Source organism: Macrosteles quadrilineatus, unplaced genomic scaffold, assembly GCF_028750875.1.
Source record: "Macrosteles quadrilineatus isolate MER2022 unplaced genomic scaffold, UCM_ALF_1.0 Scaffold_9__3_contigs__length_116548681, whole genome shotgun sequence".
NCBI lineage: Eukaryota > Metazoa > Arthropoda > Insecta > Hemiptera > Cicadellidae > Macrosteles > Macrosteles quadrilineatus.
The window spans coordinates 102,834,513-102,906,601 of NW_026542602.1; the positions used below are offsets into that span (position 1 = coordinate 102,834,513).

Below are 72,089 nucleotides of genomic sequence, written 5' to 3' on the forward strand. Positions count from 1 at the left end.
CAGTAATATTAAATACAAAAGATTATTTGAGGTTGTTCATGTTAAGTATACAATCTATTAAATGCCAGTTATTGCATCACAATTATAAAATGCATGAGGTAATTTATGGGTAACACTTGTTTAAATAATTGTATAAAAAAGTAAATTGTATTAACCTGCAGTCACTGGGACTTGGCTGATCATAGATTCATCAGAGAGGGTGTTCCTCAAGGGTCGATTCTTGGGTTCATGCTATTTTTAATTTATGTTAATGGCTTGAATATGATCTTAAATTCAATACTTATGCTATTAGGCTATATATTATGCTGTTGACACTTCTGCTATCTTACCCATCCTGACAAATCAATGTTTCCACAACTGATGAAACAAGAACCCCTGCTGTCTAGTTCTAACAACTTCCAGATAATGGCTTTGTATTAAATCAATCCAAGTACCTTTTAATGAACTTTCAAGATGGCTACCTCAAACAATTTTGTTAAAACTACAATAGCCACTCTACCATGCAGCTTTCTTAATCGTAACAAATTTTCAGGAATAATTGTAGGAAATCAGCCTGGGAAACTTACATTGCAGACGTCATCAAAAAGTTATAAGAAGAAAATTTTGGAATTTTTATTCTATGTAGTCCACTTCATGTTTCCATTAAAGATATGTTTGTCCTATTCTTAATTCAGGATAATCTTTTGGAGATTTTTTTACAAAAAGGAAAAGGGTATTAAAAAACTAACTATTACAATAATTTATTCTTTTAAATCTAGAGATTCGTTTGAAAATATATTTAAAAACATTTTATAGCATGTATATATGTGTAATTTTCTAATAATTATGAAAGAAAATGCTTCTAAATTGTCTGTTAATTTCTGTTAATAAAAAGGCTACCTTACGAACCCCAAACACTTATCTGATTTCAAATTTTCACTCTAGTATTTAATTTTATAACAACCTGCCTGCCTCATTTAAATCTAAATTTGCCCTTAAATTATACAAAAACCCATTCATTTAAGTTTTATGTACCACATGTGGATGTAAATCTTTTCGGCTCACTCTTGTATAATTGTAATTAATATTTTAGTGTTGTCGTACTTTTTGTAATTAGAACTATCTATGTGTGTTGTGTACATATTGAATGAAGCACACCTTATAATTTGATATGATTTGAATAAAAATTGGAAACCTGGTAATGATTCCATTTAAATACAAAAGTGAACTTCTACCCAAGTTACAACTATTTGCGCTAAAGAGCTCCCTACAATAATGTATGTATTTTGAAAAAAAACAACTTTATACTCATCTTTTCTCTTTCTAAAAACAAAAATTAAATTCCAAATAAAAGTAACGTGTTAAAATTGTATTGATAGGTCATAAAAATTGTCTTTGAATCTTTAGGCTGTAGGTTCGATTCCTAAGGGGTTGAATTTAGACCCCAGATGCTTATGTCATTAGACTATGTGGTTAGATAACTAACAAACTGTCCAGCAAAAAACATACTGTGCCTTTACAAAAATAAAACAATAATATATATTTCCAATATTGAGGTCAACAAATATAAGTGTATAAGTCTCAACTCCGTAGAATGAAACCTTCAAAGTATACGCTATCAATTTAATCTTATTTAATTAAATCAAGCGTCCGGCAACAAAAAAGTAATTGGATCAATTTAAGGATCGGTAACCTCAACAGTGTCCTTGCTACAGCCTCGTCCTCAGTAGGTCACTAATGATCAGTGGCTCTACTTCTCTCACTGCTAATTATTGTAACAGATGAAGAACAATTAATTACTCCTCCTACAGTCCTGAGCCTTACAAATCTCTTTAAATATATCAATTCAGATTGGAAAGGATTTTATCATTAGTTTACATCGAGTCTAGTCAAATTGCACAATAATTTGTCAATACGGGTGTAAATGATCATTGAATGAACAAGTAACGGAAAACCTTTGTAGTCAATTTTCACTACAATTATTAGAACCTATAATGCTAACAGATACAAAGTTTTATGCATATAAACCCCTCCCAAAACAACTTGATTTCAAAATACCTCCACTGTTTTCCGGTATCCTCCATGGTTTTTTCTACATTGAAAACTTTAATTATGGAAATATTAAAACCGTTACATAAAATCTTATAGTTATCTTATGGTATTTCAGTTTATATTTCACATAGATTTCGTACAATTTTGGTTTTATATATTATTTTTCTAAATTTTTACACAGTCACAAATATACATATAAAAATGTAGTTGTAAAATGCACATTATACTCTAAAACATTGATACAAACTATTAGTAGTTATATGTTCTACTGTATAAGGGGACAATCCATAAAGAAAACCACAACCAAGTCGTTAATTATTCACATTAGTTCGACTCACGATTTAATCATATTATATTATTATTATGTTTTAAACATAAAATCGATAGTCAATTTAGTTAAACTTTTTCCCATTCATTCTACGTAAAACTACAGAGTTTGGCTTGAAGGGACATATTGATATAATAACGCATCACAAAAAATAAAATAAAGCTATATCCATAATTCTGATTAAAATTTAATTGTGGAATATTATAACCGTTACATAAAATCTTATAATTATCTTATGGTTTTTCAGTTTATACATCATATTATAATTCACATAGATTATGTACGATTTTGGGTTTAATGTATTATTTTTACCAACTTACATACACATATTGAATCAACAAAAAACATTCAACCCTGATTCAGTTGCGATTCCCTGAAGAAATACTTTCTCATATCATAAGTAAACCTAGCCATTATGTGGGTACGCAAACATACGCGTAAATAAAATATGCTGATATTCCTTGTAAAAACATGTTCTTCCAAACTGGCACAAAACACCGGGGGCTGTGGGTGAATGATCTCAAAACATTGTATCTTATTTAATTTATTTCTGAATCTTTGAATACCCTACATTCACGAAAGTAAACCAATTTGTAAAAAAAATAGAATTTTGTCATTCGGTTGAGGTAGAAAGTACACAATACAGAGTAAGGTACAACCAGTTTACATTTACGAATCTCAGTGATTAGATTGAATTGTTTTCGAGACATCGTATAAACTTATTGAACGATTGTATTTTGTACTACAAAATACAACACAATAGTGCGTACTTGTAGTTTAATAGAAGAGTGTATTTATGAACTAAGTTATTTTCAACTAGTGTATTTATAAAGCGTCATCAAAATGTTTTGAGAACTATTTCAAACTAATTAAATTTACTTTTTTTATTACACATTGTTTATTTTAAAAGTAAAAATTTTACCATTAATACAAATTCATACTGTAGGTCTAAATAATTTACAATATCATGGGACAAAGCGTAAAGACAGCTTCCATCATAGTAATTAAGAGATGATAACATAGAATGAAACAGTAAGGCAAAAAGTACTCCCTCCTATAACTAGTATCAGAGTGATTGTGAATATTTAATGTAGGTTTAAAAATGCAATTATTCTGGTAATCTGTTGTAATGTTAATGTCGGTATTTCTGGAAAAACAGATAAACTAGTTATTCATGGCCTAAGCAACTCAACTTTAAATATTGTTATAGGTGGTTTATGTAAATGAATGAGTGTTACATACCCTTTAAATTTATAAATTTAACTTTATATATAACCCTTACAACCTTAACTAAATCATTATGAGCAATCACTATTGTATTTACCTCTCGTATACATATCATTCCAGACAAATAAAATCTTTCTATATACCTTTTTTATTCTATTACGGTCTGTATTAAAAAAGGCAAAGCTTAGATGTTACGTGGGTTCAAGACTTCCAATATTTGTCTGGTTGGCAAGTGGTTATAGTGATCACCCTTAAATGTACAGGTTGCAGGATAATTCTAAACAGAGTCAATTCAGAAACCCAGATCCCATTTGTGATTAGGCTATCAAATTATTGGATGGTAATTAACAAAAGGCTAACATTAGAAATATGATCAAGGCTTGTAAAGTTGCATGTCAGATCATGCCAGTGGCGTTAAACAAAAATTAAATAAAGTCTGACTATACAGGGCAAGCACTTATTAATTAAATTTACAATATCACATACAACTTCACATTAATCATATCACATTAACTATATTGAGCTAGATAAAACTGTAAACCACCTGAGACGTTGAGACCCCACGACTTCTACCCTCCTGAAGAATCAGCGTCTCCTGCAGTGTCGGGGGCGGCGCGGGATGGGCGTAGTCCCCTGACCGTGACCCGATGTGGGGTATATAACATGGTCTCTCCTCCACCAGTCACTGTACTCCTTCTGTGACTCACGGACCTACACCACCAACATGTTCAAGCTTGTGAGTACATTTCAATTGGTTTGATTTTTAAGTTTTTAAAATAGAACTTTGCACTTTTACTTGTGATAAGTGAGCGAATTATTCTATTTCAAATATGAATTTGCAAATATTTTCTGTTCTTATAACATTTTAAAGATTGAAACTCATGAAATTTAAAATAGTTGTTATTGTTTCATAGAAGGATAAACAAGTTATTTTTCCCTGATCTATATAAAATGATTGCTGTAATAATACGTACTGATATATTTCACTAAAATTAAACACCGTTTAATACAATCAATCTTTTAATTAAAAATAACTACAGCAATTTTTGTTTTTCTTTGGTATCACCGAAGAACTAGTAAAAAACAGGCACATTGTCATGTAGGGACTTAAACGTCATGCGCAGTTCTTACAGTTGGTATGTAATGATCGCACCTTATCTTTGGTTTGACTTTGAGTAATTATAAAATGAAACTCATTTTGATTCAACAAATATTCCAATGCTTTATACAACTATTCTTTCAATTTGGCAACTTTATACAGTGAAACCCAAAGATTTCCATTGTAAATTAATAATAAAGCAAGGACAAATTTACTATAAAAAAGCAACGTATAAGTTAATTACAACTTATGAATCATTTAAATTTACTCAAAAATCTATCATTTTCAAATGTTCCACTCTTACTATAAAAAAACCATAAATTCAATACAAAATTCGATAACATTATTTTTTAATTGGAAAAAATACATTATTCCGTATGTAAGGAAAGATTTTACATCTTAACCAAAACTCATAAAGTTCTAATTATTTTTTTCTAATACGATTAAACAGAATAAATTCAATATATTCTTTAACCAATAACAAAACAAATAAATAAAAACAATTGAATACGGTAATACATCTATTGATTTGGCTTTGTTTTGTTAAATAAAAATAATATCATCATCCATATGTTCAAATCCACAATACATACATTGTTTCCCTTAAAATAGTGATATCCTATAATTTGATTTTGTGTTTTCCCTTTATCTGAGAACGTTAATATTATAATTTGAATTTGAAAAAGCCTAATTGCTTCATTTTCGTAAGGATTTACAAACCTATTAAACCATATTTATAATACCATAAACCTTAAAATGGAAAACTCGCCTTTCATTGATAATTAACTAAGACAATCTAAGTGTAACGTATTATTGAAATAGCATAAACAATATGTGCTAAGCACAGGAAAACCAGTACTGATAAAAAAACGTATTTATCATTTTTCAAGTGATAATTGTTTCTAGAATGAGTCATGTGAAAATTTTCAAACTAGGGCAATATAAAATTGGGCCAAAATTAAAAAATATACTCTGAGGTGTAGTGACCTTAAAGAAAAGTACTGAAACTTTTTTGCTCGTAGGTTTTAATCGTTCATTTTAGTTTAAGTTTTTAACTATCTTGTCAATGTTTTCGTCAACGTAAAGTACAGTTAAAAACAATTCAAAAATTAATCCCTGTACAACTTTGTAAATACAATAAAATGAAACCAGTAAATTTGAAACGTTTGTCGAAAACTATTCTAACTAACTGTATCTATTTCTTGGTTTGTGCGGTCCTTCGTGGGTTTAGAAATGTAAATGACAATCCAAGTTCATTATCTTACCATCTGGCTAAAACACTATCATATATTGATATGTATCAAAGCACGATGAAAATACTATATTTAAGCCTGTAGAAAAAGATTTTGTAAAAGGTATATACAGTTGTGAAGTTTTATAATTTTTTTATCATTACCTATAACAAAATTGACCAAAAAATAGAATTCGTACCTAATTCACTGTATGTATGAAATAACAATTTTGTATATTAACGTTGACATTTTTATCATTGCATTGATTACAATATACTGTACTTTCAATTAAAGCAAAATGAACTCTATACACAAACTTTCAAGCTTCCTCTAAACATAGATCCAAAATATAATTTTTTTACTAGTCAAATAAACCAATGTTTTATATTGTCATAACAATTTCTAAAAATATAGATTTAGCAATAAATTGAGTTCAATTACGTATTAGAGCAGAATATTTCAACGAATAGTATCTTCTTTAAACACTGTTTATAACAAAACTTATATCTTACTATTTATACACAACACGAATATCTTTTAACCCTTCCATTTTGAGAAATTGAATCCAACTAAACACGTTTTTATAGCCTGGTCACTGTTAAAAACGGTAAACACTTAAACACGGTATTTAACAGGTTAAGTTTAGTCCAATACTTTTCTACTGTCCAAACAATAATCCATGATGATCATAATTCATACAAATCGTAAAAACCTGAAAAGATCAAAGATCAGTCGGCTGGTTTAGAACTAACAAGACCGTTGGATAATACTAGACAGAGTGAAATATTCCCTCGCATAATGTGGGAGGAGGCGGTGGGGCAATAAACGGCGCGAACAGTCAGCTGTGAGCTGTGAGGTAACTGATCAGCTGATCGTGATCACAATACCGCCTTGGCGGGTAGCCAGCCTGTCAGACTGGGATGTCGGTGTCCATCTAACCAAATGTAACCTACTTTAAATTACCTAATGTATCATGATATCGCAATAACTTATCGTTACTTGGACTACTGTTGATCTGTATGATAAAGTAATACGTGTGATTATTTACTGCGTTAGGATTGGAATTAGGACATAAATTGTTGGATATATTTTAGGGATGATACATTCTTTGAATTTATTTCATGACAAATGTTTAGCAGATATTTTGTCTAAGCAAAATTTTTAGTCGGATATTTGAAAAAAAAAACTCTTTAACCGTAAAATTAAAATACTTATGATTTCATTCTCCGTTCATTATACAAAAATGCCCCGTTTCGTTGAATAACAAAACATAGTACATTTTATTGAAAATCTACTGAGTCAGAAAGCAACTTAATGGAAATTACATGAAGGTTCTTTACATTTTATGTTTCATACAATTTCAATTGTATTGTGTACTAGATTGACAAACAATCCAAAAATACAATGATAGAATAATTATAGCATACAATGAAATATAAATAAAATCGATTTTACACTGATCAAAAGCCAACACAAATAGATATAGTAGGAATAAGTAGGAATGGAATGAAGTCTTATGTGATTTAAATTAAACAACCTGTCTGAGTGTCTAGACACTCAATTAAAACCAAGGACAAGGAAAATAGAAAACCAGTTGAATCGTTCGGTAGAGTGTCATTCATGTTCCGAGGTTATTTTGAATTGATTTCATTGTTCTACAATTTCAGCCACTGGGTGGTTTTAAAAGAAATGAAGGTTAAGATATCTTTTGTTAGCAGGGTAAATTATTTTAAAGCTCCGTAAAATTTGGTAGCCTCTTGAATTTAGTTGTTAGTACCAGGAGACCGAGCTTTGCTCGGATTGAATTAAATATTATATTTATTAGATAAGTTATTTAGCTAAATTAAAGATATTTATTATGTACTGTTATCAATGTGGATGACCCCATAGACACCAATGTGATGCAGATGATACAAAGAAAACATTTTAACACACCTTTATAAATACATATTGTATTGCAATTAAAATAACCTGTATCAGCTTTTTTTTATTAACTGCAGCTAAAAAAAGGTTTGGACGATAGCATGGGCCCTTTCAAGGGCTGTAGGGCGGCAACTAGATTTTTCCCAGCCTTGTGACCAAGTCCAATCGATTTCTCTTGGCCAAATACCCCATAAAACTAATTACAAATCCTAACTAACAAACAAGCCGAAACAGAATGTTTTTATCAAAAAAGAAAAGTCTGAGGGATTAGGTTTTATACAGGATACATCTCCTCCAACGTAGCGTTAAACCAAAGTCTGGCTCCAGAAAAAGGTAACACAAACAAAACAAGTCCTTTGTTGTTTCTTTGAACCCAGAAATGGCCAGAAACTTCCTAGATTTGTAATGCTTGGTAGGAATTCTTATTTTTTTGTGTTTACAGGCAATCCTCTCCCTTCTGGTGGCTGCCGCCTCCGCTGGATACGTCGCCAGCCCCGCCTACGTCGCTCCTGCCGTGAGCTACGCCGCCCCCGCGGTATACCACGCTCCCGCCCCCGTGGCATACGCTGCCCCCGCATACAAGGCATACGCCGCCCCTGCCGTCTACCACGCCCCTGCTCCAGTAGCATACGCCGCCCCCGCCTACAAGGCCTACGCCGCCCCCGCTGTCTACCACGCTCCTGCCCCCGTCGCCTACCACGCACCCGCCGCCACCTCTTACTCCAACACCTACAAGGTCTCCAGCGGAGTTAAGGCTTACGCCGCCCCCGCTTACGCTCCTGCCTACGCCGCCCCCGCCTACGCTCCCGCTTACGCTGCCCCCGTCGTCAAGGCCTACGCTGCCCCGCCTACGCCGCACCCGCTTACGCCGCCCCCGCCTACTACGGATCTGCCTACTCTTACCACTAAGCGATGATTTACCTTTGTAATTTATTCCACCCTCTGTAAATATGCATGTAAATAGTCTAATATTTATATGCAATAAATACAGTTACCACTACATACATCTATTTTATTCACCTAATCTTAATTATAATGTGTAAAGTAATGTGTAATTGTAATGTGTAAATTTCCTAATTTCGTTGTTTTACAATATATCGTAATGCAATCCTTCCATTCCCGAAAACCGTTTGCTAATGGCTAACTTGATTCATTCCGAATTTGAACTATGGTTAGTATATTCCCAATTACATACTTTTTAGCTTAAAAAGCAACGCCAATTCCCACATATAAAATTTATACTGAAAATATATTTTAAAAAATATATTTGAAATATAAAGCTATATATTTGCTAATATACAGGGTGATTGATATAAGTGTGCCAGCCGTTATATTCGCAAACTATAAGAGATATCAAAAAAAGTTAAATGGTAAGTGCCTTGGATTTTTTATTTAAAAAATTGTAGTCAAGTCAAAAAAATTATTTTAGCCGCCATTTTTCCAACTTTGATTTTTCTTTGGGAACATCCTGTATTTTATGATGTATTCTGGTAATAAATGTGATTTTAAGACGATTTTATTCTTGTGATTTTTTTCATAAACCTAACCGTTTCAAAGATAATATCGGTTAAAGTTTTGAAATTTTTGCATGAGAAAGAGTTTCGATACAGGCCTAAGCAAGCATGCCACCTGTTTTATTCGAAAACCATTCAAAATTTCACAACTTAAACCATTATTATCTTTGAAACGGTTAGGTTTTTGAAAAAAATCACAACAATAAAATCGTCTTAAAATTGTATTTTCTACCAGAATACATCATAAAATACAGGGTGTTCCATAAGAAAAATCAAAGTTGGCGGCCATATTGGAAAAATGGCGGCTAAAATATTTTTTTCGACTTTACTACAATTTTTTAAATAAAAAGTCCAAGGCACTTACCATTTAACTTTTTTTGATATCTCTTAGGGTTTTCGAATAAAACGGCTGGCACACTTATATCAATCACCCTGTATATTATAAATATATTTAAATTTGCAAATTATGGAACCGAGGAATATATTTAATTATATTCATTTGTGTATTTATATATTGCTTATATGTTTCAAATGAACAGCTTCTAAAAAACCACAGAAAGATTCACGATCACGAGGATATCTATCTATTGGATAAATGTGTTTTTTAGCCTTGTGTAGCTTTGTTGGGTCGCCGTAATTTTATCCCCCTGGGACTTTACTCCCACAACAGAGCTGACGTCACTATGGAGTAGTAACCTCAAGTTTGTTCGTGGGCGGAATTTTACTTCGTTTATTTTGGTAGTCTATTGAAAATAGACAAGACACGATAAATTAGATTAGTAATAAAAGCCAGAATTTTTTCTCTACCCATACCAGGGTTTTAGCATTGACTATATACTATAGGGTATATAGTTAATGGTATTAGAAAAATGTAGTACATTACCCCTACTTAAAATCATCTGAGTAGCTAAGTCGTAGATATACCTCTCTGGAAATTTACTTCCTGTCGAGATATATACGTTTTTGAAAATCGTCAATTTTTTTACAAAATGTGTGAATTTGATAAAATACCTTCAAAAAGTTGTTTTCTGACCTTTCAAGCTTGTTATTAGATATGTGTATATATTGTTGAAATTATAAAATCCAAACTTTTAAAAATAGAACAAATATTTATCTTTCCAGCATAGTCTATTTTTTATTCACTTTATATTATACGATTACTTGTGAAAATTAATATGATTGGTCTCAATGGCAGGATGAGAAACCACACAATGTTTGTTTGCCTATGTTTTGAAATGTCAATGTAAACGAGTAGGGCTGGACTTATTTCACATATTTCAGACAGCAGATCCAAACAAAAGCGGCAGATGGGAGTTATATAATATTATAATTTGGGGGGTGTTTCTGAAGATTGTTAGTCTGAATGTGAAGGTAAGAAATTGAAGAGCGTGACCGAGAAGATTCGGCCGCCAATTGATGTGATAAATTCGATGTTATGGAAACTATGTAATTGGTAATAAATGGCTGTTGTATAATACTGTAAAATATCACATTCAGCACAACTATTAAGTAGGTTTAATGTATTTGTTCTATATTGTGTCATTAATTATGGAGTTAAGTAAGATTCCACAAACCTTTCTGTATCAACCTAGGCTTTGTGTTTGAATTCTCAGTATTCAGGATATGACAATAGTTTTATTGATATGTTTCACGGAAACAGAAGAACAACTACAACTAATTTGTACATGTAACTGTTTTGATATTTTGTTTGCAAATTTAATTTGCTTACAAAATGTAATATAAACAGAGCTAAATAATAGATAACCATTTAAAGGCCTTTCTTTCAAACGCCCACAATGTACAAAGTCAATTATTCTCACCAAATTCTATATCTCGTCAGGGGATGAATTCCGGGGGTAAAAATCCAGGTGTAAAATTCTTGCCCGTAAACTCTAGGTTTTATAATTTTATTTGTTCTGATTAAATTCACAACCGTGAAAAGATACGTTTAATTCTTCATTCTTCCTTTAGTTTATTCAATTCATGTTGTGCAACACAAAAGTTCGTGGTTCGGTACCACAGCCATGGTACCCCCAAGGCTGTGACAATTCCATTACCCCACTTTGTTACCAAAATAGCCAGATTCTTTTGCTATGATCCTAATTATTCTTTAAGCCCTGATGATTAAACTGGTATACTCACTACATCTCCCCATATTCAACTCATAGCACTGTTCCCTTCTAAGTAGTTTATAGAGTTGTTTGCCAGTAATATCCTAATTCATGAATTAAATAATTGTTCTACATCTGCTTTATAATGGATCTTATAACATCAAAATTATAATTTAAAATTGTGTTATTAGTGTACAGATTCGGTTGAAAGTGAGTGCTCTCGATTATGTGATTCTTAAACCACTTACTATTTTAAAAGTCTCTCTAAATACTTCATTTATTTACATGCGGGCACAAATATGAAAACAAATACAGCTAGATGAACATATATACTTTCTCCACGGTGTTTGCTTGTGTAGTCTGAGTCATTGTTAAGGTTGAGGGGGCGAGTAGCCTCTTGTTCTGTACCAGATACGACCCCAATATCGTCCAAGGTTATCCGCTCTTGTAGTGATTCCCTGTAAATTACACAGTCGTCCTGACAACCCGTCGATGTCGCTGAACAAAGTACAGAGAAGTAAACAACATTACTGCGGATCAGAATCAGTTCTTATTCAGCTCTCAGTTTTTAAACCAATAACTTGGCTATTTAGATGTAAGAGTTTATGGCAACGAGAAATTACTATTACGATACACTATAAAAAACTATGAAAATTTAATTGCATATATTTTATTATTTTATTACATTTCATTTTTGATGTATTGCCTTCTGATTACTTAACAACCACTATTCTAGAGATTATATACTGTACCTTTTGTTGCCAACGTGGTCTGGATAACGTAATCTTTAGTTTTATGGCCATAGGTTATTATTTACTTATATGTTTGTTTATGTCTGGCGTATATGTTTTAAAGACTTTTTGACGACCTTTTAGGAGCGACAGCACGTCTGGCTTGACAATGACACCTTGAAAGTTGAAACCTGTCGCTATCTAGACGACCAAGGATTACGCTGGCAACAAAAGGTATTAGAATAGTTACCACATTGATTTAATTTTGTATGAAGATTCTGTGTGTCAAAATTGAGGTTTTCTGGGAAGCAATAGAAACATAGGAGTGTATCAAATTAAAGGTTTCCATTCCTGAACAGCGGAAAATATATTGGAAATGCTAAAAATGCCAGTAGAAAATCAGATATAACGTAGAAAGTGCATAAAAAAGCATTAGAAGTCATGAATAGCAGATTTTTTCACATTAGTACAGGTGATCGTGCTACACCTTAAAACCAGTACCGTACTTATTTGAGCTACTTATTTGATAGTAAACTCTGCGATGTAAACCGTAATAAAACCAGAGATACCTACAAATTGATTATTTTTTTATACTTTGTAGTGTGTCTAGAATTTAAAAATAATAATAACTTTCACTGCACGGTAAACTCTTACGTAGATTTGTGGATCTAAAGACGCATAGACAAATAATTATAAGTTGATTTAGCAGAGTTCAAACTACGAAAGGAATCAAAATATTTTAATGAAAATCACTGCCTAAAAGAATGTTCCTACACAAACAATAAAGTGCGACATTACGACACATATGAATATAATGTTTTATTTGTTTGTTGGATTCATGGTATTACAATAGCTTATTTCACATCTGGACTTTGAATTCATTTGCTTACATACATTGTTAAATGTTATCGTATACTTTAAAAGGGCTATTTTCAAATAAAAATTCTTTAAAAGAACTGTTTGAGGGTTTTTCGCAGGTTACTTGACTATGAAATAGAGTTAAAGTTACTATACGTTAGGTTATCCCGCAGTTTCAGTGGGCGATGACCGATGAGGCTACTTTGGCTGTTTCAGGACTTTGTCCTCCTCAACCTTGGGCCAGACTGAAACTTGGCACTTCAGGGTAACGGTATGTTACCTTATAAATTTTACTAGACGCAGTATCATCTCCTCATTTTTCAGATGTAAACATGTTAAACACTAATTAAATCATTTAGTTTTATAAAAACTCAATGGTTAATACGAAAATCAGAGTTGTTTTTAGTATTGATACAGCTCCCACGAAAATTACCACTATTGTACTAATTAATAAACCGTGATTAGCCTATAAGTGTATACACGGTCGCTTAAAAGTAACTTACACCCCCCTTAACTTTTATAACTACTTGAGATATTTTAAATCAGTTTGTGGCAACCTTCTTAGCTACGAGGCTACACTGATGATGGTTGGATTTAAAAAATTTTACCTTCAGGGGTAGTGGGGTAGAGAGTCCCTTAAAGTTTCAAATAGGAAGTATAGTCGACTTTCATATCATTTTACAGATCTTGATAAAACTAAACAATTGACTTAAAGAAAATAAATCGATCCACTAAGATAAAAATGGCGTCCGAAAATGATTACCCGGAGGAATAAAAATTACTGATAACAGCAGTTATGGGGGGCTGGGGATTGTGTACGTAATGTTTATTACCCACACAGATTTTACTGTCAATGATTTGAACAAATTGATAGTTAATAAAAATTGTAATTATATTTTTTATTACTACAATACAATGCTGTTTAATGTGGGTTATTAAAAGTTATATTTGGTTGCCGTTTTATTATTACCGATTTCATGTATCTCATATATTTAAAATGTTAAAAATGTAAACAACTATTCAGCCACCCTGTATACCATAAATCCCTTTCTCCTCACTTTTCAATCAGTTTACATTTCAAGGTATCCAAGGTAGGTATTACCCATTGATTAGTGATTTTCTCGATTGACTAATTAGGCCATCCTGAGAACTAAACAGTAGTTTATAAGGTTTTGATCGTTTACTCCAAACGATCGCAAAGTTCTACTTGTTCACAGTTCTCGCCGGCGAAGATTGCACAACTCGCACACTATCTTAGGCATGTTCACAGAATGCCATAACCAACACTACATCTCCGTTGACATTAAGACAACGCGGGAGACAGAGCAAAGTTACGTCAGTCATAAGTAAGGGCGTGGACCGCCAACTTGTGATGGATTTGGGGATTGCAGCCGGGAAAAACCGCGGGAGTCACGATCAGCTGATGCAGGTGGGCGGTGATCTGGAACAGCTGTTTGGGCGTAGCAGGCTGGCCAACTGATGATGAAATTAATTTATATTGTATTATGTATTGTGGTGGATATTTATTTCGTTTCAATTGGGGCCCGGAAACGTTTTGACGGATAGCAACGTCAAGGGCTGAATCTAAGGAAAAAATAAGGGTTACTTCTGTTGCAGGTAGCTATTAATTTTTCAAAATATTAACTAGGCAAAAGATTTCCAATTTTTTTCATCAGATTCAAAATAAATATAAGAAGGTTCTTGAGGCTCCATAGAAATTTAATTTTACTTCAGATGGCTAAATACTCACTAGCAAGGTGCTAATTCATGATATGATTTTATTAAAACTCTAAATTATTCAATGTAATTATTTAATTATTCAATAGAAGTAGCTAAGCTTTTACATCTTAAATACATTTCAGTTATCTTAATCTCCTTTGTATGTATGCCCTATTATTCATATTTTGAAAATTGTACTAATTAAATGTTTATTTTATTGCTTCGTTTGCCATTTGTTTGCAGTAATCATCGATACTTTGCATTCTCTTGTTGGGTGACATTCTGTCCAAATGACGAATGTCATTGTTTGCGAGCGCAAGACAAGGACACAATAAAATAAAACTGATTCTTAACACAATTTATATCTATCTACAAAATTCATCATTCACTTTGAGTAACATACAATGCATCATCCTCTAGACTTTAGAGCCACTTTCAACATCCAACGACGTGTGATGTAAGGTAGGTCAAACATCTAAACCGGTGGAACTGCTCTTCACGATTATTAAATCCTGGCAACGTTTTGCGTTGGTGTTTTAAATAGTCTTTCCGTGATAGATTTATCGATGGGTTGCGATAGTAAAGGAAAGGAGTATGATTTCCTGCGTTCATTAACACAGGCTGTTCTAAACCCTGAGAATGTAATAGTCTCTGCAGGATGTAAGCACTGTGGTAAGATATAGTTACGTGTTTGCGAAGGGCTAAACCCTATTCCACTATCACTTATATTGTGTTGTGAACCCTATAAGCCTATATCACTTAGATTGTAACGTGAATCTGACATTGTACGTTGTCCCATACTGAGTAGTCATACTGATAGTAGGTTATCAGAATGGCTGCCCGATATTACCCTTACTTTGCCTATTTTCTTTTCAGCTGAACACCAGCAGTATCTTTACTCTTTCTTTTATCTTTATGGCCAAGATCAAATAAGTCATCAAGATTGTTTGCACGTTACCATGTCAATATAATACGGTTTAGTAGCAGTCGTGGTTTTAGCTGAGGACAGTGCATATATAACATTGACAAAGTCGCCGGTTGTATCCCGAAAAAATGAACCCAGCTACACTTAATTGGTTATTGTGCATTTACTATATTCCCTTAGCTATTAAACCAGCTCATTTCAATAGTAACAACGCTATGTTCTTACGAATCAACTTTCATCGTCCACCCATTTCAACCTTAAAATACACAAAATTGTACGTCGCTGTGAAAATTGAGTCTTAAAATTAATTGTGGGACACAAGAAATATACTACCAATTGTGCCAGGGGCAATTGGAAGGACTCGTCTACAAACCTAGTGTAGCCAGGTTTTCTCTAAGAGGGTTAAATTTGTTGACAGCTTCCAGCTAGAAATGCAGAGGTACCCAACGTAAGACTTAACCTGAGGAATTGTAGCTCTAGTGCGTGATCTAGAAAGCTCCGGAGCAAAGGTAGGACGTGCAACGAGCTGTTGGTGACAGCGCATTTCTTTCACTGCAAATCTATAGTTATCAGTATAAAGCGTTGTTGGTTATCTGAGGTAAACTTAAAAAACTAAATTGTTTTAGAATCGATAAATGGATAAATGATAAGAATAAAATAAAAAAATATAAAGAAACTAAATAGTGTATCCTTGATACATAGCAAGGGATACAAGAAAATAATTTAAATTACTTATTTAGTTTGATCCTTAGAAGCAATGTAAATTGAAACCTTAGTTTACCACAATTATATTTTATTCCTCTTTTATAAATATAGATTAGATTAACTTTATTTTGCTAAAACTGTGAACATATGGCAGAGTATGCAAGGAATGTTTTTATTAGTTATAAAACAAACCTTCTGGTTGTAAATGTTGGAGGTTTTGGAGGATAAAATAGGTCAAGTGAAAACTGAAAACCCAAGAATAGCAACATCAAATTGTCATTTGATTCCAAATGCGAGTGATTCCACTGTTCATCAATAAGCTCTAACAAAGGCCTCTGCATTTTTATCATCTTAACCAAATAATTTACTAAACATATTTTACTTTGATAAAATGAAAGCTTGAATTAAGAATGCGTTAGTCACAGTCAAATATATATGTATGTTTCACGGTTAACCCAACTGCTTTGAGACAAAGAAAATTTGAAAAATCTTATTTTAAATGGATTGATTTAACTTCATAGATTTGCCATAATTTCTTATTTGAAAAAAAAATAGAACATTGAAAAGTTGATTCAAGTAAACATTTAATCGATTTTCTATTTTCATTAGATAACAACCATAATATCTAGTTATCGAAAATAAATAATCAAAAATAGTATTAATAAGGATACTGTTTACATAGGGTACTTCCTGGAAAAAATCAAAAACCAAATTTAAAAAAATAACAAAAATAGTTTTACGACACGAAATAATTTACTACAAAATATTAAATTATCTAAGCTTTTGAATACAAAAACCTTAAAACTGTCTGGATCAAATCTGTATAAGCTGTCCTGAGCAACAGTATTTTTTCTTGTACAATTTTAATAGTATGAAAGTATAAGAAAACATCAAGTGTTAACATACTTTTACTTAATGATTTTAATTTTTGGGATAAATGATGCTAGACATTGTTTTAAATCTATAATAGCCTCGTAAATCTATCCATTTAGTATTGGAGTGCCTACAGTCAGCGCAATGCCTGCAATATTCTTGTAGGTACTGCGGAATGCTTTTCGTCTCTGTAAAGCCATGTCTCTACTGCTCTACGTGTCATAAAATATATTAATGTATGGTTGGTGTAAATGTTAAATCTGAATTTAGTTAAGTGAATGTTCATAAGTTTTTTATGTATAGTTGTCTAATTAATAAAACCCAGGATTCTTTAAACAATTATATCGGTGGGAGATAATTTTTCTTTTAAGACATTGCTTTGAATGTCATTTTTTCTACTAAGAATAATAAACCAAATATTGATTGAAAATTCCTCCAAGTGCAATTAAACCATATTCTAACTTAAATTGTAGGTAAGCATAACATATACTTTTGATATGTGAGTCATTTAAAATAAATTTTAACTTATAAAAAATATATATTTTTTTTTCTTAATTTTCCCGTTAAGAAACTTAGACTTATGTTGTTTTCCCGTCTTAATTTTAAATCAATTTTTACCGCAAGATACTTGTATTTATTTACCCTGTATGGCTTGGCAGGTACAAATGTCCAAGACACTCTGGTTATTGTGTTTGTACAACGGAATGGACTAATTATTTGTGTTTTAAGGAACTCGAGATAAACATTAATGGAAGAACTTTAATGTACTTTAATCTACTTACTATAGATCGTGTATAGCAATCAATACAAACTCATTCGAGCAAATATAAGATATACCAAATCTCACAGATTTTATTCAAGAGTAGACATTAAGTATACATTCCTACTTAATTCTAGAACTAGTAAATTTCCGTTTAAAAGACTTTTCACTATTAAGTGTAATAAGGACACCTTACAAAATAACTGTAAACATTCTCGGAAACTTGTCGAATGTGACCAGCCTTAGATGGTTGCAGAGGAAGCATTTTTATGGAAATAAAATGTGTCTTTAATAAAATAAAGTTGTTAATGATTGATATATGAAAGAATAAATTGATAAAGGATAATAAGCAGTACCAGAGGGTAATGTTGAAAAACCCCGTTTACAACTAACATAACAAGAGTGAAAGGGATGTAGAGAAAAAACACACTTTTATAATGCTTACAAACAAATTATAAAGTTTGCGCAACCCTTTGCCAAGTAAATAGCTTATGTGGCTGAATTATTTTATGTTAATCGATCACTGGAAAAGTGCACCGACCTACAGGTACGTGAGTTATATATAATGACAAAAAATTCAATTGGAAATATGACTTGAAGGATGCTACTATTGTAGAATCACTTATGTCCAAGATAAAAAAGAAGAATAAATAAAAAAGGAACTTGTTATTGCGTTAATAAATCCTTGATACCCTTTTATATATATTCCAACGTAAAATAAATGAGCCACTTATCATCATAATTCAACCAAGTCTGTTTGAGTAGTAAGGCTATCTTCTACGTACATTTTTCAAGATCAAAACGTAGCCTCTAACCATCAAAGTACTCCAACTCCGCGCTAATTGTAATGACAGGTTTTTCCAACTGCGCCTTCACCAGGTACTTGGCATTACATACGTGGGATTGAAATATCACCGTGTCATAATCCTGTCAATTATGATAAACTCTGTACACTGTTGTGCAACGCTAGTAGTTGTCACCTCAGTTGTATAATAGCGTACCTACTCTGATAATATGAATACATTAGCTTTGCATGTCGTTTGCCAAAGAGTTCCTGGTGGTTGGTGGCCAATCTTTGCTTGCAGAAGGTTCGTTGGCAGGGTAAATTTAACAATGTGCAATGTAAACAGTGATGATTTTTAATAGGTTTTCTAAGAGTGAATGTTGGGTAGAGCAAGATGCAGCTGGTTTTAAATGACTTAAGATACCAATGATATTTATATCCAGCTTCACATTACAGCTTTAGTGTTACTGCCTTCAAGCTCGAGCCGAATTTTTATTTGTCACTGGGACATAATGAATCGATGCTATAAAAAAAACCAGCGTTTATACAGTTCCTTTCAAAACCCCCGACAAAAAGCACCTAGCAAAAACTCCACCCAAACAAAAAATAAAAGTATTTATAATTTCTTTCCCGCTAGAAGTAACTATTCGAGACCTTAACACACTATTACAGCAATCAACTATTTTTTAAGCTGACGAAACTCCGCCGATATCCAAGTTAGGGCGTTGGGAAGATGCCACCGCGCTAGGCCGTGCTCCACATACCCTAGCAAGGTCTCTGTGTCGTGGACCACCTCTGTATAAGGTACGTCCCTGGTGGACACTATATATACCTTCCTGGATCTACCACATGACATCTGTCACCATGCTCTTACTGGTGAGTACTCTACTATAGATTCTCTGGAGTTTATTTTTATTTTTTAATGCTTTGTATAGGTGTTTAGGAAAGAAAGTTTTTTGTGTGGTTTAATTTCGTTAGAAGTGTGTTAGAAGTATCATAATGTGTGAATATAATCACTTTTTTTAATCTATTAAAACGTGTCTAAAATTTTTGGGAGGACACTTTTAGTTTTTAAACTAGTTCAAGGCGTAACAGACATCTTGCATAAGCAGAATAGCAGATTTATTTTTAGACATTTTTCGTATTATTGTTAACCTGGCTTTGTCGTGTTGTAAAAAATTGTCTAGCATGGTTTGGAGGATCAAGTTTAGTAATTAATCATACTGTAACAGAAGATCTTACAACATTTTTAGTAAATATAACAACGGTGCTATCACTATCAAGCTAACGTAGGCATACAGATATATAAATATGTTTTAGGTTCTAAGTATCCAAAACATGTTAGCTAGAGAGCCATGTGATAGGCATACTTCTATGACAATCACAGCAAAGAGCAGGTCAAGCCAATAGTTCAATGTACTGAGGAAGTTTTTATAACATTGATGTTAGAACTTTTAATTTAAACTTTAAATTGACATCGTCTTCATGGTAGCTGTCTATAATAGTTGGAAACTTTCAAGGAAATCTATCTCTATTCGATGTTAAATAATTTTAAGAGTTTTCGGTTATACTTGTTGGTTAACCTAATAAGCTTTAAAAATGGAAAACTAGTGTTATAACCACTGTATTAAAAAAATATCCCTTAATTTATCTTTAATTTATCATTGATAAGTGCTGTTATAGTAATGTTTACTTTGATAACTAAAATATACTTAAAGATACATTATGTAAATATTATGAAATTCTAAATACTATTGGCTACATTATAAGGGGGGGGTTATTGTATGCCCTACATTGAATATGATACAGTACATGAATAATAGTGTTTCTATCATAAACATTACACAATAAGTATGTCATATGTCATTTTCAGTCCATAATTATATAATCTAACAACTCGTGTGATATATAATAAGCAGAACTTATTAAAAAAAGTCATTAACATTTACTTAAAAGCTGTTTGGATGCTACTAAAGATTTCTTACAAAATGATAGCTCCAAACTACTTTTCAATTACTACTGAAAGTGTTAACCTTTAGTTTAAACAGAGTTTCGTATTGTTCGTAAAAATATTTGATAGACATTATGAGACTGTTTATTATATCGGCCCTGATTCCGTTTGTCGTTATTTTTTAGGCACTTTAAAACAATCACAACAAGTTTCACAACAAGTATCAAGTATCACAACAAGTTTCCATTAAAAAGTTTGATGATCAGAGTATGGGGTCTATCATCCAAAATGTAAAAATAAAACCGTAGATATCCAATTTTATCAATTTGTGTGTCGTACAGTATTCAAAAGGCTTTTAAATTCTGATAACTATGAAAAGTCTGTTGTTGAGGATAGTGGATTTCTCTGCTATAATAATTATTATGCGCGTCTTCCAGTGACAAGGTTGTCGGTTAGATCTTGAGAAATTTCAAAAGTTTTTTGATGAAACTGGATCCTGCTGTCCTTTATCATAAGGCTTTTAATACAATGGTAAATGGTCCTGTCTGAAGAAACAGCTGGTCTTATAATAGCTAGACAAAGCATATCACTCCATTATTCACTCATCCTTACCTCATATGTTGATTAAAATACACAGAGTCGCAACTAGTAATCACAGGAACTGTGGGATCATGTCCACATCTGATTTTTAATGCAATGCAACGTTGCTTTAGAATTGTTTTAAGTAGTAAATGTTTTGAGTATATTTTTGTATTTACTTAATTATTTTTCAGACTGTCCTCCCTCTGCTGCTGTCAGCGGTATCCGCCGGATACGTCGGCTCCTACGGCGCTCTCTCCTACGCCCCAGCCCCTGTAGTGGCTGCTCCTGCCGTGAGCTACGCTGCCCCAGCCGTAAGCTACCATGCCCCTGCAGTGAGCTACGCCGCCCCAGTAGTCAAAGCTGCACCTGTAGTCTCCTATGCTGCCCCTGCTGTGAGCTACGCCGCACCTGCAGTAAGCTACGCTGCACCCGCAGTGAGCTACGCCGCCCCAGTGGTCAAAGCCGCGCCAGTTGTCTCCTATGCTGCCCCGGTAGTCAAAGCTGCCCCTGTTGTAAGTTACGCTCCTGCCGCCACCTCCTATTCTAACTCCTACCGAGTTTCTTCTAGCTACGCCCCTGCTTACACTGCAGCCTACCACGCACCCGTAGTCGCCGCCCCTGTAGTCAAGGCAGCTCCGGTCGTTTCCTACGCTGCGCCTGCTGTAAGCTACGCCGCACCTGTAGTCAAAGCTGCCCCCGTAGTCTCATACGCCGCTCCAGCTGTTAGCTACGCTCCCAGTTACGCCGCAGCCTACCATGCCCCTGCTGTTAGCTACGCCCCTAGCTACGCTGCTGCATACCATGCACCGACTGTCAGCTACGCTCCCAGCTACGCAGCTGCCTACCACGCACCCGCTGTCAGCTACGCTGCCCCCTACGGCTACGCTTCTGCCCTCAAGACTTACATTCACTAAGTGGTGAATTCTGTTGTTGAACGACATTTATCTCTAGTTGTACAAATGTTTGTTTGTGAATAAATTATTTATTTATTGCAGTTATTCAACGAGTTTTTTTTAACCTGGATTCAAATATCAGAGAGAGTAAACTTGAATGTCTATAACCTTATCACCATCAGAAGAATACGGATCGAAGGAATGGGAAATGTGCTAACTACGAATTCACTTTCGAAAGGATTTTCTATCTCAACCCGTTCAGATACCAGTGTAGCCTTGTGTTTACAAGGTGCGGTGCCCCAAAAGAGTCAAGAATAGACCAAGATGCAATTTGAGCTCTGTTCACGACTGAAACATAAAATATTTAGCAATACCGTGTCATCTTCTTTTTGATGTGCTCATTTACAACTAGAGATTACTAGATTTTAACAACAATATTAAAAAGTAATACTTTAATTTGGATAAAATTATTACGATTTATAACATACATGTACCATAAGATCAAGAAAATGTATGAGAACAATGGATAACTATATATTTTTAAACATGTTTTAAGCAAATTGGGTGTGTTGCTAACTAAGTAGTTACCAGCGTTTCGGACTTCGGTTCGGGGGGGGGGGGGACGGGTTCAATTCCAGGCTCATCCACAAAACTTAAATGGACTTGGACCGCCTTCCCTTACAAGTGTTTGAAGTAAATTGAAATTTTATAAATGCTACTGTAACGGTACGTATTTCCTCTTTGGACTACCTACTGTTACTTTGGGTTACGTAGCTCAGGAATGAAACTCAGCACTCGCTTACAAAACCCAAATTTATTAATTACTCAAAACAACACAAAGAACACAAAGCTAAACTAACAATCAATAAGGTAGAGTAGACTGTAACTGTATAATTCATTTAGTTAGAAACTGAAACCCCAATTTGGAAAAGACTCTAAATTCTTGGTTGGCCTTGGGCTCCAGCTCCCCCAGCAGGACCCCATCCTCTGGTGCACCACACAAACCACTCCACACAAAACTGACCCCTTGATCAAGTGCACTGGCCTACTTAAAGCAACAGCCTTCAGTAGGTCAGCACAACAAGTTATTGTTTAACAACACTACCAGTCTACTCACACAACATTGCCAAACTCTTCCTCTTTACAATATTTGGCCCTCCTATTACATCCCCCCATTTCCTCCCGACGATGTCCCCAGCGTCTCAACTACATAGATACATCCACTCAGAGAGAAAACAAATTAATAACAAAAACTGATTAAAATCTATTAAAATTGTACCTAAACAAAATTAAAATAAGGTTTAGGAGGGGAAGAACTGACCAACTGTTTGCTGACTTCCTCAGCAGTTGCGTCGATAAAGCCTCCTCGAACAGTCGTTGGTCTTCAGATGTTTGACCACAGCCATGTCTTCTGCGATGTCTCCCACTTTGGTGTCTATAGTCTGTAGTCCATCCAGCGTTGCTTGACAGCATTGATGATGAATCGACTTTGGTTGACGATGATGTTGGACTCCTTTTATCATTGATTGAGTGTACTGCAGCCTGAAGTTCTCCCCTTCTTAAAAGCCCTTGCCCCCCCCCCCCCCAGCTGCGTTTCCCCAGTTTTCATTGAGTTTGACAAAGTCTCTTCCTCCTATCACAATGTTGAAGATAACACGGCAAATCATGAAGTTCTTGTAGCCTTGTCTACAGTTGGTCAGTGGGGATGGGTAAATAGGAAGCCTACACAAACATATAACTCACAAATACAACATATAATTTATAAAAAAACCCCTAGACTTTTAAATAAATTCTCAAACTCACATTAAGAACAAAACAAAACAACCAACATTAAAACAAAAATTATTGAAAGTAAGAGAAGTGTTTAGAATGTGTTATAATAGGCCTATACGATTAAATAACAAAACATTATATACAATTTCTGATTGGTTTACTTTTAACTCTTCAAGTAGGTATGACCTTTTTAAAGCATTCGAAACAATGAATAGTTTAACAGTTGTCTCTCATATCTGGTACTTTGCAATATTTGACCATCCTGTTACACTACTGGGGTAAACTGGAGCAAAAATATATAGTTGACCAATTGGGAAGTGAGGCAACCACTTATTATGAATAAATCACTTTAGACACCTCATACAAGATGACATTGAAAGAACCGTTCCACATTGGTCACCGTTATTAGCAAGAAAAGTTACATCACAGTAACAGTGACAGGTCGCGTCACAGAGCGGTTCTGACATACCTTCAGCATTGTTCTCCTTACTGACATTCTAGCCGTCACATTCATTGAGGAAATTGACAACTTCAGATTGGTAGTTGTTGAATCGTTCTGGCAATCAGCGCTGTGACATACTTTTGAATCACTTTGTAGTAGGCACTACTTAAAGGTTTTATGAATTGAGTATGATGATGAGTAGTTGAAATATTTCTGTGTATACTGTTCAATGAAATGGCGACCATACATAGTAGGTATTTTAAGCCAAGTATGAATGGAGATGAGTGGCGCGATCTTGTAGTGACTAAGGCCGACATTCCTTAGACACAGCTGTTAATTAATAGCCCATACAGCTAATGGCAACTAAGGGACCTACAGTTTATAGTGGAATCCGAACCCCATTTTTTCCTTGGTAAATACGAATTGGTCTAATTATCAGGATAGTACTGCGATAGTCGTATTACTCTCTCGTGCGGACGTTAATCCACACCAGGGAGTATCGCAGCCACAGTGTATGCCTATAAATATCCACAATTCCTGACCTCCTAGTAGCTGGATTACAGGACGACGCCACCCGTCCCAGTCTTAGAAGGTTAAAGACTGTTAGCTTCGCTTCATCATACATTCTCGAATCGTAAATTCCTATTTATACATTTATCAAAGATAGTCTCCTAAGCTGTTCCATCGTTGCTGTTAGTTGCAGTCCCAAAATCCGCTAAAGAATCCCTTTATCCCTGTCGGCTTAATCACTATAGTCGTTTTCTACGTTGTCCGTGTAGTAGGCTACCACGTCATTGTATTCAAAGCTTTCTGTGTGGTTATCAAATCTATCAGGTATGCTTTAGTTACCCACAGACTAAGAAGTAGAAACTCTTGATTCTGTGGTAGTAACAATTTGCAACAGATTCAAGTTCATACATTTCTTGGAAAGAAAAACCTATGGAATTCGTTTATCAAAGTAGATGTATGGTTGTGGATTCACTATTTAAATATAGCCTAGTACTATCTATTTGAAAGTATATAAAACCTATATTTATAATGTTAGTTTAAAGCCTTTAAATACTGTATTTTAAAGTGATCGATCCCAACTGAATGGTGGAATCAGTTGAGGGTATTTACAGGGTATTTTTTACAACCTAGTTTTATTTATAGACCAGAAACAACGTAGTTCCAAAAATACTGTTTCAGTGACTTTTCTTTTCTGAAGAAACCTTAAATCTTTTCTTCTGGACTGGATTAAATTGACGTTTATAAGATTTCTTTTAGAATTCTATTCTTGTATTTTACAATAGAGTATAAACTACATTTTTAAAGTTATAAATTGTTTTTAAATTAAATTAAAATGTTAAATGATGTCAAGTTATAGCTTTAATTTTTTTATACTCCCATTCCACGCCATTTGCAATATTATTCAGTTTTTTAAGGGAACGTAAAAAACCCTGATTACTATATACTCTTTGTAACATAACTTCATTCTCGTAATCCCATGGAATTGAACCAGCGGCCTACATTTTTGAAGTTGAGCACTGTGACTACACTGTAGTCAGCTGGCCTAACAATTGTTATGGAAAATGTTTTGACATGGCGTTCGTCCTTTACATAAAATAAATACGGTTTATTCAAATATCATTAAAAAACAAAGTAAACAATAGTTGGCCACCTCATGATTCATAAAATGAGCAATCGTAGTTTACTGGGAGGGTTGAATATCTTACTCTCTCTTTACCCTTCTTTAATTTTTCACATTTTTAACCATTGGACAAGGTTTATTAATTTTTTGAATTTTTAAATACTTGCTTTTTTGTATTTGTTTCTTTATGTAACCACATATATTTCACTGGCAATCTTACTGAATTTCTTTAAATACGACTACAGTAATTAAATATACAAATACCCCGACGCAGCAAACTTGCTGACTAGAGAATTTCCATTTGTCTGATTATTTCCACAAATCTATTTAAATAGCATTAGGTTTAACGAGTGCCTAGGGTTGCTGCTACAGGGAAGGTAATAAAGCGTGTTTTAGTGAAATATAATTAGCTATGTATAAAATAAATACATTTGCCAGTATGATCAAAATATAGGCTATCCATAAACAAGCAAACTACAATAATTTACTTATTCCCAAATGCATGAACACTTTTCTCCATTTAAACAATGCTAATACTCCTTTTACGTTGTTTAGCATTGTTTAAAAGAAGAAAAGTGGTCATGCATTTGGAAAAGAATGCATTTCTCTGTTATTATTTATTCATTCTTAACAAATAAGGATGTACACTAATAAGATATACAATTATTATGTAATAATTGTAATAATGTAATAATAATGTAATTAATAATGTAATAATATATACAAATAAGATGTACACAAATAAGGATGGATTAATGTTCGTTAAGTTAACGGTTTTCGTGAAATTTGGCATCAAATATTTTAAAGTGCTGCCATTTTTAAACGATTAATGATTTTTTAGTATAATTTTAAACAAAGATAAGTCTTAATAAGATGAACGGTTTTGCAAAATCTCATGGCTGTATTCCAAAATGCTTAGGAGTTATTAATGTTATTGTACAAAAAAACACATAAATACCGACAGTCCGCAGGCACCGCAGACCCATGTTCATATGGTGAAATGTGTTTGTTTTGACCTATGCAATAACGCTATATACATGAGTCCAGAGAGTTACTGGACACCCTATATATTTTCGTAACTACATTTTAACACTCCCTATTCAACATTGACCTTCCTCGTGACGAAGACACTATCGTTGCCAAACCCGAACATGGCTACATTGCGTGGATTTACACAATTTCGCTTTTTTCTTCGCAAACACGACGTTGGGCCCGGAAACACAAACTAGGCTAGCGCTAGCGGTCAGTTTAGTAACTATTGCTCAACGGAGTCGTGAGGAAGGGTTTAACAGGGTGTCCTCATCTCAGATCAACTGTACAAAGGCTAATAAGCCACCTGTAACAATAGCAGGGATTATACATTCGTTCGGGGTCTTATAATGAGCTGCAGGAAAGGACAGGGGATTTGGAAGTGAATACATAAAAAAAAGTCATTTTGTAGATATGTCAGAAATATGCATGTGAACATTTATAACTTGCTAGAAGTTTTACTTATGATGAAAACATGTGGACGTTTATGAATAGAGATTCAATTCATGACAGAATTAAGAGTAGAAAGTCCCTTTAAGCCAATGTTAAAAAGATATCTAAATCCATTGTTTATATAAGACTATGTTTAATGGTTTAATCAATGACAGTGATACAAGATTAGTTTAAACAAAAATATTTTTTTTCAATAGGCTGTTCATTTATAATAATTTTATAAACGTGAGCAACAACTTAACCTCGTTGTTTCCATGAAAACGAAACAATGAGTTCACTACATGATAAAAAAACAATCCTCATAATTCATGTAGGGATATTGATATTGGGTCTAAAGACGCATTCTACCGAAATGAAAGTTCAATAAATTTTATGGTATTTATCTGAATATGTGTTGACTAGAGTCACTTATATAGTTGAGCCTATGTGTTAAGGGGATTCAACAAGAAAAAAAGATTTTCATAAAAAAGGTCAGTTCGCATAAGAAAATTTTTGCAATGTGTTTCTGAAATTAATCGTTTATATACTTCAATTTATTTAGTCTTAGGGTTATTTTGTTGCCAAGCAACTCATGAGTGGAAACGAAATATTTATTTGGCTAGTAGCCTAGTAACTTTAAAATAATGGTTTGAATTCATCGATCCCTTGTACTACGTCCCTACCCATCCCTATTCACATATGAATTTAAAAAATAATATAATATAAATTTGTAATGTCTTAGATTTTGTAAAATACACTTCTCCTTGTTTATTTCAGAAAGGTTGTACACACTCAAATTTTAATGTTTTTAGGTTTATATTTTTCTATAATGACGACTAACAGCTAGGGGCCTGGGGGCTCCGCCCCCAGCGAGCTGAAGTCGAGTTTTAGGGTATATTCTACGATTTGTTCTTTACTCTTCGGTTACATAACCAGAATACATGCGATTGCATATATTTGGATAAATTAGATATATATTACTGTAAGTAAAATATTAACAATCATGAATTATTAAACAGCAAAGCGCCCTAAACATGAACCAGACAAAACTAACTTTCTTCAGCTAAACCACCAAGACGATAAATCTGTACTTGCGATTATCAATAGCTCTTGTAATCTAAAAATTTGTGCCAAGAAAATAGATGAATCTCAGGACCATCTCACCAGAGGGTGCTAGTGTATTAGGTTAAATAATCAATAGATTGATATATCAATAGACACAGAATATTGTCATTAGACCATCTCAACAAATTGTGTATTTTTTTATGTTTACATTACATGGGAAGTCTAATGGCTCAAGCAAGCAAGTCTTAACACCAGTAAATAAGATTTTTGTGGAAATAACATTTTTTTTTAATTTTTGCAGGATGATTTTTTTTCATAAAACCACACTTTTGTTCATTGAATGCATAGACCCTTGTTACTCACTGTATATGTTCTGTTCCCGGATATAGACGTCAGTCTAGACAGGTAAGGTTACAATCATGTTAGACTTGTTGGCGATGTCAGTGTGAGGGATGACCCGTGGTGAGCGGCGCCCTTGGTGACGTCTACGATGTATAAAAGTACCGTCCACGGCCCGGGGCGGTCAGTCAACTGTCATCTTCCAGACATGCAGTCGTGGGTGAGTCCAACAATATCAGTCTTAGATCAGATTTTTTCAAACTTTTTTTATAATATGGGTTTTTTTACTTTAGTAAAACCTGTTGTTAACATTATAAGAATAGGTTCCAACAATGGGTGGTGCACTATTATGTCTAGAATTATAAGGACTAGGCCTATAACATACTTATTTTAATCAAAACAGGTTTTTTTTTAATAGGATTTTCTCTTATTTTAAGGGATTTTGTGGGATAATAACATAACTTACTATACCTTTTGAAAAGTAATTTTTACAGCCATACTAGTGATACCTTTTTTTTTAATTTAAAGGGCCATAACATACTAAGCTTTTATCAAAAGTTCGGGTCTTTCCGAGAAAATTCAAATTTTCTATTAATTTATGGGTTTTTATGAAAAATCTCCATTAAAAATCAAGATTAAAATAAATAAAACAAAAAAGAATAGAGATATCATGGATTAGTACCTACATACAAAATTTGATCAAAATCGGACAACAGGCGTAGTCTGTAGCTCTGTACACATCCACACATACAGACACATGTATGTGTACACAGACGTCACTTCAAAAATCACTTTTTTGTGACCACTTCCAAAACGGATATATCCACTCAAAACTCAAAATTCAAAAATTGTCAACGAAAACAATGCTTTAAACTAAAACCGATTCGGAAGGCCGATCGGATTCGTTTAAGTATATAAATCATTTAATGTTATGAGAATATTAATGCTACGACATTTAGAACATTTTCTAATTTGTATTTCTCACTAAGTATGTTTGATTTATTCTCTGATGAAAGATATTTTGTTTTTGACTGACAACAATATTAATAGAACCATACCACGGTGCTGGTACAATCTCAACATTTTCGATTGACATCCCTGAATTACGTCTATGTTGGAGATCAGAGTTATTCCCTGAAGCTGAATATGCTTTATTAAAATTTGTACAAAAGCTTATTGTTTTCAACAAATAATTTTTAATTGCGACCAATAAGCAAATTAAATTGGTTTAATTTTAAATAAAGATGACATGAGCATTTTGTTAAGTAAATTAATACATATAGATATGTCTAACTTATATATTGGATTAGTGGTATATGTACGACTTAGGATCTTTCTAAGTTTTTAACTAATTATTATTTATGTAGTTGGGCAGAATTTAATGAGGTCTTTTAAAACAAAGTACAGTCATTGCTTTTGAACAGTGCAAGTTTACTTCTCATTCTGTTACAACAATTGGAAGCTAAGTTTTACTGTATTATAGTGTTATGTTGGTGATGTGTGAGTTCAATAATGGTTACTATATGTTGTCTTCTATTAAACGTATCTATCAATGTTATTACCTACATTACTATTTGGATACAATACAAAACCACAATCCATTGTTTAGTTACAGAATGATGAATTTGGTTTAAATGGCTTTAACAATTGGAAAAACACCAAGAGCTAAAAGGTAACAAATTAAATACCCTCTATTTAAACTGGACGTAGCTCACATTAATGTCTTAGGCCGAGCAAAGAGAATAATACTTCTAACAGCCTACCAAAGTTGGATGCGGTCAGTACTATGGTGTTATATTTAATCTAAATCATGTAGCCAAACAGCTGTTTATATTATTCAGGTCAGAATCCATCTGTAGAATTATGGAATGCGATTTTGAAATTGTTGTTAAATTCGACATATTATACATGGTTTAATTAATTTAGATGTCGAAGCGATACATTTTTTCAATATAAAATATTATTGTTTAGCTCTTCTAGAGTAAAATTAGTGTCAATACATGATCATGATAATCTCTTGAATTGTGTACAATTGGCAGTGTCTCCCCCCCCCCCAAATTGGAGCAATATTTTGCAAGTAAAACAAACAAAAAATAAACATGCAAATCATAGAAATGTAAACACATTATCCATTCTCAAACACATTGAGAATGCTAGATAGTACAGTATATAAAAGGAGAATGTATCCAGTAACCCATAATTCAAATATGTGAATGCACAATACAGTTTGAGTTAAAATAACTACTTGTATGTAACTAATTTTTCAAAACTACTTTGATTATAACTTATGTCTCATCTTAACTTGATATAAGACCCAGAAAGGGGTAACACTTTTTATATTTACCTACATTATTTCAAAACTGTAATGTTTGTATCAGGACAGTAACATACGCAATCAACGCTCCGGAGTTTTATTTCTGTTTCTTGACCAATCATCAGGGTTGCTTAGTATTTAAGCCGAGCTAAATACTACCCAGTGGGTTTCACAATGCATACCTGTAAAAACACGATTGAAACCCCTCATATTTTTTTTTTAATACTGTTTGATTGTCTAATATAACATAATGAACTGAACGGTAGAGCAAGTTTAGATCTACAGATAGGCGTATTCTTGCCGTGAGGCTTGTGCGTCGACTCAAGCCTATGTATGCAGCCCAGGTACTTAAGGTTACCCGGTTATTGTTAAACAAATTGCCTGATTGTCAGCAAGGCATCTCTTTCAATCCACAAGGCCACCTTGAGCCTATTAGGTTAACACTAATTAGTGTAATATTCTGTTGAACATACAAAAGGAATGAACAGTTGTCATATTCATGGATAAATGTTACACATTGTTTCATTTGTATTGCTGATGTTAATAAATCAGCATAATACTACGAATACTCATTTATATGAATAGTTTTTTAATCTAGGGTTTTCCTACATTTCAAGTAACCTTACTGGTAGCCTACACTGGAGATAAATATAACTAATGTATAAATGGGTGTTGGGTTTACGTTTCTTCTGCTGCTGTAATATTAGATACTAAATCATTATTTGTTTGGACTCAACTCAAGATGCTAAGTTTGACAATAAATTGACGTGAGTTCGTCACGGCGACGGCGTCTACGAGGCGGCACAAGGGCGTGAGAATGGCGGGAAATGCGGCAATCTTGGCGGCAATCTGGGTCCTGACAAGCACCGTGAAGCTGACCACCGTCACGCAGCAACTAGTCGATTGTAGTGGCTTTTTGGCATAGAAGAAATCAGCTGTTTATTCATTGTTGCATCACGGCGATTAAAGTAGTTTATGTGGCTTGGCAAATTCAAATCAGCTGTTGCTTCAGTCTTGGAAGATTTCAGCTGGCTCTGTTGTTTATTTATCTTTTGGTGAAATTGGTCGGATTCAGTTACAGATTTGGATAAAGTGTTAAAACTAGCATTACAGTTTGGTCCAAAGGTTGCTTCAGTGAAGAGGATTTATCTTTTTTTTTCTTAATTGAGGATTCCATTTTTAAATGGATACACATTATTTAACAACTGTTTAGACAAGCTGAGAACGCGTGAGTTAGATTGCTGATACCATTTGTTATTTATATTATCCATCCTACGGAAGAAGTGACGGTGCTTACACAATATTTTTCTATACTGTATGACCTAATTAAAATAAGATATATTCTCATAAATTCTCATCTAGATACTTAACTACCTTTAACTATTGACTAACGATTCTATGAAAGCATGCTTTTTCAGTCTGCAGTATTGTTAGCTGTAATATATTTCTTTGTTCTAGATAATACTCGGCCTAATTGTGGCATCCGCGTCGGCCTCAGTGGTACCTTGGACGGGCTGGGAGGACTACGGGGTAACTATTCATTTGTTGTAACAACTCTAAAATTTATCGGGTTAGGGGTTAAGGCTATTGATTTATAAAATAAAGCCTCGTTCACATTGAATCCAAAGAATTTTATATTTATAGTTTTACAAATCATTATCATACATTTACTTTTTCTGACAAGATTATATTTTAAAGTTCGTGTGAGGGGTTAAAAACTTTGGTGATTTATAATTGAGGATACTAAGTGTGGATGCTTACCAATAACCTAAGAACTAGAAAGCATCTGGCTCTCTGACAAATTCATTCATTCATTCATTCATCTTAATTTTACACAAATTAAATTTTTTAAGTGGCACAATATCAGTAAATTAATTGAGTTAAAAATTTATTACATTTTTGACATAACGAATCTGGCTTAGTTAACTTTCATGATGGTGATTTTATTGTATGGTTTGCTAAGGGAACATCAAGTCTTAGTCACAAGGCTTTATTCTACATTATACGTTACAACTTAATAATCACCAAATCGTATCAAGAAGAGAGTAAACGATTCTGAAATAAATATCTGATTCCAGCACCATCACCACCACCACCACCCTGTAGCTACGTCGTACGCTAGTGTGTGGAAGGTGGACCACAGTGTCCCTGTGTGGGTGAAACCTGCGTGGCCTGCGTGGAACCCTTGGTGGGACCCTCACCACGACCACCACCACCACGACCACCACGACCACCACCACGGCTGGCACTGACCTACCACGACCACCATCCATCCGACCAAAGACATCCGCCACTCTACCCACTCAACTTGCTTATTTATTATATATTATTCGTTCCTAATAGATTTTTTTATTCTACACACCTCCACTTTCTGTTTTTGAGTCAAATATTTGAGTTTTATTGTTATCAAAGATATATTCCAGCCCAAGGTTTGATCATATTAAACCCAATTCGGGATCCCCAACGGGTATGGTTTTTGGAAAATATCAACTTTTCTTATTGGCATGCAGAAAATGCAGGGAAAGTTAACTAAGCACGAAGGAGATAACGTATTAGTTTTCTCTGTCATAACCCAAGGCCAGAAAATAACAAAATGTTGCCTTCTCAAATGCTTGAAATATGTACAAATCGACTTAACAATTACCTTTAACAGCCCAAGGATGTTATAACGAAGAGACAACAAATGATGTAAATCAACGCTGACGATTTACAGTCACCTTAAGTAAAACAATTAATTATTAACAAGAGTTCTATATTGAGCTAAAAAGTATTTTGTCTTCCATGCAGTACATAAAACGATAAGGAAGGATCGGCAAAAGAAACCTTTTTTGTTGTAAAATACCTGTATGAAAATAATCTTTATATGGGATGCTGAAAAAACTAGGAGAGCTAGCTACTGTTTATTAACAAGATACCTATATCGAGCTGAAAGTGTATTTTGTGTTGAATGTAGTACATTAAACGATAAGGAAAGATCGGCAAAATAAAACCTTTGTATGAAAACACCTGTATGAACACCTGTATGACAATAATCTTTATAGGGGATGTTGAGGAAACAGGGAGAGCTAGATACTATATCACCACGCCTAGCCAATTGTAACAAATAATGTTATGCAATACCAAACGTGATTCTGTAGTACATTCATGGTAAATAGTGTCAAGTGAAGAACCTGAGAGCAAGCACAGTGTTCAAATTATTATTCATTGTTTTAGTGCTAAAAATAGTTATTTGTGTAACTAGTGGTGAAAGTGGCACTTTGCTGCACACGAGAGCAATGTTTACGCACGAGCCGCAGGCGAGTGCGGAATGATCTCGAGTGCAGAAAAGGCCTTTTTCACTCGTGTTACACATTATATTTTTCCTACAGTCACTATAAAGCATATAAATAATTAGTCTTTCAAACACTATACAACACGTTTTTAGGTTCAGCTGGCAACACAAATAAGTGCCCTAGAGAAAGTAGTACCCGCGGTCCGTACAACTCCGCTATTTTTCCTCGGCAAGAAATGTGCTCCGCGTTTTGAGAATATAGTTCCGTATGTTTTTGTAATATAAAGTGGTTTCCGCGCCTAAAAAAAATGCTTTAAAGGTATTTTCTTGTTTATTAAGATCGTAGGAATGTTTTAAAAACGTTTAAAAGAAAAGTCCAGAAAGTTCAGAAATACCTAAACTATAAACACGAAATGACAGGTTAAATCGTAGTTATAATAGTCAATCAGCTGCTCATAGTATTATTATCTTTAAGTGTTGCCAACCTATTTTCAAGCGTACACGGATTACGTGCATAATAGAACCACGCTGTTTTGTGTTGTTTCGTTGGAATCCTGATGTGCGGCAAAGTATAAACCGTACGACAAAGTATAAACCGTACGGCAAAGTATAAATATGCAGCAATTAGCAGCTTTCTGTACTATAAACAGTACAAGGAAGCCAACTTTGTCGGGTGACTGTAGGAAAAAAATATTCTATCACTATAACCCTTATGTTGATACATGGTACCCTGAAATGAAATAAATTGAATCTGATGTGAATCATCCTTCGATGATGAAATTGTACAACCAAACATGTAATGCTTTGATATAATGATTTGTTATTTCACCTTTTCCTACGGAATCTCACACGTCCAGGCATCAGTTCACACTTGTGAGAATCTGAGGAGCTCAACAGATTACACAGAATGTAACGTAAGTGTGAGGAGAGAAGCTGATTTGTATGTCCACAACTATTTTCTCAATAGTATCTATTATCATACCATAGGACTCCATGGAGATCTTACCATTATTGTTATTTCCTCTTTTTACATTACAATAATACTTTTGCAACGAGCTATAAGGTGGTTAGTTTTTAAGAGTCTTTGTTTTAAAATGGAGTTTCAATAGAAGCTTTGGAAATATTTGCTATAAACGGTTAATCAAATGACGTGTGCATTGCTACCTAATGAGCTGTAAATAGCACTGCAGTTAGTACTGGCAATGCAACTCTGCTAGAAAATAGAGCCGTTATAAAAATGTGTGATGTCGGTACTAACTAGGGGAATAAGATCAAATAACTAAGGGTTTTATGTATGTCAGACAATCCTACAAACCTCTTTCCCCTAGTTAAATGGTACTAAGTACAATGTATTTTATCCCTTAATACAAAATCTCGCAATTATTCTTTCATTCAGTGCTACCCCCAGTTGTGTTTCTAGCTCATTGTTGCTACCTAATCTTTTCAACCACAGACAAATCCAGCTCTTGTAACCATGCAATATTAATGTTAGAACTCAGTAATCTGTTTGACCATTTTCTGAATTAGAGGTCCAGAAACATGAACATAGCTTACATAAATTAAATCTACTAGACACTAGAATTGCAGCGTATTAACCAAGGTCGTGTGTCTTTTTTAGAATTTTCGTTCAATCTTTGATCTTTGTATGATAAATGTATTGATGGCTGCGTCAATTGAAACAAAAATACAAAAACTAATAATGACTGATGGAATCAACCATTAATAATTATTGTTTTACCATATTATTCAAACACATATAAGACTGTTTTAAATAGAGTTGCCAATAAACTAATTTAGTTAAACTATATTATACAGACTGTCCCAAAAGTCTCGGACCGGTTTAATATTTTCTAAACTACAACAGATAAATCAATAAGAATTTGCACATCAACACCACACCTAAAAATCTACTTTTTTAAGGAACTATCAATTTTCTGTCATATCATGGGGACGTCCCACAAGGAGTCAGAAGGAAATCTTAAATAGGAGCATAGGTCAATATGCACATCAAATGAAAGGCCTTTTTTAGTAGAATACAATGCCGCAAACCACACTTCTAAAGGTTGATTCTGCGCAAAATGGCGGCCGTTCAAATATTTCTTGAATCCGCCATTTTGAATCTTTGAACGACTGCCATTTTTTACTCAGGCGTTCTTTTGAGCTTGAATTTACGGCATCGTAATCTACTAGTGAAGACCTTTAATTTTATGTGTATATCGACCTATGCTTACGTTAACAATTTTCTTCCGATTCCTAGGGCTGTGCCCCCTGAGGTTTAAGCGTATAATAGCAATGCAAATTAAATGAATCTTTGAACCACTGTCATTCTTGACTTGGTTGTCCGTTTGAGTTCAGATTTGCGGCATTATATTCTGCTGGTAAAGACCTTTAATTTGATGTATGTCAACCAGTAAGATTTCCTTCTGACTCCTTGCGGGACGTCCCCATGATTTGACAGAAAATTGATATTTCCTTAAAAAAGTATATTTTTATGTGTGGCGTTGATGTACCAAATATAATTGATTTATCTATTGTCGTTTAGAAAATATTAAACCGGTCCGGGACTTTTGGAACAGTCTGTATGTATATGTTATGTATTTTTAAATGTGACGGTTCGGATCTTTGACATTGTTTCTTAAACATGTTTAGAAATGGCTGCTCCCAACAAATTTAGAAGTAAAGAACACAAGCAATATACCATAATTTTCTGGTTTAAAGATTAACTAGGGGCAGTTATTTGAAACATAAAATACATCTATACTACTTGATCTCCAACTGACACTAAAATTACCTGAGTCTACCTAAGTTTTTAAGTCCAGAATATGAAGTATTTAAACCTACAATTATGTTTACATCAAAATCGAGCTATTTTCATTATACGTAGCTATAAAAGATGTTTCTTGAAGTTGTACCAAGCATTATTAAAGCAAGGAAATCAGTTATCAAAATACATATTTACGAACGATATTACTGATAGAATACTTTACATTGCTTTTAATGGATAAATATCTTTGTGTTTTGAGTCCATCTGCTACAGGAAATTTAACATTAAAGGAAATTTATTCAGCTCTATGAAATAGTCATTTCTTAAGAACTCCATTAACACGCTAATGTAAAAGACATTGTGAACCCGTGCGGAATGGAGTGTGGAATTTTCAATAAAACGTTTTACATTATTCTCATTAAATTATGTTGTCTGTCTCTTTCGCAAGTTTACTTGTGGTGTGCATTACGATTATGTTGACAAGTAATGTTCTTATTGTTTTTTTTTTGTTTTTTTTGGGATACCAAATAAGGATGCAGTCCCCCTCATCTAACAGACTTTTAACAACATTATTTTTTTTTACAACATTGTTAGACCTTCAAATTACCGTGTTTTATCAACTATCTAATCACGGGTATAACATAGGAAATTAGCGTTTAATTGGATTTGGACTAGGACCTCTTGAATTAATTGAAACCCCGACATCCAACCTTAATAGACGAGCCGTGCCATCTTCGCCAACCTACATCATTGCATTTGATTATGCATAGATGTATGTGACTGAATAGATATTAAAATCGTTTGTAACTGTAATCGATCTTTTGATACTTACTTGTAATACTCTCGCCTTTATCCTTGACCGACGATGTCGGATAAATTGCTTCAATACTCTTACATGTTGACAATAAAACATGATTTACGCTTTACAAATATTTACAATATTTATATTGACATTTTGGACTAAGATTGTAAAATTGGTTCCTCAGTAAGTCCCCCCTATGAGTATAGTGACCTATTTACAAGAGATTCAACATTAAAATTTTAAGTAGTTCCATTGCACACACTCGCACTGGTGGGTATTTAAAACTTGTGCAGAGCAAAGATAGCATTTGCAGGTATGACCATAGCCTTTGCTACTACACAGAGTGTGTATTAGAGGTGGCTATGGTCACAGAAAACATATGTTTTCTTTGCTATGGCACGACCCAAGTGACAGCGTGGCATATCAAGGCTGTCTTCTGGTGTTGTAGCTGTGCTGGTTTTCCCTTTTAAAATATTCACCTTCATGTTTCTTAAGGAGGATGAGAAGATGGTGTGTATCTGCTGGTCCTCGAAAATAGACCAGCAGTGCTTAGTGTATTCAGAAATAGATGATGTTAAAATTCTGAGAACCTTTTTTGGAGCAGCTGTACAGATCTCTCCAACAAAAGTGTTGAATTTTATATGCAATTTGAATTTTTATATACTTATGAATTTATCAACATTTCCATTGGCTATTCAACCGAAAAAACGTAAATAATAATTAGTTCTTTTAAATATTTGTACTAAGTTCTTATGTTCACAAAACACTCGTAAACGTTGTTACATATAACCACAATCTGTTATTTGACTGACTCAAGGACCAAAAATAAAAGATCAGTAACGAACTTAAATTTTGTTAATTTAGTTATACTGTTCAGCAAAACATGATTGTCCGCTTTATTGGATTTTTTTTTTTCTTTTTAAGCATAATATAATGAGAGTCTTTTCAAATGTTAATCCCTAATCAGATAATTCCTCGAAGGCCCCAATGTTTCTCAAATCTTTTATTACCTATACAAACAATACTACTAATATACCAAATCAGGGACAACGTAATACCAAATTTAGCTACGTAATATAGATTATTGTACTGTGTAGATATATTATAAATTGAGTTTAGTTATTAAACTAGTTGGTGCATCCTCGTAGATCTATTTATGGCCAAACATGTTATTTAATCCAGCTATTAAACTTCATTGTTATTATAATGGCAGGTTATTTTCATTGTATAATTCTTCATTGCATATATCCTATGTAACCACAAAAAATTCATCAGCATGTAAAAAATTTATCTTGTCACATGTATCACAATGTAAAATTTACTGTAAAAATTGTGTTTGCCGTAAAAAAATAGGAATAGGACATTTTAAGTTGGTTTCCATAATGTCAACTGATAAGATATTTCCCCCTTACAATCTTATCATGAAACTGATTTTTTTTTTAATCTGTTATTATATTCTGTTCTGGCTAAATAAATCCCTTGTTTGAAGTAAAACTTGGGTGATGCCTACGCTCAATTGTTATCTTATTATCCTTTTCTATTCCTTTATGATAATTTCTAATCCATTTTTAACCAGCCACTTCAGATTACAAAACCGATTTCACAACGGAGCCAAATTGTAGAACTCTACCGAAATTCCTAGAACGTGTAATTTGCCACACGCCCCGGTCGTATGTGTGTGCGTACGTGTACGTACATGTACGTGTGTGTACGTAGTGTCGAACCTATCACTCCCACGAACGTCGTGAGAGGAGGCACGAGCTACGTTGCGTTACCATGGGAAATGGGATCTTAAGCAACCGTACAATAGATTCATGGGGAGATACCACAGCTATATAGGGCTACTGGCACAGTGTCTGCCATTCCACCCACCACTGTCATCATGATCAAGCTGGTGAGTACTGTCAAATAGATCAGCTGGTTTTGCAAAATTTAAAATTTTTCATTTTGATTAATTATTTTTTCTGTTAAATGTAATTTGATATTCGGCCCCTCCTACACACAATATAGTGCAAATACTTTGAAGTTAGGATGAGTTGTGCATACATTAGAATTTTAAATTTTTGATTGATTAATTTTAAGATTAAATTAATTTAAAAATCCAGTAATAAATAAGCCGATTGTCAAAGGCAGCTGGCTAGGTTTCAAACCCCCAAAAATAGTGATCGTAACTAAATATTTCAGATTACGTGGCGGACTATACAACCGCATAGCTGTGTATTTTTTTAAATATTTTTGTCTTTATTTTTATTTTATTAATAATCTTTATCGATAATCTTAAAGCTTTGTATGTATATAAAACACCTCTTAACATTGTAAGGCTAGAATTATACCCTGCATGTTGATCAACCCCTAATTCTGTAACAATGCTACATACCATACTCATTTTATTCATATTTGCCAATAACTATGGTGTATTATACAAACATCTTCTTGCGCAATTTCTTCAAGAATAATATTAAAAATAGTAATTAGTGGTATTTCTTTGTAAACGGTTAAAATCTTTCTATAGATGTAGTAAAGACAAGTGCTCGAAATGGTATGCACACTGCACAGTGACTTGCACTGAAAGTAGTGTACTATATTTTAGTAATATTTCAGACTAAAGTGTGTTGCCTCTATAGGACGTTAATTTAATAATGACTGTTATACTGTATAACTAATGTTATGTTTTCCTTTTTTCAATATTATATTTATCACAATAAATATAAATTAATTCTTGAAATCATCATTGGAATTACTGTTTATTTTATTGACTATTCCATTGTACTTACTAATTATTGGCATTTAAAAAAAATACATGTTAAAATTATTTAACGCACAAATTAAAAAACCAATCTGTCTATTGAAAGTTTTAAAAACTGACTATTAATGGTATTTACTCAAAATTAGCAAAGGAGTTTTTTATATGATGGGCAGTGACAGCATCCTGTTTTATCAAGTTAAAACAATAACTCGACGTTATACCTTGACAATTTTTACATTGAAACCCGTCAGCTACACCTTGTCAAACATAAGGTAAAACATTTTAAAAGTGTTTTAACTATTGATTCATCGTAAAACTACTTTTGATTATTTTAATCTGCATGTATAATCAATTATGTCTCTTGTACGTGGGCAGACGAATTCAAGTGCTAACCAACATGTTGTGTACTAACTTTTAAAATATTTACGTTTTAATAAACATATAAGTGTATAGATTAAATATGATTCTCAGATAACAGTTAGTAATTCTAGCTTCTGTTTTATATTTTGGTAGGCAATCATAAAACTATTATATTTGTTTCAGTAAAAACTGTTAAAAACTGGAGCTCATGATAGTTTTAATAGCTTCGTGAAAATGAATGAAGTTGATTGAAGTGCTGAATAAATTTAGATAGTCTTCAACATGAAGTTTAAACTCAAACCAAGATTACCTATTCGTCAAAACCAAGTACCATGTTCAAGGCATTCATGTGGCCAATATTGTACAAAGGGAATGAACCTTTTGAGAGGTTTAACCACCCATTTATTTATGATACAGGAAGTAGACAACCTTAATGTATTACCTTCTTCGAAATATTGTATTTTCAGTGAGAACATCTTTACGGCAATTATTCTCATTCATTCTTTAAGCCCCTTTAGAAGTGAATTCAAACAAAAATATATTTTTGGATAGAAAAAAATTAAAATCATGAACTACATCATTACATCATTACCTTACATTTGTAAGGTTTGCACCTTTAGATTCCTTATGCATTTTTTAAAGTTATTTTATGAAATTTATACATGCATTTTATATAGTAACTGGTTTAAAAAATAAGTAAATAAATCAGGAATTCAAGGAATAATTTAAAAAGGAAACTAATACTTCTATATTTTACAGTTTACTAAAAATATGTCAAATACTACGATAAAAAAAGTACATCAACTTAGAATCTGGTACACTCTTTCGACGTTTTCAGAAAGAAAAAACTAGCAATACGTCCCACCGTTCACTTACATTAAATGTACTATTTTACATGCCGCAATTAATAAAAGTATTTAACGATACTTAAATTACTTATCTGCCTTCTTACTGGATTACATTCTATTCTAGTTGAGAAAAGATTTTACTAACTAAACAAGTGCTGTGCCCTTGAAATTAAAATAACTTGGAATATGATCAAATGAATTTATTTAATTTTAATAAATTAACTTGTTTTATTTGAAATACAAATCATAACCAGAGCAACTTGCAGAACATTGCATAAATTTGAATCTTTGTACATACCATAATTAAAGTATTTTATAATCGTATTGTCATCCACTCTTACTTTGTTCACAAAATGAGAAATAAAATCTATATTTAAAAAAGTTGTATTAAAAACACCACCCTCTAAGAGACATAAATAAACCTATCCCTGACAGCAATATGAAATGGCATTTTTCTCAACTAATATGTGATTTTTCCTCAGGTCTTGCTCGCTACCCTCGTGGCCGTCGCCTCCGCTGGGTTCATCCCCCTGGACTACCATCATTACCCTGTGGTGGTCCACAAGCCTGTGGCCTCCTCCTACTCGTACTTCCACAAGGTAGACCACAGCGTGCCTGTGGTCAAGACCATCATCCCTGCACCAGTAGTCGCCCCTCTGGTCTACAAGCCCCTCCCCTTCTACCACGGACACTACTTCGGCTACCCCCACCACTTCTAAAGCTACCTCTTCCACTTCATAAGTTGCCCTCCAGACTAAAGAAGTTTCCCCCACTTCCAGTGCTATCCCTTCACCACTACTCCTGTTACTCCCACCACTTCCAAAGCTATACTCCTACTTGTTCACAAACATCCCCCACCCCTTTACAAATTGCCCGCTAAAGCTACTTGATGACCAAAGATGAAAGAGAAGATTTAGCAAACAACGTCGAGGGAGATCGAAGAAAGTGAAAAGTGAAATGCTAATGTCAAGAGAATTGAATTTATATTTTTATACTACATTAAATTTTGTACTTAAGTAGGGTGTTATTTATTTAATTGTGTACCTAAAATATAACTGTTTCCGTGTTTCTACAATGATAGCGAATATTAGTTAAACAGTGGACATGCAAATTAGTCTTTGGTTATATAGTTCAATCTCATACATTAAGAGGATCAAGATGAACAGTTCTTTCATCGTTAAATACATTCAATACTTACAAATAATAATATACAAACCTTTTGGGCGGAGTGATTCAAAAGTTTCTGGGCGTAAAAAATATTCCAACAGCTGAGTAAAACCATGCTTGACCAGACCGAGATTTCACCTACATTTTTACAATATTAACATTTCTTTGCTTTTGGGGCATGAATAAACGTAGAATAACATTTTTTGGCTTGGAAATAATTCATAAGTTTTCTAATCTTCAGTACCACAGTTTTACTTGTCACAACATCGTGTAACATTGATTAGAGTCTGTGCAGATTTTGAGTAGATGCCATGATGCTCAACCATTTTTTCATCTCTTCACGCGTCGGTATAGGTCAATGGATAAGCCAACTTTCACTGAAAACAAAATACTACTTAAATTATACTTATACTTTAAACTTTCTTATTAAATGGTGACCGTAGGTTAAGCCAAGTTAGAATGGAGATGAGTTTAGGATGAGTGTTGCGATCTTGTAGTCTTGTTAGTGACTAAGGCCGACAATCCATAGACACAGCTGTCAATTAATAGCCCATACAGTTAATGAAAACTAAGGGACCTACAATTTATAGTGGAATCCGAATCACATTTTTGCTTTGGTATATACGAATTGGTCTAATTATCAGGATACTGCGGATAGTCGTAGTACTCAATTAAGTGTAATATTCATTTTAAATTGACAACAAATTTCATTTAAACATAAAGTTTCTTACATGAGATCAATTTAATTACATTAGTGACAGTAGAGTTTGATAGAAGCCGTGGCGGAGGCAGATAGAAGTAGGCGAGCACGTCACATGTCGCGTAGGCCGAGGCTCTCACGTGATCCTCACACACACGTGAGCAACACCCGTGTGTTTCAATCTACACTCTACACGCTCACACAGTCACACTACACGAGACACGTCAAACGTTAACATGTTGTGTAATCGGGTTAACTTTCTTGAGATGAACGCTAACGTCCTTCACAACTATTGGCTATTCGGACAAATTATGCTCTAGGCAAAGCAGACTATAATGTCCGAACAAGTGTGTTTATACGTGATGATTGTGATTCTAGACAACCTAATTGAATGTATTTGTCATGGTATTTACGGAAGAAACTCTTTTTACTTAAATAGCCTACACTATTTAATTTCCAAAGGGTTGTTAAGCCACTGGATTACTGTAATATACTTAAAATAGTTTATGATACCTCCATATAGTAATTTTTTGTTGCTGTTTTGGCAATTACACTCGGCTCTTCTGAACCATCATCAGACCTCAAGATGCCAGGTGATCACTTAATTTAAAGGTCCTTAACAGGGTTCAATAAATATAATATAATATACGAGAAACGAAAACATAGAATAAAAATATACGGTTACATAAAACACGAAACACACACGAAGGAAGATTGACAAAAACAAACGTGTCCGGCCTGAAGTGGAGTCTACACTCTACCTATAAGTAGATTATAAGACTTTATAAGTATAAGAAGAAATGTCTCGTTTGTGTCTCTTGTAAGTTTTAATTATTGAACTCTGTTAACGACCTTCAAATTAAGTGATCACCTAACCGAAAATCACATAACCTTGAGGCCCGATGATGGTTCAGTAGAATTGAAACTAGTTGCCAAAATAGAAACAAAGGATTACTATATTTAGGTATCGTAAAGCATTTTAAGTAGACTATTTAATGCCTACTGCAAAAATCGTTGATACATTAGCACTTCGGCCGTTGTGGAGATGACTCGATCCTACCTACACGAAACAATCTTATACACTTGACGGATTCATTCCATTGCGTTAATTTAAAACAAGGATACAAATTTAAAAGTGCATGGCTTACTTTCTGGTTTAATTTCTGGAACCTTTAACTAACCAACACAACGCAAATGAAGTCATTAAGTTTATTATAAAGGTTTAGTGTACTGTTACGCGCACTCTACGACGAATCGTTATCAAATATTGGTTTTCCAAATGGGATATTAATTGTAGTTACTAAGCCGTTTATTTAGTTATATTTTCCAGTAATCTAACACCCCAACTACATGGAACTAGTTCTTGTGGAGCACAATAATTAATTATGCTACTTATTAGTAGTACAGTATTGCTAGTTAATCAATAAACAAACCACAACTAAACAATAAACTAACTATCAAACTATTATTACAAAAAGTAATGAAAGCATTTAGACGGGTTACCTCAAAGATATATTCTTAACTGGAGGGAATTATGCTCTAAATTTATAATTTTCAAATAACAACAAAACAATAATTTAGGTAATTGATTAGCTTAAAAATATGGTCTAGAAGGTATGGCCCTTGAACACGGTACCGTAGGCCTACTTATTTTAGAGAGGAAAATAATAAATTGACTAAATCGCTACTTGCAAAACTTAACACATTCTCATGCAGTATTATTAAATTGAATTTTTTTTGTTGATATGTCATAGAAACGTATGAATCAACAAACCCCCGTTCAGTTTGCTTTCTACCTTTTATACCTTAGAGGTTTATGGCTTTGGTGGTTATAAATTCAATCGTGCAAAACAATAATATTCAAGTAAAATATACCAACAATTCAATGCAACAAATAAATATGGTACAATAAATGCATTTTTCCCAGATAGTCACTAGAAATAAACAGATGAGGCAAACTTGGACTAAGAAATATATTGACATTCTCATAGTTATAATCTGGTAAAAGAAGGAAACGAGACTTTGAAGAGTGCTTTTAAAAGACTTAGTACAGACTTCTCGAGTTATATACCTTAAAAGATCCCTATTTCACGTCAAATATAATTTTAAATCAGGTCAAGAAAATGCTATCTTTCTCGAACTTTTAGCTTTTAAAGTTAAATGACTGCTACAATCCTATTTACTACTTTTACAGGCCAAGGGAAAATATCCATCTAGCTTTTGTAAGAATAATGTTTAGTAATATCTAGTTTATTATAAGAGAAGATAAGAGCTTTAAAATAAATATGCAATATTCAAAACAGAGACCTTTTATAACAGAAATTTTATAGAGGTTTTTTACATAATATCTTACTTTTATTTTTTTTACCATTCAAATGATTTAACTTCCAGTATTTCACACTTTTGATAGTAAGGTAAAAAGAGGTTTATAGTTTTGTACATTTACTCATTATTAAGATTATTTTGTGGTATTAAAATTGAATCTTTTACACTTGGGAGGTGTGTTCAATATTTATTTATAGTGCAATAAAATATGGTTATTAGAGTTGAGACTAGCCAACACATTTTTGAATCTAATACAAAATTAAATAAGGACTTATAATAAAACTTATGTATTAAGTGTGTGATGAATATTCAATGTACTTAAATTGAAGCAGCCAAAGAGTTAAACTCCATTACCTGTTAATCTGAGAAAATTAGTTATTGATTTGGTAAATAACACGTGGTAATTTAAGGCACTAAACAAAGTAAAAAAACTAACCTCAAATTTCAAAGCTTGTAAACCTCTATAGAAGCCTTTTTTAAAGTATTTCATAGTCCATTTTGCTATTTAGAAGGTTTTTATGTAACTAGGTAACTGTGCCTAATCTCAGACAAAAATTACATTCTGTCTATTTTAGTACAGAGTAGTGTACTCTAGAAACTGGATGCAGTAACACCAGCGAACACAGTGTGTTCGCTGAGTAACACACACAAACTAGTGTCCTTCTCCCAGCCAAGCTCGGTACCCTAGTACATCCCGTGTTCCAAGGGCCAAGTCCAGCATGTTGCAACAGAGTGGTGGACTCGGCCAAGGCTTGGGAAAGCACAACTGTAATTGGTTGTATTTCCGTTAGATATCCTCCTTGATTGTGATAATGTCAACAATATTCTACTGATGCTTTGTTTAAAGTATGCGGACTCTTGAAGGGTTAGCTGAAATCCACTTGTTTTCACAAAGTAAGAGGTTAATTTTAAAGTTAACGAAAGATTAAGTGAGGTGGGGACAACAATTAAAAAGCTTAGCTACAATTAAATTTATATCTACTATGTTATACTAACTATTATGTCTGAAAATGCATATTTACCCAGAGATCCACAATTTTGTTTTCCATACAAAAATATTTTTATCTGTCAAGTTTTTCATTTGATGATTATGAAGTTTGGTAAGAATGTTAACATACAGAAGACCTACAATAGAAAAAAATAATAAAGTTGGTCCAATTTTAAATTTTAAAATAGCGGCCGTTTGAATTGTTACAACTTAAATAGCTCAAAAACGACTATTTTTATAAACAAATGACAAGAGTACTTTTTTTCGAATTTTTGATTTGGTATCAAACGATACCAAGATCAAGAATATCGGACGACAAATCACTGAAATAGAGAGTTTCTTAGATGATAGATCAGGCTAAATTAAGTGTTCCCGGCTAACTTTGCCTATTGTTTTACACCAAAAACGTTATACTGTATTTAAGTTACATTTTGTCCGATCTTTTTTATCTTGATCTTGGTACTGTTTGATAGGGAAGAGAAAATGCTAAAAAAAGTATTCTTAACACTGTTTCACAGTGTTGGATATTTAAGTACAATTAGCCGTTTTTGAGTTATTTAGGTTATAAAAATTCAAACGGACGCCATTTTGAAATTTACAATCGGACCCACTTTATTATTTTTCTATAATATGTCTTGTTAATGTTAACATGCTTACCAAATTTCATAATAATCGAATAAAAAACTTCATAGATAAAAATAGTTTTGTATAAAAAACAAAATGGCGGATATCTGGGTAAATATGAATTTTCGGACATACCTTCACATAAACTTTTTCTTCCTTTTTTGTATGAGGATTCATTTCCCAAAGCTCTGAAACGTTTTTTATGGACACCCTGTATAAGTAACCAAGTGAAAATTATATTAAAAATGTCCGTACTTCCAGAAGCTGTAGAACAACCAGCTGTAATCTGTAAATAAAAAAAAAACCACCATGATTGTAATTCCACCATGATTACCCTGCGATATGTGAAATTGTACATGCGCGTGTAAATTTTGGCTTTAAAATAATTATCTTAGGTACTTAGGTTGAGTGGCATAGATGAAATGGCCTTTTACAATGTAAACTTCACACGATTTGACACTTTACATATCGATATTTAAAAAATATAGACCTACAATCTTCACAAAGTAAGTGTCCAGCATAAACACGATTCTGAAATTATCGAGTTAGCTCTCTGGTAATGTAATGCTGCATTCTTGGAGTCCTTCGTCATGCAAGGGATACCTCGGATGACTAACAACCTTGCTGACAATACCAGGCTGTTATCAGCTGGGATCTGGCGGGAACTGGCACACGAACAGCTGATCTTCCATTGTTGTATTTACATTTCAAGTGACGGGATTTCTAACGGTTTAAAATTAACAAAGGGCACATTTATTAGACACAATTAACTAGTGAAGTCGGATATTTCTACAATCTAAAATGATTATTTTTCAATTATTTTAATAAAATTTTAAATATATTAATGTGTTATCGTTTGGGTGGCCATTACACGGCCACAAACCTGCAGAGCGACGGCTTCGGTCCAGAAAGAGCTTTTTATCACGGACACAAGTCTTGGATGGATCAATCTCAAGCAATCGGGTGGCAAGGTGGGAGGCCACGTTGAATAACCCTCCCATACCATCCAGGGAGGAACTGACTCCTGCTGGAGGCCTGCATTACACGGTGTGGAAGACCCTAAATCGAATCAGGGTCGAGTTACGAAAATGCAAGACAAACATGCAGAAATGGGGTCTCTTACCAGACGAAGAAAACATCTTATGGCATCTTGAGGCACACATCCTGAAATTAAATGATCAAAGATTCATTAAAATGTTGTCATTGGTTTTTTTCAATTTTGAAAACAGGCTCCCCAAAATATTTCAAATCCGATTTTAAATTTGTGTCTCAGGGTAGTTCATGAATGTCTCGTTATTCTTCGATCACATTGCGTATACCTCATCATGTGACCACAGCTTATGGCAGGGCTTTTGTTGTTACCGCTTGTCGTCTGTGGAACGGCCTACGCCTACACATTAAGACCCTTGAAAAACGTTCCCAGTTTGTGGCGGCACTGAAAAATCTCTATTTTGAGAAGATGGTCTCGGCTGGCGTGTCCTAGGGCTACTGTTACTTTGCGCGTTTGCTGATGGGTGTATGCGAGAGTGTGTGAATGTATTTTTCTATTTGTTAAATTTGTATGTTTTTTTTAGATATGTAGGTACTTGAATTGTTAAATATTTTATGTTTAATTAGATTAAGTTATCCCAATGTCGCATTATTTTTGTTATTTTTTTAATGTCAGGTTAAGTGTAAGAAAGGGCCATGTGGCCCTAACTTTGCCTGAAAAAATCAAGGATTTTTCATTTCATTTCATTTCTTATGTGCGTGTGGTGCTGTTCAGGATCCTGGCCATCTGCCCACGCCTAGACCAGTCTTGCACATTAGATTATATTTTACAAACGAATGACAAAGCCATATCGGTAGCTAGTTTTTGGAAAAACTATGTCTGATTTCCGGACACGGAAAGTAAGTATCGTTTGGGTTTCATTATTAATCTTTACAACTCCTCTATCTAAATTTCCTTGATCCAGAATTGATCATCGTTACTTTAATTGAGGATTAAATTTCTATGTTTTATTAAACAGTTTTTAAGATGTTTCCCCTAATGAACATTAAAGTCACACAAATAGATAAGAAAAACTAAAGTACTAATTGAATTAACTTATTTTTACTGTTCAGTATATTTATTCTTGTGTTTCTTGAATCACAAGTTGAATATAAATATTACAGATCGCTTTGACTAGAAGTGATAAATAATAAGTCAACTAAAGATTCAATTGGATTCTATATTTGCACTATTTTAAATCTTTGCCAGACAAGAAAAACTGTAATAACTCATGATGTCGATAGCTCAAGTTTTTAAGTGAATGACTAAAAAATTGTTTTCAAATTACAAGAAGGTTCTAGAGCTATTGAAACCTAGAAACAAATCGAATAACGACGAAATAACGTCATCCATACTTTGTTAAGGGAATAGATTTCAAAGAAGGAAAAGAAATTACACTGGATTGAATGTATTGTTGTGACTCTCAGAGCTTAATCAGTTTAGATCACTAAAGATATCTGATTCGAAGGAACTTTGTCGAATCTTCATAATTTGATATCGAATGATTTAACTTTGCAAGTTTCATTTTAGGGTATTTTACAACAATTATTTAGAGAATAAATAATAATTGAGTTCTATTTTATGCAGTTTTTTGCACTATGTTGGATATAAAAAAACAGAATTTGTCAATTAATTATTGTCTGTTAACATAAACCAAACACAACTAGTGTACATTTTGTTTTCATTCATAAACGACTTAATTGAATTGCATTCTATATTGATTGTTTGTAAAGAATCATTAAAACATGGATACCTGTTTAATTTGAATAGACCATACTAAATTGTTTTCATAAAACATAGTCTTTTTAGCGAATTTCCCTATAGGGAAGTAGCTATTACCGTAGGTGGCACGATAAGACCTAGACCCGGGACCGATTTACTTTTTCATTTTGATGTCCCCAGAGGCCAAAAACACTATTCGTTCAAATTTTTATATATGTATATATATATAGACTTATATATATATATATATATATATATATATATACGTCCGTGAACGCGATAACTTGAGTAATTTTTGTCCGATTTTGATGAAATTTGGTTTAAAGGTGTAAAGCGGGATAAACTTAAATGAGTTCGCGAACCAGCATGATCGGACCATGGGAACGGGGCTTTACGGGGGGTTTTATGGGGTAAAAATTGGTTTTTCTCACTTTTGACCCTCAAAACACAAAATTTCCCAATTTATCTTTAGACCTTTTTAAAGAGCTTAAAAAAACAAATAATTTAGTATATAAGAGTATTTTTGTTCGATTATTAGTAACGGAGAAAATTAAAAAAGTTGTAAATTTAAAATTCCCATGTTATTCTTATGGAGAATATTGTCAAATGTTGTAGTTTGCTTGTTTATGAATATATTTTGATCAAACTTGGCAAATTTATTTATTTTCTACTAAGCTATCAATATTTTACTCAAAAACACACTTTATTAGTTTCCTTGTAGCAGCAAACCTAGGTACTCGTTAAACCTAATGTTATTAAAATATATTTAACTGAAAATCAATTCAGACAAATGGAAATTCGCTTAGTCGGCAGGTTTGCTGCGGCGGGGGTATTTATTTTACTTATTATAATAAAATAAATCAGATTAATATTTTTTTAACATTGTATCGGTCAATTTTACTACCAAAGGTTACTGGATTTTTAATGCATCGATTAAACTGTTAATATAGTCATTATATCAATCACGCGATACTTTACTCGTTGTCATTATTGTTTATTCATATTTTGACACGATGATATATTACTGCATTATGTTATGAATTTACTTTAATACATTGTGGTTTTGTGTTTAATATGACAAAAGTATACGTTAAATATATTGTTTTTTATTTATAAAGCTTATCATTGAAAGAGTTTGTGATGTAAACAATATAAAGTACTTACCCTTTCCAGTTTTTGTTTTTGAAAAATATTCACGTAGTAGCCAATTTATAATATTCATAACATATTCAGTGCTAAATCCAAAGTGATTAATAAAAATTAGGCTTTTCATGCTATGAAATCGTATTAATTATTGAAACTGTTCAACTACAACGGGAAAACTATCAGAATATTAAAATCCATATCACACATTTTGTAAAACAATCGTGTACTATGAGATGTTTTCACAGATTATTACGAAATCAGTTGTATTCTTAGTTACTTTTTGTATAATGCTACACACCATAAAGCTTCTATAGACTTTTCATTAACTTAGGCCTACAAAATTCCTTTGGCTAATAAGTTAGCCCACATTGAACCCAAAGTCATTTCTTTCCTAATAAAGATAATTCCTAATTTGTGTTTTATTTCTGTCTAATGAGGTAAGTCTTTATCTTAATCTTATAATAGGCCTATATGAATTATTGAATAAAGAGATTTGGTATGTTACAATATATAATTTATTAATGAAATACAAATATAAGATAAGTTATTGGTTGAATTAGCTACAGGATAAGTTAACAATGGTAAATTTTCAAAATGGTGGGGTTTCCAAAGTGGATGATATTATTCTAGGCTTATTGGGTTGGTTTCTTCTAAAGTACTAATTAATATTTGAATATGAGCTCTTAATTCAGGGAGGGGTGGTCGTGCCGGTTCGAATGATATAATATTAGGCTTCTTTAAAATGCAAATAATTTAATTTAGTTATTGTTCTGAAATAACTTAAGTTAAGCTAGGTTCATGATGCTATTAATATAATAATGTTAAATGTCCAAAGAAAGATTCCAAATGGTTTCACTGAATTTAATGAAATAAAATAGAATTTGAAGATTAAATTTTGAATAAAGGTTCAATTTAAAATATGTATGTCTTGATGAGTTAAGTTAATTTGGCCTATTAGGCTATGCTGATTAAATGTCCAATGAAGATTAAATTTGTCCTTAGTTAAATAAGATGGATGATGGTTACCAAATTTGGAGTGTCTGTCTTCTTATAAATTGGTACTCTTCAATGCACTTGTCCAATACTTTTGGATGATAAGAAATTTAAAATATAGGTTTTACTTTGTGATTATGAATTTTAGTTTAAATCAAACACAATTTCCAATAGAATGATGTTCACACTGTGAAGAGTTGGCAGGATCTGGGGAGAGGCAATGGTAGAAGCTCAGGAAGTCCATGTCCATTGTTGAAGTGATGTACAGCTGGTTAATTTACATGAATGACACTTGCCACAGTAATTTTGATTTTCTTTGGATAATTTTGAAAAATAATACTATATTTAAGATGTTATTACTATATTGCAATTTTCTTACAATTATATATTATTCTAAATAAATGATTATTGTTGGTTTTTGATGAGTACAGGATAGGTATGGAGAGAATTTGCATAAATATTATATTGTAACATAAAATAGGATGATGTTTCTGTGGGGTGATGGGATGCTATATAACATTGAACAAAATTGGATAAAATAACACATTAACAAGGGGAAACAAATACATTATCAGGGGCATTAACAGACATTATGAGAGAGAATATACAAAATAAAAGAGAAATTAATGTTAATGATGAATGAATGACATGTAATATTACAATAATAATTTTAAAAATAAATATTTTATGAAATAAGCAAATATTGATGTTTTCGTTATTTTACGAAATTGTCTATCAAATAACTTTAAAATCCTCAGAAAGAATCCTAGTAATAAAATTTACAAATTGACTAAAACAAAACCTATAGCAAATAATTTAACAGTATTTCAGCCTTGTATATTTCCTTCAACTGCCCAATTTCTCGAATGTTTTTGAACATTAATTAATTTTGAGTAATTACCTATTAACAAGAGAAGTAACTGCCTGTTGTGAGGGAGGGGGCAAGGCTGAGATGTAAGTATATATAGCTGTCTGTCTCTACTTCCCAACTATCCACTACGATGTTGACTATCGTGAGTATTGCATTACATATAATATTAACAGATTTTAGTGAAAATAAATCATTTATTTTATGTCTCGTAGTTAGTTGGTAAAATGTATCTCAATGAAATTTTATGTAGCCAATAAATTTTTGTTAAACTATTGAAAAGCTATGTTTTCCAAAATTTGTTGTTTAAGTAAAATTAAACAACAAATAGTGTTTTTGAACATTATTGGCATGAATTGTTTTTAATTTCTTTCATATCTCTTAAAATAATTGAATTAATAAAAAAAAAATATTTATTCCTAAAGCCATAATTGTCATAAATATCAAATTGATGCCTCTTTTTCCTCTTTCACTAGAGTTTATCTGTCATATTTATTTTAACTTCAAATATATATTGAATATTACTTGTCTTATATTATTGTCTAATACTTACTTTTCATATATGTTTCTTTTGCTTTTTGAATTGTACAGCCTCAAAACATACGTTACGAAGGTAATAAGAGCAGGATGAATTGAATCTTAACATTCTGTGTTTAATCCTAATGAAATTTTTATCCTCACTGATAAATAGCTTGTGACATTGTTATACAGTATATTTTGAAAAACAGCAAATTACTAAAGAGACTATTCTTTGAGTGCCATTGAAGCTATTAAATTTCATTGTTTTAATTTACTTAATCCATGTGAAAAATAAATTGTATCGACAAACTGACAAACTCCCCTCGCATCAGATTGTCAACAATTATAAAGGGTGGAGCCAAAGCTAAATTTACCTAAACCTAATTTTAAGTTTCATGGGTAAAGTTAAAATGATCATAGAACTGCTTACTAAATTTTAATCCAAATCATTTCAGCAATTTTTGATAAAATCTGATAATTCTGTTACTTTATAGGTTTTATAGGAATATAACCCTTAAAAATCTAAACTTCTACAAGTACCTGGAGATACCATGGATTAGTACCCACGTATGCCTACTAAATTAAATAGTTGGGACACATACGAGAATATGTGCTCGTATATATATTTCGAAAACTGCTTTATGTGTAATGAAGGGTCCAAAAATAATATTTATACTCAAAGCTCAAACTTGTAAACTTTGAATAAATGGACACATAGGTATTAAGAGGTAAATTTTGGATACTCTTGGTTACAGTCCTTTAAACAACATTTTCCCGGTTTTCTTTATGTTTGTTAATTATGCTGTGTACCTTTGTTTTTACCAAACAACATACAAACAATAATTCTCAATTAACTTAAATGTGGATATACCCTAAAAATACATTACTAATTAATTGACATATTTTATACATAATTTGCCTCCAGGATTGATCTATTGACATAAAATGAGGTTACTAACCTGTCGTCAATCAATCCTCAATTGTCTTGGATAATTAAGTAACTTGTGTAACTTGGTAATTAAGTTGTTGTGTTGTCTTTGTTGCTTATCCAAGACAATTGAGGATTGATTGACGACAGGTTAGTAACCTCATTTTATGTTAATTGACATAGATTGTTAATTGAAATGGATGAGATTAAAATATCTAAAAATGAAATACAAGGAGATATAATAAATAACAAACAAGATAACACATTTAAAACCACTCAAATACTCAGTTGCACCTGAGGTCAAAGTACCACATAAGGTTGAAGATGCGATTACGTGTTATTTTTAACCTGAAATAAGAAGTTGAGAACCAAACATGTCTGGGAAGTCAACTACCTCACTAACCTTCCTGCCTCTACTTACACTTCCCTTCCAGCCGCGACGCAATCGTACAGATTTAACACATTGTCTGTTTGTGTAAAGAATGTTCTAAAAATATCCCTACATTATGACAAATATATAATGTTTGAACAATTTGTCTAAACTTATAAACTAATGGGTTGTATTTCTATTGCATTTGCCTTTTTATTTGTTTTTAACTGTACACAAACACTTTTATAGGGAGAATAAAACTTATAATTTTAAGTGAACATGGTAATATTGCTTCGAATATTAAAAAAAAAAAATTAAACTTGTAAAGGAGCTTTCTAATATATTGTTTTTTCTGTTGGGTGGTTTTTTTAAGTAATTGTTTCTGAGTAATGTTGTAGAGTTATTGTTATCTGTTTTTTTTTCTGGTGCCTACAAATTATATTATTTGTGTTAGGTTTGATTTGTAACAAAACTGCTTAAAATTTAATCAGAAAACTTCGAAGCCATCTCAAATACGAAGAGTATTGTTTGGGCACTACTTAATTACCATATCAAAAAGTGTTGGCTCTCTCCATGTACGACATTAATCTATCCATGCTCATTGGTCTAAATGAAGTAATAGTTTCCGCTTTTCCAACAATAAATAAACAAGATTTAAAATTTAATCATAACTATCCTTATATTTGCACAAGTTAAACAATTGATTAATAACACATAATGTAGTGTTTAAATTAGTACAATGGCTTAATTAACTTGGTCTTTAGAAGTTTACAAAAATTGCATAATTTTTTTTAAGTATATAGTAAATCACATTTATGAGTCAATTAATTTTATCAAAACGAATATAGTTGCTAAATAAAATAGAAAACATAAGACCTTGTAGAATATGTTGTACTTCCATTATAGCACTTAAAAGGAATATTTATTTAGTAAAAATAAATCTTTGTGACATTGAACAATCAAACTAATAAGCATAAACAAGACAGTAGGTAAATATAAAACTAACAATGTCCTGCTTGTTTCATCACAAGAATCCTTGGTATTCCTTCAAGCGTGAAAGTCTTTGTTTCTTTTACTGTTAATTTGATGTGTGACCTCCATTTTTACTTTCACTCCTATAAACTGCTCTTTTATTTGGGCCCAATGTTATGTAATAGCCACGCATTTGATTGTTTAATTACTGGCCTAATGTTACGTTGTATTCATATATCTGGTGATGGTTCTATGCATTGTCTGCATCGTTATGGCTTATATGTTTATTTTAGGTTCGTGGCATAATTTTTAGTTTATTTATAATTATATTTTTCAGCCTCGAGATAAAATTCCCCCTAATCACCTATATCTTTGTAACCAAGCCCTCCAAGCTCAGGGATTTAAACTATAAATGATTAGGTGCTAATGTTATGACGGGTGTTTCAGCAAATAATATTTTTAGCGTATACTTAAGAAAGCAGTTTATTATGTGGGAAATGGTCAAGAATAAAAAGTGAATCCTGGAATCACGGCAATCAATTTATTCAGAATGATTTTATTTCCAAACCTAGACTTCAAACATGTTATGTAACACAAACTAAAAAAAGTACATGTGTTCTTTTGGCCTGAAAGAATTAAATGTAACCACCCATTCTGTTCCAGGCTCTGCTTCTGTCCGTAGTCGCCGCTACCCAGGCTGGGTACGCCAGTGTGTACCCGTACTCATACGCCTCTCCTTACAACTCCTACCTGGACTCCTACCCCGTGGTCAAGGCGGTCGCCCCCGTGGCTACCTCCTATAGCCATGTCTACAAAGCAGCCACCCCTAGCTACCCAGTGATCAAGAGCTACGCCCCTGTGGCCTACCATTCCCCCTTGGCTTACAGCGCTCCGTACAAATCATACCCTGTGGCGTATTCACCCTACAAGAGCTACTACGGATCCTACGGTCACGGCCTGGACTACTATGGTGGACTGAACGATTACGGATACGGCCACGGACTGGGCTACGGGTACGGTAGTGGACTCGGTTACGGATACGGTGGATATCTGCATTAGTAAATGGAACAATTGAATCAAGGCTGTGTGCTGTACAACACCAAATAATGTAATAAATGAATTTTTACAAGCACACGTTTGTTTTGTTCCTTTGAATGAGTAATTTTTTGGGACCTTTACTCACTTAACAGCACCAACATAAGGTAGGACAACCTCTGTTTGAAAAACAATAATTTAAAACACTTGAAAAACTTTTGTTGATATTTTGCCTTATGTAACTAAATTGTGGTGTTTTACCAAACATTTTAAATCTAGGCTACAGATTTAGTATGTAAGTCCTTATAGGTTTGGAAAATCTGTAACTTAAGAAGCAAATCCAAGAGCACACCGCGATGTTTTAAAATAGTTTTAGACATGAGTTATTTTAGTTATGTATATGCTTGGTGATTGCGTGTGAATATTGAGGCCATACTACAATTATAAGCAAAACCGAGAGGTTAAATAACAACGAATCTTGTAATTTAAAAAGTTTGACATAGATTTACTGTATGCTGAATGGGAAAAATGAAAAAAAAAACATGAATAAACATTTCAACTTCAGTGATATTACTAAACGGTTGTGGATTCAGATTTCTAGTGAGATTGATTTCAAACTGTTGACTTTGATAAATTTTATATGTAATTTATTTGTCATCTCTGGTTAAATATAAGTATCTCTTAGAGAACATAGCAGGTGTCTTATTTCCAACACATGTTACAAAAACTACATAGTAGTTTTTTTTTTCTTATAACGTACAAAATGATTTGGAAATGTTTAGCTTTTTGTCTGGAACATATTATAAAAAACTACAGCTTGATTGCATAAAGGCAATGCCTGAACAGTCTCCACTTTAGTGAGCTTTACTTTAATCTGCCCGCATCACATCTGATGGCTTTGAGCAATAATTAAATAATGCTTTGCACTAGAAACTCTATGACGGGCATAGTTTTTTTTAGTAAAAGCCTATTGTCTATAAAAAATAGAATAACATAGTCAAAATACCAGAATAGCGTTTTTCTTCAACTTTATGGTAAAATGAGAGGGTGTATTTTGGAATATTCTTAGCAGGATCGGTCTGATGGTAAATTTTTAGGGTTGGTAAAGGAATGAAATGAATTATGAGATAAAATTATCTATGGTAATACCATGGATTAAAAGAGTAGACACCACTACCCCTTTAAACTATGGCGATACTATCAAGCTTTGTGCTTTGAGAAACGTATATATACTAAGTAGGCAAATTTTAGGGAATCGGTTGGGCTTTCCGTTTATAAACAGACTTAATTGATTTATTGGTTATCCTATTTCAAAATGTAAGACACTTATAGTAATCTAACGTTTGTAGTTTTTAATTCATGGCCCTGGTAAAATAATATCATCCAATTTCTATTTAGACATATAGTAGTAGAGTTTCTCGTTCAAAAATGTTTATATTGTTTTAACAATATTTATCGAGTGCTGAAGATTTTCTTTTAAGGATGGCTACCCAAACAGTTCTTGTTGACATTTTCAATTTATTTAAGAGTCATTTCTTTGTTTTGTACAAATTCCTTACAAATAACCTCACTTATAAAACGCATAACAGCAATTGTGTAAAATATTTAATTCTTTATCGTTTCTAAAAATGTTTTCAAGTCTACCGAATATTCGATTTACATTCGCCAGAGAAGCGTTTCTCCCTCAAAGGGATTTAGGTTATTGAACCCGTAAAATTTGAAATTGATCTTTCTTTGATCCTAAATCGAAGATCAAAACTGCCATTTCCAAACACTGCCTTCTAGCCCCAAGCAGACCTTTTGTGGTCGTAAATTAACTATTAATTAGAACTCGCACTATTGTTTGGACACTATATGTCAATTCATTTACATGCAGATAATTTTCAAAATTGGTTTTATGGTCACAATTCTATGGCTTTATTATTTTATAGCTGCAAAGGATATTTGATCCTCTAATTTGGTTTTTTGGAAAAAAACATACAAGCAACTACATAGAAGCTATTCTCTTGAATTTGTTTATGTTTGTTTTTCACGTTGCCATATTCACTACAGTAATGCCAAGATAAATCAATATCCTATGTAAAGGAAATATTGAAACTTCTATACAATGCTCTTATACTCTATATTATAGAATTAATAGTATGTGTGTAAACACCACAGGATGGTTTTGTTAATTTTTTATTACCGTAAATATTTCTGATTTTCACTATTCCTTAGGGTGATGTATGATTTTTTAATCATGCCTTAAAAATTATTTGATATAGATTGTTACAGTAAAGAATTGAGTGTTTGCATATCTTTATCTAAAAATATCATCACGAACGACAAATTCATAATCGATTATGTTGCATCCTAAATTCGTGCTTAAAATGGTATCTTATAAATTAAGGCTAAATTAAGGTTTTACAATTATACGTAACTTTTATGAACTCTTTTTCATTCCAAAAGCGTAGTATATTGTTAAACTAGAGACATATATTTCTTCTCCACTGTGATGTTTCAACTTAGATACCTCAATTCATCGTCGTAATTTTTCTAAAACAAGTTTAAGATATGAATATTCAAACAGTCAAAAAATGTTCTCAAAACTATTTTAGACCACTTATAAATTATTTCTTAGACAATCAAAAATGCACACACAATCTCAGTTATCTTAGCTTTTGTTTCCTAGTTCTTCTACACACAGACAGGAGATTTTGACAGGATATGAAGTATGAAGGTGAAATCGTGAGAGGGCGAGAGTTGGTTGTTGATAGTTCGATGATTATTTTCGGTCAAAGGGCAGACAGGAAGACAGACTATGAAATCATAACTCTATTGATTGTGGGTTGCGATTGTTGCCAACTTGCCCAACTAAGTAATTTGGGTGCTTACTGAAATAGCATGCTTTTTAATAGCACTGGCCCTGTTAAATTATCTTGAGTCACGCGTTCTGTAGTGTGATTCTGATAAGACATACTTAATTCCCCAAAGTAATGCATTGTACGCTGCTAGTGGGAGCTCTACAAGTTGAGAAATACGAAGAAATATTATAGTTATCGATGATTATTGATTACTTTGTGACAGCGATATAGCACTGTTATTTACTTTGCAAATGGTTGCATTTATATAAGTTGATAAGCACTCTCAAATCAAGCAAAAGTAAATATAGCGCGTTTAGTAGTGCTACAGTTCCATTAGGTCACTGTGCCATAAATGAAGATTTACTCTCAGTTTACAAGTGTTCTCTAAAACAGTTAACTTACCTTGTTAATATAAGAACAGTTATTGCATTCAATTAGCTGTGAGCAGAACTTATATTTTACCAATGTATTCGAATGTTAAAAAAATAACTAAGGGAAGTCGTATGGAAAAACTGTGGATAAAAGCAAATATCTACTGATCTTTGTTATAAATACCACAAAAAGACGCATATATACAGTGGAGGGATTATTTTTATCTAAACACACACTACTGTGTTAATTCAATCGACTAATCACGATGATTTGTCTTTTAATTATTTACGATATTTTTTAGCATAAAAATTTAGTTTTTAAGGATCTTGAGATGATAAAATTGTAACAGCACAAAATCTTGTAATATGGTTTATTATTTTCAAACTATTCATTATTCGTTAACCAGGGGTTCATTACCAAACACGAAAAAGTATATTTCAAACTGACGACACTATTGATCCCTTTTAACAGGTTATTCGTGGAGAAGCGAGTTAATTATATGCATGTGATAGAAGGGATTGGTCATTAGGAGGGTATTTCACCTAGGATACTACTTTTGACTACGATAGTTTTGGACCGCAAAACTTTAATTCAATTGTTAAAACTATTCAACATAAATGGACAAGCACTACGATGTATTTAAAGCTACCTAAATGGCAGATACCAACTAGTCGAAATAAAATACCAAACAAGCACCATGAAAGTAAAAGTATAATATAAACTTTTAAAAACTGACACCGGTGTTCCCCAAGGATTGGTGTTTGGACCCGTGATTTCTTAGTTACATCGACCCTTTACCACTAACTTAAGTTAACGTTTGCAACATATTTCTGATGGCACCACTATCATTACTCTCCCAACAAAAAACAATAACCAATTAGACACTCTCTAAGATACAAAAGGAATAAACAATATGTGAAAAAGGAACGTAACTATAATTCAGGCCCAGACTATACATATAACGTTCAAACAAGAATAGAACCAACCAAGAAAGTCCCTCAACATCAAGTTCAGAAATCAGCATAGTTACAAATAATTCAACTTTGTTTTTGAGCATTAATTTGAACTAATCCCCTGTCTGATGCTATGGGCTGTAGAAAACACAGTAGCCGTTAAACACCTATCCTGCAACCTGCAATCTACCTGATTTTTTTATAATAGCGTTGGGATTTTGAAAAGAAAAATCAAAAAATCAAAAAATTCAGAAGAAAGCCATTAGAAACATGTACGAGGCGCCATACCAGAAAATTGTAAGCCACTATTTAAGAAACACCAAATCCTTCCCGTACCCTCTCATTGCATATTAGACACAATACACTTTGTAAATAAAAACACCTCTCAAATAAGATAAGAATGTCACCTAACATTAGCTCAGGGCGTGACTTAAACATTCAACAACATAGGCTTACAACATCTAGTAAAACACCCTCTCAGATGTGAGTCAAACTGGATAAAAACCCATCATATAGCCTAAACCCCTTTGGCAATAAAATGAATTTTATATAAAGGTTTATCAAATAAAACCTTACGTTAAGACCATAAAAGTTCTTTAAGGAACATGGCTCCCCAATTTATATCCCTCACTACACTTCACACTTACACACACTACCCGCTCCCCTCAAACTTGATGATCTGTCGAGCTCTACCTGCCTATGTAATAATCAGGATACAACACCAATTCCAAAACAATGCTGAAACTCAGTCAAATTGCAATAACAGTAGTTCCATCAAAACTATTGTAATGTCAAAATGATATAGAACATCAATACATACAATACAAGAGTTCAATAGCTTCAAATGACCTAGAAAACCTTTATCAATAAGGAATGAGGAGTGAGAGGCACTTATATTGTATGAATAATTATGCAGTTTTAATTATTATGCCAATGAATCACTATGCAGTTTTAAATAAAATTATATGATGCATTTTCTTTGCCTTAACAGTTTCTGAACATGATATACATGCTCCTCATTCCAACATCTCAGTGTTGAATTATACATAATGATATAATAAAATGACCGATTCAAGCTTATAAGGTTCTTTTACAGCATGAAATACATTTATAGATACCATACAATTCACCTTAACTATATTGCTTGCATGACAAAATAACTTAATGACAAATAATCTATGTAAACTCGTAATTTAGTAGATTAAAATAGCCACAATAATTTTCATAAGAAAGTTTGCCGAATGTTAATTTAGGCTTAGTGCAATCTAAATATATCTTGGCTGACTTTACTTGGTAACCCTCCATTGCTCTCCTGGTTTAGTTATGTAAATGTGGGAAGCCTAATTATTACACATCACGTATTATTGTTTATAATCCAATTGTAGCCATTTAAAACGTATTTCAAGGTTTTTTTTAATACAAAACGCTAGTAACCATTTTGTGATGTTCATCTGAACAGCTATTAACCATCTGATTTATAATATTGAATAAGCTAATATGAATTCCAACTTACTACTCTTGTAATTTATCATTTTGTATTATAAATGAATTCAATATTTATGCAGATAGTAGAAATCACACCAGAGTTTTAAAATTCCTAATGAGTTGATTTTTTGCGATCATAAAAAAATTCACTCTTAGATTTTTAACAACAAATTAGTATGTACTAACCATTCAATTCTATGCTTGAAAATGTGAATACTTCATGATTTCAAAATGTTATCTTTCACCTAATACTCTTTGCTTAAAAATACACATAAAATGGCTAGGAGATTGACTGAATGTAGTTGTTTTTTAAAAGCAAAGTGTGTGACTAACACACATTATAAAATAAGCACTATAACAGTTTTAAACGAGTAATTGGTTATAACAGTGTATAACTGAACTAAAGAAGAAATAAGGAAACTGAAAACCACTATATTCGTTGAACAGATTTATTAAAATATAAACCTAGCCAACTCTTTCATTTTGTATAAAAATAATTTCCTAAGGTGGATTTTGGTTTAGTGGTAGTATCCGTATCCGTAAGCCTTGCCGTATCCGTAAGCGGGGGCGGCGTAACCGTAGCTCAGGGGAGCGTGAGCGGGGGCAACAACGGCGGGGGCGTAAGCCTTGTATGCGGGGGCGACGACAGCGGGGGCGTAGGCAGGAGCGTAGGCGGGTGCCGCGTAGGCCTTGACTACGGGGGCGACGGGAGCGTATGCTGGGGCGTAGGCAGGGGCGTAAGCCTTGTATGCGGGGGCGGCGACGACGGGAGCATGGGCAGCGTAGACAGCGGGAGCGTGGACGGAGGTGGAGACCTTGTAGGTGTTAGCGTAGGAGGTGGCGACGGGGGCGTGAGCCACGGCTATGGGAGCGTGAGCGTAGGCCAGGGGAGCCACGGGGGCGTAGGCCGAAGCCGAGGCGATGAAGAGGGCGATCAAAGCCTGAAACAATAAAATAAGTTAGAACTAATCCAGATTGAACAACCCTTTTTCCTATAAAATCCTAAACAAGATTATTGTCCCTACTCCGACAAAAACGTGTATTTAATACATTTTTCCAGCATGCACATTTCTGGTTTTCAGTTGGCTGGTTTGCTGTAAAACTCCAAGTTAATTTAATATTTTTGTGACGGCCTTTTGGAAGCATCTGGTCACATAGTCCAAACTTGTAACTAGGTATATGATTTATTTAATGCTGTATTACTGATATATAATTCGGGAGCTAGAGAGTTGTGCATTATAAGGATATTAAGCCCTAATACGTTATACCTTATTAAATTATTTGAAGTCTAGGAACAATGTAAATATATAAAATCCTGTGAATATCGGAAGAAGGTAAAACTTGTACATAAAGATTTACAGTATGTCAATCATTTTTGTAATACCAGGTCAGGTACCAGGCTTTATGTCAGAGATACAATTTTAAAGGAAGAGTTTAAACTAATTGATAAAAAAAATATATTTACGGTAGATATATTGTAAAGGTTTATATTATTCACAATTTAAAATTAATTTCAAACTATAATATGCTGAATGCAGATATTGGATATCATGAAAGGGAATTATGACTAGTACAATTTATGAACCTTTAAGGCACCCGTGTGCGCAAGTGTAGGCATATTATTACAGAAGCAGTAGGCTGTACTAATATTGTGGGAGTAAAAATGTCTTTAAATTTGACTAATATTCCCACCATTACAATCAAATATAGTGAATTACAGTAATGGTATATTCTCTGTGATTATATACATGGGATACTGTAGTGTACATTGGACATTTTATTTAGACTTGATTAAATAGTAATACTTCCTACAGTAAATAGATGTTTATCAATCTATGGAATAGCTTTACGTTACATTAATGTCCATTTTCCCTTAATCTTTCCGTGGTAAAGAATAATTGTAAATGTTTAAATTTTCAAATTAACAAAGTGTCTCATTTTTTGAGGAAGCACAGATACAATCAAAATTCTTCTAATAAATAGTTGCTTTTAAAAATTAAAATTCTTTGTTAAAATTAATTAATGCCTGTTCGATTTAGCATAGTGTACAAAAATATTAGTGAATAAATAATTAAATACTATATCAAATCTTAAACTAAAAGGACACACTTATGACAAAAAAACAACCGTTGTTAAAATATGCAATTATTGTACTAGTAAACTCATTTAAGTATCATTGACTAGGGTATGGTATGATCAAATATGAAATAAAGGTGACGAAATAGTAGATATAATGTAACAAACAGTTGACTGTTGGCTCTATTGTATGGCACATTTTAAAATGGATATTTAATCTTTTTTCGATTCATCCATTTAGCTAACCAATGTCCAAGATAAGTTCGACATCCGTATTTTTGGGGTAAAAACTCAAAATACCTGAAATTAAGTTAATTTTAAATGCAAATTTGTTTAGGAATTATTTCTTTTAACTGTATAAAATTTCAAATCCACCCCAGTCTTACAATTTGTTAACAACCTTAAGGGATAACTTTATTTTAATTACAATCTGTTATACAAAAAGAAAACAAAAGATGTCTACACCTTCAGTTAAACGCATATCCATTTACCGTTATATCAAAACCGAATTGATTCCAATTATTTCAACCCTATCCAACAATAACCCGCCTCTACTCCCCTAAAAGTTAATGAGAACAAATAAAATAAACAATTATTTATCCAAATATAAATTTTATTGCGAAAATTTAAAATTAAAAAATTTCCCAACCTCTACTAGTCTAAGCACATTGGTGGGTATATACTTACAAGCTTGTACATGGTGGTTGTGTGGTGGTGTGAGTGAAGTGTAAGGTCCTCGTGGGGCTTATATACCTGGCACGGCTAGCCTAGGTCACGGCCTTCTCTAGCTGCTTCCTACTCCAGTTGGCGGGTGCTGCCCTCCTAGTGGCTGCCAACGGGAAAATGGAGTACAACTGTACATATAAAATTTGTTTACATTATATCATTAAATATTTTCAAAACACTTTTCCCAAGATGTATTTATCCCAAGAATGTGCATGAGGGAGGCTTCTTGGTTTATATTTGTCTCTGCAACTTCCATATAATAGATGAAATTAAATTATTTTATTTGAAAGTATATTCTGCACATTTTTATGTCCTCAAATACTCTCATAGAGTTCTTTTCTATCAAATCATTAAAAAAACAATTTGAATAATTTATGCACATATTTCTTTAGTTTTATTCAAGTACAATTTGAGTACGTCAGAGGTGTGGCAACTGATTTAGAATTACACCCTGAACCAATAGTGTGTATTAAGAGTGTCATCAAGCAATAGTCATATTTATTTTTCAAATATAAAAATTATCTAATTCGTAAATTTGAGTTTGACGCCATCCATGTACAGCCCAAAGGCATCAAACACCCTTTATTAGGCCAAACTTAACAGATTAGTTTCATAGGTTTGTAGCACAGAGAATTCATTACAATAATGGGATTATACTTGAAATACATTGTAAGTTAGAAGAAAATACTAAAAGTGGCCTGTCTAAGGTTTGACTTCACATTTTACTGCATCCATGCAACACAGTGAACAGTTGACATTTAAGTAATAATCGTTATCAAAATTATAAATTTTTATATACTTTGACTTTAGAACAAACTTTTGATACACATTGCCTACGCAATCATCGAATTTGGACTGATAAAGAAACTAGTCAACCTCAACATCAATCATAACAACGCATTTGATTTACTACGCTCATATAATCCCCGTGTGCATTCAAAACCACGTGCTATTGTGATTGTTACTCGCTCATTTTCCGACCTCAGCTTCACCTCGATCGTAAATAAGAGTCACTTTAGGCCCTAGTAATGAAATATACTATTGACTGACGTTTAATAGTAACTAACGTCAAAAAGTCACTTTTTGCCCGTGTGGTGAACTATATTTTTCGTCATATTGCATCATCAATAAATTAACAAACAAAGCTAGAAAACGAAATAATTTTTATGTAAAGATAACCTCTCAAAACGACTTCCACTTGTTTTCAATTCTGTTCATGCAAATAAGCAGCTGTTTATTAAGTGATCCAATTATTTCGTCTATTGCGATTGTGTTACAGTACATTTTACCATTGATATATCGAGCAATCGCCAACAATAGGCTAAAACCTTATCTAATAAATCAATAAATAATTTCGATTGATATGATTATCACAATGATTTTTACTCCCAAGAGAGTGAAAATGCTACTTTAGACCCGCAACGCATGCGTTAAAACTGCTGTTTTTGCTGCAGTATGACGAAAACCTGTTTTAATTTTAGGTTTTCTATAAATAATGAAAAGCTGATCCTATAAATAAAACTGGAGAACAAAAGAACTGGCGGATGAATAAAATGCTAACTTTTTACTCCAATGACTATCACCGTTTCACACTCAGTTAATCAGTGAGGGCAATGAACGATAACTGAAATGTCATGTTTTCAACGAAACAGCGGCGTGTTATGCAATATTTAACTCAAAATATTTTGTATTATAGAAAGAATACCTGTATTGTTGTATTTTTATTTATTGATTATGGTTTTAAACCTTTTTCGTTTAGTTAATTCTTCTGACCTGAAAGTACAAAAAATACACAATCACCCATATGTAATAAACCAATAAATGGGCTTCATTCGCCTATTGGGTCTGATGATGATTGGAGTGTCCAATCGAAAACGATCACCAGTTACCATCTTTTATATGTATTTACCGTCTTGTAAGTAAACAGTATAAGTGTAAATATACTATTATAAGTGTTATTTTACTATTTTTTTTTCTTTTAGGTAATTAAATAACACGTACGATGCTGATCAAGAAGTTATAAAATTCTTCTGAGGAACCAGGCTGAATCTTTATTTGCTTAAATAGTCATGGTCATGTGAATGATTTAAATAATGATAATATTATAAAAAACTACTTAACGCTGATGTTTTGCTGTAATTTACGAAATATTAATCAAAACGGAAAAAATATCATATTGGTGCGTTAGTTAATTAAATTACTAAGTCAAAAGCACATAAATCAGCCAAACCGTTTTAGTTGAGCTAAATTTGTTTTAGCATAGTTTCTATACTCAACCAATCATTTTATAACAACATTTTACCTCGAATCTTTGACTAAAACTGGACATCAAAAAGATTTTGTCACATTACACCCAACTTTTATTCAAGTTTTCCTGGTGTACAACAAGCAATATCTCCCTGTAGTGATCTGGTTTTCCCGGAATGCTGCTCAAAGGCCGTTTGTTATACTTGTTTACTGATGTTTTTTTTTATACTTATGAATAGTGAAGCTAATTTTGGTGGTTTCATTTACTACATGACGGGAGTGCTTTTAAAACTACCCCTTAATCGATACTGTATCATCATTGGGTGTTGTGAGTTGGCATGAATAATTACTTTAAGCAATAGCTGTTTAAAATTGTTTTTACGATGTGATTATGTAATTAGAGTTTGTATATTTATTACCAATAAATGTTGTATTTTAATTGTAGTCAAACAATATTAAGAAAATAGCCTAAAGATCGATGAATGTAGGTCCCAAGTAAGTTTCTTTAGTAAGGTCATACAACTTAAAAATTATACTATTCTTGCGGGAACGTCGAAGAACTCTTACGTCAAGTAATCAAATCAATACTGTAGTAATATTTATTTATACTTAACCTACATTAAATTTGGCTGCGTCACAAAAATAAATAAAATAGATATACAACTAAACCCTGATTATAACTAAAGTAGCTAATTCCAACAGGACTGCTAGTCAAAGTCTGCTCGGCAAACCAAAAAGATTAATTTTATAAGTTTAATGCTATGAAATTATTAAGGGATCAATCTTTCCACGATATATATTCACCATTTTTACATTTTTACTACATACAATTCGAACAACTCAACAAATTATTTTGCATAGGGTCTGGTATTTCCTGTACAGGCCTACTACCCGTCATCTCCGGCCGGACGTACGTCGCAGAACAGTAGGCAGTTACTAGACGGATCCAGAGGGGCGAGGCCCTGCCCGCGGGTCCGGAGGAGAAAGGAGTCACTGGAGGCGAAGGTCGAGGTTGTTCGGCGACCTTGGCAAGTCGAGCCCCCCGCGTCTCCTTCCACTGATACTCGTGGAAGTCACACGACACGGTTCCCTGTCCTGAGTGTTATTTTGCGAATGATTCCGGTAATATGTAGCCTATAAGAAAATCGATAATTTTTATTTAATTACATTTGGCTATTACCATACTATAAAGAAATATAGCTTGTACACTGAATTTACAGCAAAATGCATAGATGGCTTTTAGTTAGGGTGATTTAGCTAATGTTTATAGGTTGAGATTCATTTAGATTCTTTATTGATCACTAACCACATACAGTGCAATATACCTTGTCATGCAACATGCAATAAAATACATTATAAAAGGTATAATGTTACCTGGATCTGCCAGAGTAATCCAAAGGTATGAGTGATCCATACCAAAGGAGTGATCCAGGCAACGTTGTACCTTTCATAATCTAAAAACAGTAATCCTGAGACAAGAAAAAACATGAAAATAAAATACAAGTTAAAAACAATACATCATACACGAAGATGCTTAGATTCTTTCATATAAGCTGTCATACTAGAGCTAAAAAATCTTAGATTCTTCCACATAAGCTGCCATACCATTCTCATGCATTCATTCAATTCCTTGCAATAGCTCTAGTAGCATGATTGTACTTCGTATTTATTTTTGTCTTACCTAAAGGAATGATTTAAAAATAGATTAAAATTATAAATTCACTCTGAAAACCCTTTGTCACATAGAATGACTACTCAATGTGGAGTTGAGTAGGAAGTAGTCTATTTCATTTGTATCTATAACTATATATTATTCCAAATATGAATAATGCACTGAATATTATTTGGTATGGAGCATAGCACGCATGCATACAAGATAACGTCGATTTGGAAATCACAACCGGAAAAATAGCTATATATTCATTTCATGTAAAAACTTTACTAATAGTTTCGCATTTAATAATAGGCTAATAGTATTCTATTTTCGTTCTAATGACGACAGACAACGTAAAATAATAAGGGCTTAGTATGCTTGTAAAAGAAAGTAAATGAACAAAATAGCCCCCTACGATAGTGAGGGGACAACCGGCTGAAACCATAGACCAACCAACCTGAAACGTGCTGGAAGGGAAATAATGGGTGACAAAATAATAGTATTATCACTCATAACCGAAAAGCTAAGGAACGTTCCTGACTATTGCGGAAAAATAACGGTATTTCCCAACTCTACTTAATGTAACCATTTAAATATAGTTACAATGGTGGTTTTATACCTTAATACTCTCATGTTTTGACATTTCATATATTTTTTCTAAGTAACTAAAATCTACTGTTGATTTACCAGCTTCAAACTCTTACCAACGAAACGTGCCAAATTTCAAAATAGGAAGTTGCTAAACAAAGTTCGCAAGTAATGCCCAAAGTCCTGCGTGATCCAGTGCTTGGCCCGCTTGCGTCATTGTGTCTGGTCGCCTGGTCAGCTGGTCACTTCCCTATGATTCAACCGTGATGCAAGGATGCTCTGTTACGTGTATGTTGGACGTGCAGGACCTACGTGCTGGGCATGGAACCCAACACTCACGTAGAATACTGAGTGTTCGTTGTGACGTCTAGCCTCTCTACACCTGGATACTTCTTACTTGTGTGATTCATCTCTGGGAGCTAGAAGAGACCTTTCCCACTCTTACACGTTTACAGGCACAACTTTGTCCCACTGAAGCGTCCATTATTGGAGAAAATATTTTACCCGGAAGGCAATAGGTGTTAACCTTCCTAAAGACAGAGTGATCGTATGCAAGTATTTTTATTTGTAAGCTTTCCTTTGTTAATGGAATATTGGAAATAAAGAAATTACTTTCTTAATATATTGAATTCCCTAAAAATCCTACAATCACAGTGCATATGTTTCACTGATAATTTTTGATGTGTTGAAACGCGATATAAGTATTTGTTATAAGATATAGAAGGTTTGTATTTTGGCAGGTGATAGAAGATACACGTTGCAAATCATGATTTAATATCCTGACGACCACTTCAGTATTTGATTTTTGCGATGATGGCACTTAATCACACTTAAACACCTTAATCAGGAGTTTCGAGCCCACATTAGGCTGCATGTCCACCATTCACAATTTCAGGTGAGGATAACTTTTTCTAAAATGGACAAAACCTATTTGCTATTTTGTATGGCAAAAGTGTCATTAAAACGTATTCCTAAATTAAACTTAGGAAAATCCCGATAAACTCATTTATTTTTCTAAAACAGTTTGATTTTTTTGTTGTTAATGTAACTAAGATGTTAAATATTGGGCTACGGGTATTTTGCTCTAGGAGTACCCTCAGAGGAGTTTATCTATTTTTTTTACAATATTGACCTTTTATTTATTGGTTACCGAGAGGGATAAAGATATTCTTCTACATAAGTCATGATCGATTTAGTATTCAGAGTCAAAGTAATTTTTTAAGTTTATTGTTTGGCTATATTAGCCTACTTCCGGAAATAAAAAACTTATATGTTCTAACATTAAAAGTAAATAGAAATTAATTCTAAAAGTATACGCTGTTTCCGTCAAAATTATTATCTAAGTATTATCTCATTGGTAATTAGCAAGACCAACTACCAGGTATGTAGCCTACACTGACAACAATTACAATATTATTTTTGATTTATTTTAAAAGTATGTTTTAAAATAAAATTTCTAAAAATAACCAATATTATTTACACCTGACAATTGCGCATTAACCAATGACGTCACCCATTGCGTGTTAGATGGATCAACAATATCTGCCACACAAACATGATGGTTTACTCAGACAACCCACTGAGAGTACAGATCACTGCCGATAGAGTGCACTGATGTAACGTTTACAAACCAAACATCGACAGTCTGCCCTTTTATGTGTGGTATTTTGCAATAGTAAAGAAGGATTTATTAGTTG

At 33.1% G+C, this 72,089-nt stretch overlaps 5 protein-coding genes across 5 annotated transcripts; 4 read left to right on the forward strand and 1 right to left on the reverse strand.

Moving 5' to 3' along the window:
• The first annotated feature begins 4,276 nt into the window (after positions 1–4,276).
• LOC129004167 (cuticle protein 16.5-like) lies at positions 4,277–8,840 on the forward strand. Its single transcript, XM_054432619.1, has 2 exons — positions 4,277–4,322; positions 8,283–8,840. Exons 1-2 carry the CDS (start codon positions 4,311–4,313, stop codon positions 8,754–8,756), a joined length of 486 nt encoding a protein of 161 aa, XP_054288594.1. The 5' UTR covers positions 4,277–4,310; the 3' UTR covers positions 8,757–8,840.
• A 10,229-nt stretch (positions 8,841–19,069) lies between these two features.
• Positions 19,070–22,351, forward strand: LOC129003691 (cuticle protein 16.5-like). Its single transcript, XM_054431990.1, has 3 exons — positions 19,070–19,124; positions 19,512–19,696; positions 21,545–22,351. Exons 1-3 carry the CDS (start codon positions 19,070–19,072, stop codon positions 22,265–22,267), a joined length of 963 nt encoding a protein of 320 aa, XP_054287965.1. The 3' UTR covers positions 22,268–22,351.
• A 6,810-nt stretch (positions 22,352–29,161) lies between these two features.
• LOC129002104 (uncharacterized protein DDB_G0272720-like) lies at positions 29,162–33,600 on the forward strand. The gene is made up of 3 exons (XM_054429662.1): positions 29,162–29,176; positions 32,729–32,800; positions 33,349–33,600. The coding sequence occupies exons 1-3, from the start codon at positions 29,165–29,167 to the stop codon at positions 33,520–33,522; spliced, it is 258 nt and encodes an 85-aa protein (XP_054285637.1). The 5' UTR covers positions 29,162–29,164; the 3' UTR covers positions 33,523–33,600.
• Positions 33,601–53,748: 20,148 nt separating this feature from the next.
• Positions 53,749–57,547, forward strand: LOC129004201 (cuticle protein 63-like). The gene is made up of 2 exons (XM_054432677.1): positions 53,749–53,769; positions 57,077–57,547. The coding sequence occupies exons 1-2, from the start codon at positions 53,758–53,760 to the stop codon at positions 57,470–57,472; spliced, it is 408 nt and encodes a 135-aa protein (XP_054288652.1). The 5' UTR covers positions 53,749–53,757; the 3' UTR covers positions 57,473–57,547.
• A 5,989-nt stretch (positions 57,548–63,536) lies between these two features.
• Positions 63,537–65,925, reverse strand: LOC129003767 (cuticle protein 12.5-like). The gene is made up of 2 exons (XM_054432060.1): positions 65,865–65,925; positions 63,537–64,042 (listed from the first exon to the last, which is right to left on the reverse strand). The coding sequence occupies exons 1-2, from the start codon at positions 65,874–65,876 to the stop codon at positions 63,620–63,622; spliced, it is 435 nt and encodes a 144-aa protein (XP_054288035.1). The 5' UTR covers positions 65,877–65,925; the 3' UTR covers positions 63,537–63,619.
• Between the last annotated feature and the right edge of the window lie 6,164 nt (positions 65,926–72,089).

Bases quoted from the DNA above. Each gene is read 5' to 3' on its own strand.
- LOC129003691 (XM_054431990.1), top strand. From the start codon at position 19,070: ATGTCGTTTGCCAAAGAGTTCCTGGTGGTTGGTGGCCAATCTTTGCTT. The intron at 19,125-19,511 runs GTTCGTTGGCAG...CTATTTTTTAAG, and splicing joins CCAATCTTTGCTTGCAGAAG to CTGACGAAACTCCGCCGATA. The intron at 19,697-21,544 runs GTGAGTACTCTA...ATTATTTTTCAG, and splicing joins CTGTCACCATGCTCTTACTG to ACTGTCCTCCCTCTGCTGCT.
- LOC129002104 (XM_054429662.1), top strand. The intron at 32,801-33,348 runs GTAACTATTCAT...ATCTGATTCCAG, and splicing joins CGGGCTGGGAGGACTACGGG to CACCATCACCACCACCACCA.